Source organism: Daucus carota, chromosome 5 (genome assembly GCF_001625215.2).
Source record: "Daucus carota subsp. sativus chromosome 5, DH1 v3.0, whole genome shotgun sequence".
In the NCBI taxonomy this organism is placed as follows: Eukaryota; Viridiplantae; Streptophyta; class Magnoliopsida; order Apiales; family Apiaceae; genus Daucus; species Daucus carota.
The window spans coordinates 13,244,054-13,316,142 of NC_030385.2; the positions used below are offsets into that span (position 1 = coordinate 13,244,054).

At 37.4% G+C, this 72,089-nt stretch overlaps 3 protein-coding genes across 3 annotated transcripts; 1 reads left to right on the plus strand and 2 right to left on the minus strand.

The window, feature by feature from the left end:
• Positions 1-25,824: 25,824 nt before the first annotated feature.
• Positions 25,825-30,120, minus strand: LOC135152742 (uncharacterized). The gene is made up of 5 exons (XM_064093829.1): positions 29,918-30,120; positions 28,693-29,728; positions 27,117-27,928; positions 26,406-26,525; positions 25,825-25,837 (listed from the first exon to the last, which is right to left on the minus strand). Exons 1-5 carry the CDS (start codon positions 30,118-30,120, stop codon positions 25,825-25,827), a joined length of 2,184 nt encoding a protein of 727 aa, XP_063949899.1.
• Positions 30,121-36,572: 6,452 nt separating this feature from the next.
• On the plus strand, positions 36,573-38,835 carry LOC108221361 (light-inducible protein CPRF3). Its single transcript, XM_017395243.2, has 5 exons — positions 36,573-36,648; positions 36,918-37,058; positions 37,979-38,056; positions 38,264-38,389; positions 38,749-38,835. The coding sequence occupies exons 1-5, from the start codon at positions 36,640-36,642 to the stop codon at positions 38,797-38,799; spliced, it is 405 nt and encodes a 134-aa protein (XP_017250732.2). The 5' UTR covers positions 36,573-36,639; the 3' UTR covers positions 38,800-38,835.
• Positions 38,836-39,629: 794 nt separating this feature from the next.
• LOC108220574 (HVA22-like protein k) lies at positions 39,630-45,217 on the minus strand. Its single transcript, XM_017394378.2, has 8 exons — positions 45,044-45,217; positions 43,591-43,649; positions 43,333-43,430; positions 41,920-41,971; positions 40,714-40,777; positions 40,309-40,404; positions 40,091-40,169; positions 39,630-39,986 (listed from the first exon to the last, which is right to left on the minus strand). Exons 1-8 carry the CDS (start codon positions 45,074-45,076, stop codon positions 39,871-39,873), a joined length of 597 nt encoding a protein of 198 aa, XP_017249867.1. The 5' UTR covers positions 45,077-45,217; the 3' UTR covers positions 39,630-39,870.
• Between the last annotated feature and the right edge of the window lie 26,872 nt (positions 45,218-72,089).

Below are 72,089 nucleotides of genomic sequence, written 5' to 3' on the forward strand. Positions count from 1 at the left end.
TACCAAGAAACTCGACTCAGCTATGAAAACGGAGCAAAAACCACGACTCAGACAAAAAATGCGCCTTGGAAATCAGCCACAACTCAGCAATTAAACTAAAACTCAGCACAGAAATAAACAAAAATCAGCAATGCAGCTACAAAACAAACCAACTTTATTCAGGAAAGTAAACTCATACAAGACAGACTCGAACTCTGAGTGAAATACATGGCTCGGTAAAACTGATTAACAAAGCAAACTCGGACAAAGAAGCAAAGACAGCGACTCGGTTACAAAACAAACGCAGCCAAGCACACAAACTGACCAGAAACCAGCCCTATAAACTCGAAATAGCAGCGAATAAGAAACTCGGTAGAAAACGAAATGAACTCAGCAAGGAACAACAGGATTCGACAGACTCTCGACTTTGGACTCAGAAATCAGACTCATAAAACCCAGCAATCAAACATACTAAATAAGCCAACTCGGCTCAAAATCGCAACAAGTCAGTGACTCAGTGAAAGAAACTCGCGAATTAGTTACAAAACTTACAAACAAAACCCAGAAACCAGGACTCGATTAATCGACAAAGACTCGAAAACAGAACAACGAACAAAAACAGCGACTTCGATAACAAACCCAGCTAGCAAACACAATAAAACAACAGAAAATCGCAGCACCAAACTCGAAAAGAACTCAGGACAGAGGCAGACTCGATTTGCAGTACAACACAACCAAAAACAATCTTCATCAAAACGAAGCAAGACTCAAAGCAACTAACTCGGGAAATGGGTTTGTGACATGGTTTGTTTTCAGCCGAAACAGAGGTGGGGGAGTGTTTTGTGTTCGTAGAAAAGAAAAGAACAACAGAGTAATATTTTGTGTTTTATATTAAAAGAAATCGGACACTAATCTAAAGAAAAGGGGCTGATAAAACTGTCTAACAAGAACTTAAATCTCGAATTAACAATATATTGTAGCCTTTAAATCTATATATTTAACCCCCCACACAAATCATCTTTTGTGCTAGAGTTTTAGCTTCTTCCAAAAATTAAATCTAAATATAAAAAAGGCTACAACTAATTAATGGCTCCTTCCAATCTACAAACAACTTTGAATTCTTTTGTAGTTAGAGGAAGATTTCATAGCCAAAGAAAGCATAAAGAACAAGAATGTAAGAACAAATATGAAATCTTGCATTAAAATATTAAAAGGTGTTTACAAAAGGAGGAGAGAGCATACAAATTAAAACTAGATCTAGACTAGAAAAAGGAGGCTACTAAAAAGAGAAAATCCTAGGTAGGTTGAAACATGATGGGGATGTGTGTATTTATAAGGGGAAATTAGGGTAGAGGGGGGGGTGTAGGTGTCCCATCTAGATGCTTCCCATGAGAATATTCCCCTATAATCCTTTTCTTCCATCTTTTTCTTCTTTTTGCTTTATTTTTTATTTCTTCAAGCTTTTGCAATTTTCCTAAAAAAAAGACAAATAAACAAATAAATAAGTGAGAACAAGCAATAATTAGGCATTTAAAATATATAAAAATATGCACTTATCAGCTGTTATCTCATGTGGCAATAGCTCATCAGTTGGAATATGGATTCCAGGATTAATTCCAGCATTCGGAGCAGAATCATCACATTCATCATCACTATCATATAGATCACCTTCACCTTCATTTTCAAATCTGAGATTGTCATGAAATCCTTCATCTGACAAACCTTGAATCTTTTTATCATCGAAAACTACATGAATTGATTCCATAACAATATTTGTTCTCAGATTGTATACTCTAAATGATTTTCCATTAGAGTATCCAACAAAAATAGCTTCATCTGCTTTGGCTTCAAATTTTCCAAGATTTTCACCTTGATTCCTTAGAACATAGCACTTGCATCCAAATACATGAAGAAAGCTAATTGTTCGCTTTTTTCCCTTAAAGAGTTGAAAGGGAGTCAGATTGTGAGATTTGGTTATTAAGGAAATGTTTTGAGTGAAGCAAGCAGTATTCACAGCCTCAGCCCAAAAATAGGTTGGGATTTGAGCTTCATTGATCATGGTTCTTGCAGCTTCAATAAGAGTTCTGTTTTTCCGTTTTACTACTCCATTTTGTTGTGGAGTTCTTGGTGAAGAGAACTCATGAATAATTCCCTTATCTTCACAAAATTCTTTCATCACTGAATTCTTGAACTCAGTCCCATTATCACTTCTTATTCTTTCAACTTTGACATCTGGATTGTTGTTTAATGTCTTGATGCGATTGATAATGATTTTCCCAGCTTCATCCTTAGAATGCAGGAAGAAAGTCCAAGTAAATTTTGAAAAATCATCAATAATCACTAGACAATATCTCTACTTTGAAATTGACATAATGTTGACTGGACCAAACAAATCCATGTGCTAGAGTTGGAGAGGTTTCACAATTGATGAAAGAGATTTGCTTTTGAAAGAGCTTCTCTTTTGCTTTCCTTGATGACAAGCTCCACACAGACCATCTTTGGAAAATTCCAGCTTTGGAATTCCTCTGACCAAATCCCTCTTTACCAACTCATTCATTGTCTTGAAATTTGAATGAGACAATCTTTTGTGCCATAGCCAACTGTCATCTGAGCTTGCTTCACTGAAAAAACAAGTGATGGATTCAGACTTGACAGAGTTGAAGTCAGCTACATACACATTCCCTTTTTTTTGTCCACATTGCTGTCATCTCCTTTGGTGACAACACAGGCTGTAGGAGTGAAATTGACCTTGTATCCTTTGTCACAAAGTAGGCTGATGCTAAGCAAATTATGTTTAAGACCAGACACCAATGCAACTTCATCTATGATGACATTTTCTTTTGCAATCAAGCCATATCCCATAGTGTATCCTTTGCTGTCATCTCGAAAGGTAATGCTAGGGCCAGCTTTCTCTACAAACTTTGTGAGCAGGGAAGAATCACCAGTCATGTGCCTGGAGCATCCACTATCTAAGTACCACAAATTCTTCTTATGGTTTCCCTGCACACATTTTCAAAAACATATCAAGTTGATTTTGGTACCCAAATTGCTTTGGGTCCAGATTTGTTAGTCTTAACAGCTTTCCCTTCATTCTCAATCTTCCCCTTGGATTGAGAGGATTCAATCTTTGGTTTTGATTGAGAAATTGGGGTATCAACATTACTCTTTAAGATAGGCATTTGAGGCATACATGTTATTGATGCCTTGCATGTTTGAATGAAATTGAGGAAAGTTAAAAGCATTGAAATATGGATTGAACATATATCGCATGCTAGTCTGAGAATATGGATTGTGAGGTAATAAACTAGGCATCATGCTCATAGCAGATAAGTTCATGTGAGAAACAGATGGCATAGAAATAGGCAATGAAGAATTAGGAGCAATCACAGTTTTACAATTAGCAGATAAATTATTGACACTACCACATATACTGCAGGTTTTCCTAGGAGCACTAGCATTGGGAGTGTAATTAGTGTGCTTATTGACTCCAATCTTACCATTCCTATTTCCCATTTTATTTTTGGTCTCTTCTGATTTATACTCACTAGCATCCAGTTTCTTCTTAGTCTTATTACTAGAATTGTGAATGTTGTTTACACTCTCACTAGTCTCAGAAGAGTTATTCTCACCTTTGACAAAGTTCTTCTTAACAGGACCATATTTCTTGTTAAGTTTCTTGAGAGCTTTCTTCTCGATTGATGAATTTTTATTCAACTGATGACTTTCATCAGTTGAAGCTTTGGGTTTCAACTGATGATCATCATCAGTATTTTAATCACTTGAACTGGCCTCTGAGATCTCAAGAACTTTCTTGTCTCTTTTCCATTCATTCTCAACAAAGGTTTCTCTACCTTGCATGTTGATAATATTAGCGGAAACATTCTTTCCAGATTTCCATATGGCAATTATTTCTTGTTCCTTATCAAGTTGTTTTCTTATGATCTCTTCTCTTTTTAAGACAACCAAAAGATCATCTTTGGCTGTCTGACATTCAGTTTTCAGTTTATTAAACTCAATGAACTGAATTTCCAGAGCACTGTTTCTATCACTAAGGAAGGTGTTAGCTTCCTTAGTTCTACAGTTTTCCTTAGTAAGAGACTTTAAAGAGACATGCAAATGATATAATTTTGTAGACATTTCATTTATAGTAGCATTGCATTCATCTTTAGTTAACTCAAATAAGTTTGTAGTGAATACTTGACTACTGCTTCTAGTGTTTTCTTCTTGATCTGTGGGGTTGGCCATTAGAGCAAGATTGACAAACTCCTCCTCTTCATCAGAATCATCTCCAGCTGCCCAATCATCCTTTGTAATGAATGCTCTATCTTTTTGCTTGAGGAGTTCATAGTATTTCTTTTGGTAGTCCATGTTTTCACTGGACCTCTTCTCAGCTTTAGGCTTTCTGCATTCATTTGCAAAGTGACCTGCATTCCCACAGTTGAAGCACTTGAATTTGGATCTATCCACCATGCTGCTATCAGACTTGGGATTGCCTTTAAATGATTTTGCAGGGTTAAAATTCTTCTTGAATTTTAGTTTGGAGAATCTTCTTGACATGAAGGCCAAGTGCTCATCAATCCCATCACTTTCTTCACCAGAATTAGTTGCATCTTTTCCTTTTCCTTTTCCTTTCTCATATCCTTGACAGTATCATCAAGAGATGCAACTAGAGCCACAGATGAATACCCTTTCTTTTGGCTCTTTTCTATCTCTTCAACTTGTTCCATTTCAAGCTCATAAGTTTTCAAAGTTCCATACAGTCTCTCAAGAGTGTATTCTTTGAATTCTTGAGTGTTTCTGAGAGAGACTGTCATGGGTTTCCATTCTCTAGGAAGAGCTCTTATGAATTTCAGATTTGAATCCTTAACTTGGTAAATTCTTCCAAAGAGTTTTAGACCATTTATCAGTTTTTGAAATCTGTTAAATGTGTCACTCAAGCTTTCACCAGCCTTGAAATGGAATGACTCATATTAACACCAGCCCTGATGGTGTCCCAAAATTCTTTGGCACTAGTGCAGCTAATAACACTTTCAATCATTTCTTGATCCAAACCATTAAACAGAAGGTTCATGGTTTTCTTATCTTTGTGCATTTCTTCAGTGTCTTCTTGAGAATATTCATGGATAGGTTTTGGAACCATTTTGCCTACCATGTCTTCACCATCAGCTCCAATACTGGTACAGACCTTCATGGGGACATGAGGTCCTTTCTCAATGCAGTTTACATAACTTTCATCAATAGACAACAAATGCAAATGCATTCTCATTTTCCATTGGAAGTAGTTGTCTTTGTCAAGAACAGGAATCTTCACTTCAGCATCCTTCTTTCTCACCATTCTCTAGCAGTGTTGATCTTTTTCCCTGTTTGTTGGGAACCTGGCTCTGATACCAATTGTTATTTTACACCAACTATGAGAAAGGTTGTAGAAGGGGGGGTTGAATACAATCTTTTACAAATTAAAAGATTCAAGAACAAAAACACTTAAAACAATAAAGCAGAAAAAAACATTAAGTATTAAAAATACGAATGGATTGAATGATCCACCCGTGAGATTTTATATTGAAGAATCTGTGGATTGAGTACAATTCTCACAGCTGCAGGTTCATCACTTGAACAGTTTCTAACTCTTAGATTTTCTCTTAAGTATTCGAACAAGTTCAACTGATGCTACTAACTTGGTTATATACTCCAAGTTTTACAAAGCTTTTAACTAGAATACAAATTGTGCACTCTAATCTAAACAATGTTGCACATCTTTGTCTTATGCATGCTTTCTGTGTTGTCTTCATCTTTGACCATCATCTTAATTTGATCCAGATTGCATTGCATGAGATAAGAATGTTTCTGGTTCTTCTTTATTGTCCTAATCAGGCTTCCATGTCTATTTTAGTGCAATTCAATCCATGTGATTTGTCAGCCTTAAGCTCTAGTCACTTTCAACTGCTCTTTGCTTCATCGGTTGAAAGTTCCTTCATCAGTTGAACGAATTACAGACTTCATCAGTTGAATGCTGTTCCAGTCTCATCAGTTGAATTCCTTAGCTTCATCAGTTGAGTACTTTGTCTTCAGTTGAATGCTAGGATTTCATTAGTTGAAACATGATCCAGTCTTCATCAGTTGAATAGTTACATCTCATCAGTTGAATATCCTTCACTTAGATAAAATTACATGGCATTGGATATTTCCAATTAGCCACCCTATTCTATCCATCCCTTGATAATTCTCAAGGACAAGAAATATAACAATTACAATTGAAATTTTGATAAAGTATCTAAATAAAACATGTTACAGAGTGTTTATGTTATCATCAAAATTATTGATTCCTAACAATCTCCCCCAATTTATGAATGGAGAAGATGCAGACATGAATTCTACACTTGATGATAACAAAACACAAATAAAACAAACACAAAATTTAAATGCCAGAGATAGAAAGTTTACAGATGATTTTGCTTCTCTAGACTGAGCAGATTACTTATTCCTAGAAGATCTTCTTCTTCTGGACTTAAGCTTTTCTTCAAAAATATCAATTTGTTTCTGGAAAATCCTGTAGAACCATTCTTCATCACTATCTTGTCTGTTGAGCTTGGATTGAAGAGCCTTCAGAGTATTCAGGCTAGCAATTTTGAGTTAATCTTTAGGTATGAAAAATCTCCTAACACCTTGATTGTCCCCGAACTCCATAATTGGGGTTGGCTCATGATGAATTTTCTTTCTAGTGTAGGGGATTTTTAGTCTTCTTTGCAAACTAGCATCTGAATTCCATTCCTTCCTTATCTCCAAAATTCTCTTTAGCACCATTTGCTTAGCTGGTGGTGTAAAGCCCCATGTCCTCTTTATGGCAGCATAGATTTTTGTGAGAGAGCTAAAGCCTTCAGATTGCAGAACTCTATGAAGAGGCCAAGTGACATCACCCTTGCTTTTGTTATGAGAAAATTAGTCTTTCAGGAAGCTTGGAGGTTGGCTCTATTCCTCTTACTTCATTTGGATCATTCAAATCCAGCTCCAGCTCAGAAATTTCTTCAATATTAGCTATGACAAGATAGTCATCTGCATTCTCAGGTTCCTTAGGAGGTTTTGGAAGATTAGCCATTTTCTTTGCTACTGACTTCCCTTTCTTCTTAGGTTTTGAAGTTTCTTGAACAAGAAAGGCAGGAACATGAATATTGTCTAGATCAATTGGCTCCTCCTTAGGCATGATTGGCTCATCATGGAAGTTGACATCTGGATGCATAACTGTGGTTTCTTTGATTGGAGAAGAAGGCTTTGATGATTGACTTCTCTTCTCTTAGCAGCCTCAGTTATCTTTGATCTAGCTTTGACTCTCTTCTTCTTTGGAGGATTCTCAGGAGCAATCCTGTTTTCATTTTGGAGAAGTTCAGCTTCCAACTCTTCTTCCAGCTCAATTGCATACCTTTCATCAACCTCTATTTCTTGATTCATAGAGAGTTGTGATTCTAATTCTTTTCTTTCACATTCTCTGGCCACCTCCTCAGCTTTTGCAAATGAATAATGAGGATGGCCAGTTCCAATGAATAGCTTTTGGCCTTCTCTGTAGATGATGGCAAAATGAGCTTTTAAAGCCTCATCTGTAGAATCTTTGTAGCTCTTTATTTCTTGGCCCAGAAGCTTGTTTTCATTCTTGTTAGGCCTGGCTAGAGGAAAGTAAATTGAGCTTGAGTCTTTGCCAGGCCTAGAATAACCACAGGTGTTTGGAAACAGGATAGCCTTGAACTCATTCAAGGTTGATGGCTCACCCTTTTCTTTCTTTGAAGGTATGACAATCTCAGGTGTGATTACCCTGAGAATTTTTGTTGTGGTTGGAAAGGAGGTGGGGATGGTTGAGGTTGTAGATTGTGAAGATGATTGCTTAGCCAACACTTGTTCTAACCTTTCCTCAATGGAGTCAATACCATCTTTTCTCTTCTTTTCCTGCTCAGTACAAAAAGGAGGTGGAATTCTTCTTACCAACTCTGCAGGAGAGGGCGAGGGCTCTTTCTCCCACTTTTTGTTAGCATCAAGTTAAGGAGGCCTAGGAATAGAGATACCAAATGCTGAAAGTAGATGCTGCAGTAAATCAGTCTGCACTCTCTGGTGTTGAAGCATCTCAACCATTCTGGAGTCTAAAATTTTGACTTTGATTTCCAGAACCTCCATTTGCTTTTCAAGCTGAGCATGTTTCTTTTCAAAATTGGTCATTACAGAGGTGACCTGAGTGGGAACCCTCTCTTCAATCTTAGAAGATAAGTCAGATTTGACTATAGTGATGAGAGAGTTGAGGTGCTCCACTTCCTTCTGAACATGAAGAGATTGATACTTGTGCAGCCTGAGATTGTCCAGAGCTTGACTGGCAAGAGTAGCCGATATGGAGGAAGAAGAGCTAGCAGCCTGTGAGTTGAGAATTGATGTAGCTTGCCTTTCCAATTCCATGCTTACAATAGTGGCATTAGCTGATTGAATGGAGAGCCAAGAAGGAAGAGAAGTGGATGGCTCTGCAGGCTCTACATTAAGAGAGTTCCCAAGAGCTTCATTGAGGTCCTCATCACTCTCATCCTCATACTCAAAATCATCACCAGCATTGGCAGGCAGAGCTGCAAGTGCCTCCTTTGCTCTGAGCATAGATGAGGTAGTGTGAATAAGATTGAGACTCCTCTCAGCTACTTGATTGTCCAGTCTTGCAAAAGCTTCAATGGAAGGCATTCCATGAGTGACAGTCTCAGGATCAAGTGACACACTGTCCAAAACAGCTCTATATTCAGCTTGATAATCTTGCTCACTTGATCCTTCATTGACACCTGCATTTCTCTCATTTTCTCTCTAGTCTTGCATCAAGGGCTCCCCTTGGCTCACCACACAACTCACATCTCCCTCACTAGTTCCTACTAAGGAACCACTCAATTGCTCTCCTTTTTCCTGGCTGGAAGAAATAGCCAGACCCTCCAAACCCTCTCCTTTTGCCAGCACCCAAGGCTGCCTCTCCACTCCAGTACTCACCTCACTCAATCCTAGTAGTGTTTGTGCAATGATGTGATCAACTACTGTAGAAGATGGCAAATGAAAGGCATATGTTCAGCCTATTTGTATTTAAAGAGATACAACTCAACTCAGATAAGAAAGCTCAGTAAATAGCAAGTCATCGGAATCCGTACGAAGAACGTCAAATGATTTATGGGAATTATATGTCAGATAAATTCCAGGATGCTGTTGCACACCACTGAAAGAAGTTCATTAATATGTTCAAACCTCAGTGCACAAATAATCTTTTGTGGCACATCCAGGAGTTCAGAAGATAGAAAGTTTCTCTACTTTATTTTATCAGAAGATTCCATTTAATGAAGAAGTACTTAAAAGACGCGCGAAGACTCGACGAACAAACCAAATTCTTAGTGTTTATTTGACGAAGAATATTTGATTTAACTAGATACAGATGAACCAGACAGTACATCTGTGTATCAGTTATTCAAATTAAATATTTGAAGTCAAGCAGAAGTGGTAGTTCGTTCGTTCGAGAAATCAAGAAGAAGTTATTAAAGTTTAAAGAAGACAGGAAACAGTTCTACTGAAGATTGGGTGATTTAATATTTAATAGATTATTATTTCACTTCTCATCTAATTATATTAATTGTGTTATTTATTTATTAAATTAATTCACTCTCGAATTAATTTAATTTATGAATTTATATGATTAACTTAATTAAGTGGATAATTTTTAATTAAATATACATTACAAATTACATCTAAATCACTTAAATCTACTCAGCAAGACAATCTAAGATTGTCTTGCCAAGTGATCAACCATCTGCCAAGACATTTCTTTGTCTTACCGAAGTGAAAAGGAAGACAGCATAACAATCTTTTGTGATTGTCTGATCGAGTGAAGGATTGAAGTCGCAAGACAATCTTTTGTGATTGTCTTGCCGAAGTACAACTGCCTTGACAACCTTCCAAGACAATTCTTTGGAATTGTCTGACCGAGGGAAGTTAGCAAGACAATCCTTTTTTCTTGCCGAATATGCTTATGTATTCAAGACAATTCTGATTGTCTTTCTGCCTTATGGTTTATCTTTCCTTCCTTTAAATTGTCTTTCCCTTTAGGCAATTGTCTTGCTGGCGAGTTTATAGCTTGATAGACAATGTAAATTTGTCTTACCTTGCCTTGTATTGTCTTGCCCAAGCCTAGATTGTCATACCTTTTTTGTATTTGTCTTTCCTAGCTTGTATATGTCTTGTCTAGTGATTGTCTTTCATGTACAAAGCTTTGCCTATAAATATGGCTTAGTTTCTTCATTTCTAAGTGTTCATCACTTTGATATTCAAAGCATTTGTAAAGCTTTCAAGTTGTTCGTAACTTGCTTGATCGTTATATCCACAGTTTTCTGTGCTTTGATAACCCGGTTGTTTTAATCACTAAATCTAGAATATACCCTGTCGAATTTATTTTACGAACTTTAGTGGACATTAAAACTGAACCATATTAATTATATAACGACTTCAAACATTTTTATATTTATTAATTATAATCTGATTAACAAGTTATATTCCAATAAGATTCACTTCCGCGATTATTTTGTATCGATTGTATTCAACCCCCCCCCCCTTCTACAATCGTATCTGGACCTAACAATTGGCATCAAGAGCGGTTAATACGAATACACCGTATTAGATCCTATACACACTCTGTAACGTTTCAAATACTTTTATTCGAATTAATTTTATTCCAAAAATTAATTCTGATTTAAAATATTTTTCTTTCAGTAATCCAAATCTCATCCAAACACTATTCACTTTAAATCCTTAAAAATGAGTACACAAAAGATTAGTAGCATTAAAATCCCACCGTTCAGCAAAGAACACTTTGGCCTATGGAAGAGGCACATGTTACTATTCCTCCGCACTGCGAACAGAAAATATATCGGGATATTAAACAAGGGTGTTTCTACTCTGATGAAGCTTATAATTGCACACGAAGAGGATGGTGTGCTAATGCCTCATAAAACTGTTCCTAAAGAACTTTCTGAGTACACAGATGAAGAGAGTGAACAGATGAACCTAGATGATACTCTTCAACTGATCTTAGTTGAATCCCTAGATCCCGTCATGTACAATGCTGTTGTTAATTGTACGAATGCGAAGCAAATCTGGGATACGTTAGAGATTATCAACAAAGGCTCAGAAGAAGTAAGAGAGAACAAGAAAGAAATACTGATGCCTCAGTATGAACAGTTTGGTTCCAATCCCAGAGAAGGGATTTCAGATGTATTTATCAGACTTAATAATCTGATTAACAACTTAAATCTGAATGGGAAATACTACGACAATAAAGAGGTCAACATGAAGTTTCTCTTAACCCTTCCTGAACATCTGGAACACAGAATCACTGCAATCAGGGAAAGCAGAGATCTGAATGAGATATCTCTGGAAAGACTCTACGGAGTTCTGAAAACTTATGAACTAGAACAGGTTCAGTCTAAGCAGAGATATGGCAGGGGTAAAACACTAGACCACTCAAGAGCTCTAGTTGTTGAATCACCTACACCGGAAGAAAAGAAGGATGTTGTTGTTCCTTCTAAAACCACTCAGGATTTTGTTGTACCTGAGATGGGTCAGACTGCTTCTTCCAGTGGTGATGATGAGTTCTATACAATGGAAGAGCTGGAACTGTTAGAAGATCAATCTCTATCACTGTTTGCCAAGAAGTTTGGAAACATGAGATTCCGGAAGAACCCTTCCTACAAATACAAACCTACTGCTAGTAAGTTTCAGAAGGGAGGTTATTCATCTTCTACAAGCAAAGGAGGATACAAGATTGGGATGGTGGATCGAAGCAAGTTTAAATGTTTCAACTGTGGTGAACCGGGACACTTTGCAACTGAGTGCAAGCAACCTAAGGTTCAAGGAAAGAGAAAGGATTCGTACGATGAGCTGAAACAGAAGTATGATGCCTTAGTGAGAAAGCATCAGGGTACTTCTGGAAGTCAAAGCTTCAAAAGCAAATCTTATCTGGCAGAAGGTAAAAGCTGGGATGATACAGATAGTGATGAAGAGGAGTAGCTAGGGAATGTTGCTTTCATGGCTAATACTGGATCATCTTCACCTCCTCCTACTGGAAGCTTTTAGGTAGATCCTACATGCCCTAAACTTTTTATGCAATTAGGACTTGGAAGAGATGATGCTATTAAGAAGTTGAAAGCTGCCAATCTTAAGATTGATACTTTAGTCTTAGATATTCATGCTTATAAAATGAATGAGATGAAAGTATTAAAACCTAAAATTGAACAACTGACTATGGAGTTAGGATTACAAAGTGCTAAAGTCAGACTTCTAGAGAAAGGTGAGATTGCTTTAAGACTACAGCTAGACGAAGAGAAAGTAAAATGTAAAGCCTTTAAGGATGCTTCCACTATAGTCAAAGAGCTCAATGATAAACAAGAGATCAAGAGAACTGTTGGAATAGGCTTTGACTATAACAAATCTGTAGGTAAGGCTAGTAACATTACTCCCTTTAAGAAGAGTGCTGAGGAGAGAGGAATTCCTTTTGTTTTGAAAGATTCCCCTCACCCTTTGTTTAAATCCTCAGTAGCTGAACCTCTTTTAGAAACTCCTGTTGTCATTAAATATGAACTCAAACAGGAAGACCTTAAAATGAAAGAGAATAATGAGAAGAGAGATGAGATTCTGACAAACCTGAAACCAATCAAAGTGAAAGGCAATGTTAGGTTGCCCAAAGCTGGTTTAGGTGTCAACTCAGAAAGAACTAAGTTCAACAAGCCTATTAACTTTGTGAATAGTAAGAACAGAGACAATAGATGCCATTCTACTGAGAACTTTAAAACTGTTAATAATGTTAGAGTAGAATCTGTTGATGTTCTTACTATCATGACTGATATTCCTGTTGCCCCTGTATTTGATGCATGCCATAAATTTTGTGGTGTTGATAACTGTATGCTTTGTGCTTTCAATACTATGTCTGCTATTTTAAGAATTTGCATGCTAAAAATGAAAACACGTCACCAAGACAACACACAAACAAAAAGTATGCTAGGGCAAAGACTGCTAGTCCTCCTCGTGTTAGGAAGGAGACTTATGTTCCAAAGCCTAAAACTAAGGTTTACAAGGCTGTTGTTAAGGAAGTAAGTTCAGTCAAGTCTGAACCAAGTATCAGTCCAAGAGGCTCTGTTGTTACACCTGATAGAAATCAGTTCTTTAAGTTTGCTAGACCCAATCAAGTGTGGGTCCCAAAGAATGTTTAATCAAGTTGTCTTTTGCAGGGTGCCAGTGGAGTTGTTCGAGTTGTTTGGGTGCTTGACAGTGGAGCGTCAAGGCACATGACTGGCAATAGATCCCTGCTGACTGAAGTGAGAGAAGCAACTGGACCTACAGTTACTTTTGCTGATAATAGCAAGGGTCGTACTGTTGGATATGGCAAGGTTCAGTGATACTATTGATGGTCGTACTTTTGGTGAGAGGTTTGCCTTCCCTGGAATTTACATCTGATGATCTCTGTGAAGCTTGTCAGAAAGGAAAAGCGAAGAGAGCATCTCACAAAAGCAAGACCATCAATAGTATCATTGAACCATTGCATCTTTTGCACATGGATTTATTTGGCCCAGTGAATATTATGTCAATTGATGGAGGAAGATATGCTTTGGTCATTGTGGATGACTTCTCAAAATTTACTTGGGTTTACTTCCTAGCTTCCAAGGATGAAACTCCCCTGACAGTAATTGATCATATCAAGCAAGTTGAATTGGAAAAGGGTGTTCCTGTAAAAGCAATAAGGTCAGATAATGGAACTGAGTTCAAGAATCAAACATTAATCAACTTTTACTCTGACAAGGGAATCAACAGACAGTACTCAGCAACAAGGACTCCACAACAGAATGGAGTCGTCGAAAGAAAGAATCGTACACTGATTGAAGCTGCTAGAACAATGATTGCTGAAGCAAAGCTTCCTTTGTACTTTTGGGCTGAAGCTGTAAGCACTGCCTGTTACACCCAGAATAGAACTTTGATCAATAAGGATCACATGAAAACTCCCTTTCAACTGTATAACAACAAGAAACCATATGTCAAACATCTTCATGTCTTTGGAGCCAAATGCTTTGTTCTTAAAGATGGTGAAGAGAATTTAAGTAGGTTTGAGCCAAAGGCATATGAAGCAATCTTTGTTGGTTATACCAAAATTGCTTATAGAGTTTTTGTGATTGACTCTCTGTCAGTGAAAGTTAGTGTCAATGTTACATTTGATGACACTAAACTTCCAAGTCTACAATCTGCTGATCCATCTGAGTCTCTGAAGTTTGACAACTATCCAGATTCTGATTCAGATGATGATATGCCACCTGAGGTTGCAACAGGAGATGACAACAATGATGGTGATGATCCAGGCAATGGTAGAGGAAATGGTGGAAACACTGGAGATTCCACTAATGCTAGTGGTGGATCATCAAGTCAACCTGGCAACAACTCAGGGGGAGCTGGTGGATCATCTAGTCACACAATTCAGCTTAATGATAATACTACTGAATCATCAAGGACACATCTTCCAAGGGAAAGGATTTGGAGCAGATATCATCCCTTTAATTTAATTATTGGTGATCCTGATGCTGGTGTCAAGACTAGAAGTTCTATAACAAATGAATTTCTATTCTCTGGTTTTCTATCACAATTAGAACCAAAGAAAAATAGATGAAGCACTTGCTGATCCTGATTGGGTTCTTGCCATGCAAGAAGAACTCAATCAATTTAAGAGACAAGAAGTCTGGGCCCTGATTCCAAGGCCAAAAGGAAAATCTATAATTGGAGCTAGATGGGTCTTCCGTAACAAGTTAGATGGTGATGGCATTGTTGTGAGAAACAAAGCCAGACTGGTTGCAAAAGGTTATTCACAAGAAGAAGGAATTGATTACGATGAAACCTATGCTCCAGTTGCTCGTCTTGAAGCCATCAGAATATTTCTTGCATTTGCTGCACACTCCAACTTCAAGGTTTATCAAATGGATGTGAAAAGTGAATTTCTGAATGGAAAGCTGGAAGAAGAAGTATATCTGGAACAGCCCCCTGGCTTTGAAAATCCAGAGTTTGCTGATTTTGTATACTTCCTATTCAAGCTGTCTATGGACTCAAGCAGTCACCAAGGACATGGTATGACACTCTCTCTGAATTTTTTTGAAAACAATTTTACTAGAGGTGTCATAGACAAAACTCTCTTTTACAAGTTGCATGATAAGGATATGATATTGTTACAATTATATGTTGATGATATTATATTTGGTTCTACTAACGATAACTTGTGCAAGACATTTGCTAAGTTAATGCAGAGTACCTATGAGATGAGTATGATGGGTGAGCTGTCCTAGCTACTTCCTTGGTCTTCAAGTAAGCCAAAAGGAAGATGGAATATTCATTTGTCAATCCAAGTATGTCAGAGATCTTCCTCGAAAGTACAATCTAGAAGACTCTTCACTGGCAAAGACACCCATGGCCACTGCCACAAAGCTTGACCAGGATAAATCTGGTAAGAAAGTTGATATAACAAGCTATCGAGGTATGATTGGCTCCTTACTTTATCTTACTGCAAGTAGACTAGATATCATGTTTGCAACATGTTTGTGTGCTAGGTTCCAAGCTGATCCTAAAGAATCACATCTTATAGCCGTCAAAAGAATCTTTAGATATCTTAAGGGTACACCTGGATTAGGTATTTGGTACCCTAAGAATACTGGTTTTGACTTAACCGGCTATACAGATTCTGATTATGTAGGATGTAGGATTGATAGGAAGAGTACGTCTGGAAGCTGTCAATTTCTAGGACGTCGGTTGGTTTCCTGGTATAGCAAGAAGTAGCACTCCGTGTCCACTTCTACTGCTGAAGCTGACTATATAGCTGCTGGGAGTTGCTGTGCTCAGATCTTGTGGATCAAGAATCAACTGAATGATTATGGTGTTGTAGTAAACAAAATTCCTATATTTTGTGATAATACAAGTGCCATAGCCATTTCCAACAATCCGGTTCAACATTCAGGAACCAAGCACATTGATATCAGGTATCATTTCATTCGAGAACATGTCATGAATGGTACAGTGGTGTTACATTTTGTACCCACGACTAGGCAAATCGCTGACATCTTCACGAAACCACTAGATGAATCCACTTTCTCTAAGTTGGTTTGTGAGTTAGAGATGTTAAATATGACATAGTTCTCTTGTATATATTTTTCATATGCATTATATGTTTTTATATATTTTTGTGAATTTTCTGTGTAATTATATCTATATTATTAGATGTTATATGATATTTTGTATATTATCTGATAATATCCTGAGTAGTTATGCATGCTTGTATATTAGTCTGTAATTTTCTAAGTGCTTATATACTCCCCTGTAATATTTTCTAGGCATTTAGATAATTATTTGTATTTATTTTGTATTTTTCAAAATTAATTAAGCATAAATATTTGAGTTTAAGTTAATTCATTTTATTGAATTAAAGTTAAATTCATAAGTATTTATATTTAAGTAAAGTTGAAATTTACAAAATATTTGTGTAATATATAGTATTATTTTATTATAGATTTTTGATTTTATTTGCAAAATGTTTTACCTTTAAACTTCAATCAAAAATCATATTTTATTATAATATTTTCTGTTTTTTTTCGGCAAGACAATCTCATTTGTCTTGAGGTTGTGGCTGTACATCCCTCTTCGGTAAGACAATTTCTTTTTGTCTTATCAGCCTTGACTCGGCACGACAATTCAAGATTGTCTTGCTCGAGTCAAGATTCATCCTCGGTAAGACAATCTCAGATTGTCGCCCCGAGTCCCTTAACACCCTCTGTTGTCTTACTACGCGTCTAAACTCTTTCAGTAAGACAATGCAATTGTCTTACTGACCTGTTTGAATACCCTTAATGTCAGTTCGGTAAGACAATCTTCGTTTCTCTTGCTGCTGTTATTTAAACACTCCATAGGACAATTGCAATTGTCTTAGCTCCCTTCATCTTCTCCAGTTCGCGCAAATACACGATGCTACACACACACACACAATCGACCTCGTTTTTCAAGTTTTAAAGTTAAAAACTTGCTTGGTTTCGATTTCAAGCCATTGATTGCTTGCTGGTTTCGTTTAATTTGTTATATTTAAGCCGAAACTCTGCCGGATTTTCAAGCGGATTTAACTCGTTTTTAGCAGTTTTTGTTTGTGGTTCTGCTGATTTCGAAGCTTGGACTGGGTTAAATGATCTGTGTGTCACGATTGTATTGAAGTGTTTGCAAGTTTTGAAGCCGATTGGAGTTAGGGTTATTGAAATCAATTTGGGGATTTTTTTTTTCAACTTAAGGGACCGTTTGGCAAGTGTTTAATTGCAGTTAGGGTTATTGATCCTAAGGACTTGTTTGGTTGTTGAGTTACTTGGACTTTAATTTAAGGCTTTGTTTGGTTTGGAGTAGTTTAATCTAAGGCTGCGTTTGGCTTGTGAAATTTGGAGTTTGGATTAGTTAATTTGTGGTGCCATTTAAATTAATTAAATTTTAATTCAATATCATTCTAATATTTCGAATTATTAATTAATTAATCAAATTTTAATTATTAATTGAACTTTGCGAGACATTTGAGAATTAACATTTTATTTGAAAAATTCTCGCTTAATTAATTATTAAAAAATATGGCCGGAGAATTTGAGATTGCTGAGACCAATTACTGTGCTAATCTGAATCCTGAGGATTGTTCTGATAGATTCAAGAAGTGGATCAGATTCCTTACTCAGCAAAGTCTCGTCAGTACTACACTAACTGCTGATATTCCAATCCAAGTGCAACCCTTGTACGACTTCTATTCCAATGCCGTCAACTCTACAACTCTCGAGAACTATAAGTTGATTGGTGATCTGCCAAATGGACGAAGGATTGTCATCACTGTTGATGATGTTAAACGGATTCTAGGGTTTCCGAGGGACAACTTTCAAGTGGAACCTACCAGTGAAGAGATTACTCAGTTCTTCCAAGACATCCACTATCAGGGACAGATTTTTCTTCCCAAAATGTCTAAGAGTAAATTGAAGGCTGAATGGGATGTCTTCTTTGATACCTTGGCTAAGGTGTTTGCTCCGACAACAAGGCAGAATTTTCACAACATATCTTCTATGCTACAAATCTTTGGATTCTCTGTAGCTTATAATCGTCGAATCAACTTCGGGAAGATATTACTCAAGGAGATTATCAGAAAAATGGGTTCTGTCACTCAGAGATCCATTCATGACAATGAAAAAGTTGAGTGCCACTATCCAAGGTTCTTAATGCTGTTCTTAAATGATAAAATGAATGATGCGGATAGGAGCATGTACGTTGACTCTACTGTGGTGCCTATTCTAAGGACTTGCACCAAGATTCAATCCAGGCTTGCTAATCAGAAAAAGCATGAGAATGTGCCTCTTGTTGTGACACCCTTCATTCTGGAACAGTTTAATGTTCCACTTCAACCTGTTCAAGTACCTGAACCTCTCCAACAGCAACAATATCAACCACAACAGCAGCAACCGGCTCAACCAGAATTCCATGAACAACAGCAACAATCACCTCCACAAAACCTCCAACCACTTCAACTCCTCCAAGACTACCAATCCTCCAGCCAATCCTCACATTACCCTCCTTACAACCCTCCTTACAACTCACCATATCAATCACCTCACCAATCATCATACAACTCTCCTCACCAATCTCAAAACCAATCCCCTCCACATTACAACTTCTTCCCAGATCAACAAGCATCCATCTTTCCCTCTCAATCTGAACCAACACCTTCACCTACACATACACATAACATTCCCCAACCACAATCTACCTCTCAGCCCCTGCCTGCTGATTCTGCTATCAATCCAGAGCTACAGGACTTCAGGACTGATTTACAGGTAGCTCAGGTACTTTCTAATCTCACTGATACTTTTAATATTGATATTGCAGATTTTGATTGTGACATTGGATTTGATTTCCAGACTCCCAGCTATGAACCTGAAAACACCCAGGTTCATAACCAAGCTGACGTTTCCATTTCAACAACTGATTCTTCATCAAACACATCAACCAACACTACTACTACACCAGTTGTTCGAAAGGTAGCCCGGAAACGGAGTGGGAGTGCTATTCTGAGAGAACCCGCAGCTGTGTCTTACAAGAAGCAAAGGGTGGCAGAACCAGAGACAACTGCAGCCGCATCCATTTCCTCCCAAAAGGATTTGGACACTGAAATGGTAAATATACAGTCTCTAGATTCATTTTCTCCACAGAATGCGTTTATTGAAATTGGCCGTCAAACCGCGGTATCCTGTAAAGAGTCAAGCACACAACTAGCACTCACGCTAGTAAACACTAAACCTTTGTCTTATGATTCTTCACTTAGAGAGAGCACATATTTTCAAAACATGTCATATGCAAACTTTTCTGATCACTCTTTCTTTTTGGATCAGGATCTACTTGGCAACCTGCAAGTACATCTGCCTTCACAGGCATCAGAAGGACAATTTGTTCCTTCACATCCTACAGTTCCATCTCAGGGAACTATGGTTGTTTATACAGGTACTGGTGACGGTGTGACAAACACGAGTGAAATCAGGCAAACACCGAGCGAGACACATGCACGAGAGGATAGTGATAAATCTTTGAGTGTTCGTGAGGTGAGTGCACACACCAACACAGATCTATTACAGGAACAAATGGCTGCTCTAAAAGCTGAAATTGAAAGGTTGAACGCTGAGAATGCTAGATTCAGAAGTGGAGAGCTGGTGACTCTACAAGAGAAAGTTACTGATACTTCCTTTACTTCTCTGAAAAAAGAATTGGACGATCATGTCAAGGGTATTCACTCTAGGATGGACAAGTTTGACAAAGACCAGGAGCTCTGTATGACAAAGCTTGACAACTTGGAGCAAACTTTGGCTCAAGTTGTTCAACACTTGAAGATTAATCTGTCCACATCTCAGTCTACTCCAGAGGATCCCTCAACTAAGGGGGAGAAGGATAAGGAAGATGAGGAAGACAAAGATGATCACGGCAATGCTGATGCTGCTGATAGGAGTAATAAGGATGGAGATGCTGATAGGAGTGATAAGGGTGGAGATGGAGCAAGTAGAAAAGATTCTTCAGCAGCTGACAAAAGTTATGACAAGTCTAAAGGCAAAATGCCTGAATCTGAGAACATCTTCACTAATCAGGATTATGACAACATTCCTGAAGATGTTAATGATGATGATGCATTTGATGCTGCTTATTTTGAAGCTGAGGAAGAAGGTCGTTTCGAGGAAAGCTTTCTCTTCAATGAAGATCGGTCTGTGGACCCTGAGCACTTGGAAAGGGTCAGGATGTTTAAAGCTCAACATGAGGCTAGCAAAGCTAAGCTTCAGGAATTACAGAAACTGGTGGATGAGAAGAGGACAACTGATGAGTTGGTCAAGCTGGAGAAACAGAAGCTATGGGATGCAAAGTGCAAGGAGAAGAGAGAAGATATCTCCAGAAAAGTTGGTGAAAGCTGGGATATTGCTAGACAAATCTTCTCTGGACCTCAAAGGGAACCTTTCAATGATGGTAAGTTCAAATCTTTCATCTATGACCTGAGAGAGGCTAACCCTAATGAGGATATGTTTATGCGTGCTCTTGCTCTCGAGTTAGAATATGTAACTATAGGTGTCAAGAATCTCCTCAATGAATGGGAGATCATTATTTCTACTCAGAGAAACGGAACATTCAGGGTTTCAATTGACTTATTCAAGTTCTTATCTCTTACTGAAATCTGGGTGATTCATAACAAGATTCGACGCAGCTCAAATCTGAATGAACTCCTTCGCGACAGACTTATGGATAATGCTATTCATAACAGTCCACAAGTTGTCAGAAATCCTTATTGTGTGAAGTTCATCCACGAGAGCAAGTTTGCAACCTTCTACCTGGACTACAAACATCTTCTTAAGTATGATGTTAATTAGATGGTTATTTTTTCGACTATTCTACGTACCAAGGACTTCGCTACGAAAGCCAAAGCTGATGCTGATACTGAGATTGTGAACTACAGCACAAGAAGGAACATTCAACAATACTTCAGAAAGATGAAGTATATCAACCAATCTCAGCCAGCAGATTTCATCGAAGACCCTTTGGACATAGAAGTTCAATATCATTTTTCGTTGGCTCGTGAAAGAAAGAAGCGTGGAGAATCCACTGCAGCTGAAGAGCCTACTCAGAATGAGTCTTCTACTCCAATCATTCACTGTTCAGATACTGAAGAAGGAGAAGTCACTCGTTCTGAGTGAAATAGATTGATTAGGATATTTGTTAGATATGTTCAAGGAACATCCTTTTGTAATCTATTAATGATCATGGTTTATGTTTAATGCAAAACCATAAACTTTTGCTATTTACATTCCAATGTTTAAATCTTTGTCTTATCTGTTAGTTGAGTTATCCTCTAGGAAATTTGCATGTTATGTTAACAAACAAATAGGGGGAGATTGAAAGGCATATGTTCAGCCTATTTGTATTTAAAGAGATACAACTCAACTCAGATAAGAAAGCTCAGTAAATAGCAAGTCATCGGAATCCGTACGAAGAACGTCAAATGATTTATGGGAATTATATGTCAGATAAATTCCAGGATGCTGCTGCACACCACTGAAAGAAGTTCATTAATATGTTCAAGCCTCAGTGCACAAATAATCTTTTGTGGCACGTCCAGGAGTTCAGAAGATATAAAGTTTCTATACTTTATTATATCAGAAGATTCCATTTAATGAAGAAGTACTTACAAGACGAAGACTCGGCGAACAAACCAAATTCTTAGTGTTTATTTGACGAAGAATATTTGATTTAACTAGATACAGATGAACCAGACAGTACATCTTTGTATCAGTTATTCAAATTAAATATTTGAAGTCAAGCAGAAGTGGTAGTTCGTTCGTTCGAGAAATCAAAAAGAAGTTATTAAAGTTTAAAGAAGACAGGAAGCAATTCTACTGAAGATTGGGTGATTTAATATTTAATAGATTATTATTTCACTTCTCATATAATTATATTAATTGTGTAATTTATTTATTAAATTAATTCACTCTCGAATTAATTTATTTTATGAATTTATATGATTAACTTAATTAAGTGGATAATTTTCAATTAAATATACATTACAAATTACATCTAAATCACTTAAATCTACTCAACAAGATAATCTAAGATTGTCTTGCCGAGTGATCAACCATCTGCCAAGACATTTCTTTGTCTTACTGAAGTGAAAAGGAAGACAGCATGACAATCTTTTGTGATTGTCTGATCGAGTGAAGGATTGAAGTCGCAAGACAATCTTTTGTGATTGTCTTGCCGAAGTACAACTGCCTTGACAACCTTCCAAGACAATCCTTTGGAATTGTCTGACCGAGGGAAGTTAGCAAGACAATCCTTTTGTCTTGCCGAATATGCTTATGTATTCAAGACAATTCTGATTGTCTTTCTGCCTTATGGTTTGTCTTTCCTTCCCTTTAAATTGTCTTTCCCTTTAGGCAATTGTCTTGCTAGCGAGTTTATAGCTTGATAGACAATGTAAATTTGTCTTACCTTGCCTTGTATTGTCTTGTCCAAGCCTAGATTGTCATACCTTCTTTGTATTTGTCTTTCCTAGCTTGTATTTGTCTTGTCTAGTGATTGTCTTTCATGTACAAAGCTTTGCCTATAAATATGGCTTAGTTTCTTCATTTCTAAGTGTTCATCACTTTGATATTCAAAGCATTTGTAAAGCTTTCAAGTTGTTCGTAACTAGCTTGATCGTTATATCCACAATTTTCTGTGCTTTGATAACCCGGTTGTTTTAATCACTAAATCTAGAATATACCCTGTCGAATTTATTCTACGAACTTTAGTGGACATTAAAACTGAACCATATTAATTATATAACGACTTCAAACATTGTTATATTAATTAATTACAATCTGATTAACAAGTTATATTCCAATCAGATTCACTTCCGTGATTATTTTATATCGATTGTATTCAACCCCCCCCTTCTACAATCGTATCTGGACCTAACAGCAAATCAGTTGAAGTACCAGTAGTTGTCAACTGATGAAGGACATCAGTTGAAACATTCATAGATGAGACTTTCAACTGATGAAGGCTGTTAAGCGCATCAGTTGAAGGACAAACACTATTCAACTGATGAGGGAGATCAGTTGAAGATAAAGAAGAAATAGGTAAGGAGGCTGTGACAATTGAGTCTGTGGTGAGTGATTTTGAATGTAAATCCACAGAACACATTGTCACAGAAGAAGAAATGTTATGAGAAAGATCCAACAAATCATTATGATGATCAATCTCAGAGAGGGGCTTCTCCATGAAGTCTAAAGATGGAGAATTTACAATTGTGGTGTGAATTAACTCCACATCCACAGAAGAGGTTGCAGAAAGTGTTTGGGGTGTAGAGATAGTGAGATCATAAATATAGGAGATGGGTTGAGAAGTAGAAGGGGGCTGTGACTCCACATTTACTGGAGTCACATCAAGCTGACTTTGAGAAATTTCAAGCATAAAATCAAGAATGGTTGCCTGTGAAGTGTGTGCAGAGTGCTTAGATTTATCACCTTTTAACTTCTTTCTCCCATAGTCTTTAATGGGTGACTGAGTGTCTCTCCCCCTCTTTTGCTATGTCCCTGGATGGGGACTATTTTCAATAGCAACATCCTTTTGGGAGGATGCTGCTAGGGATGTGTTTAGTTCCTTGTTAATCTCTACAGTCTTTTGGGAGACTACAGAGTGGCTAGGCTGGTTAGCACTCTCCTCTCCAACCTTATCCTTAGGGCTTCTTTGATTTTCACCATGTCCCTCCCCCTCACTTCCACCAATCACACTCCCCTCAGGTTTGTGTTTCTTAATTTTTACAACATGTGCCTTTTGGGAGGAACCTGAGGTTGGTTTTTTAGATTTAAATTTGGAAGGTTTTGCCACTTGGGTAGACTGTTGTTGTGCCTCCTCAACAGCCTTTATGGCAGAAAGCAAAGAAGGGGAGGGTTGAGAAGGAGTAGTAGGGAAACCAAATACCTTTTTCTCATTACCAGTCTCCATAATTGGCAGGTAGACAACCTCCAAGTTGTTGTATAGCTTCATTCTTGCAAGATCCTTGAAGATTCTCTTCTCCTACACAAAGCTAGCGACCTTGGCTTCTTTGTTAGTGATAACTAGCTTATCATTAACATGATTAGCAAGCATCATAAGAAACCTAACATAGTACATATCTTTGGGCCTATCAGTTTTATCACCTAACTTCTCCCCAATTTCTTGGATCATTAAAGCACCAAAGTTAAAGTACTCATTTGTTAAGAACATATATAGCATTTGCAAAATTTGAGAAGTAATAGCATCAAAATTACTGATTTTGCCAGAAAATGCCTTACCAAAAGCATCACATAGATAGCTCCATTCTCTCCTAAGCCCTTTTCTAACTATTTTTCCTAAAGCATCAGTAGGCAAAACATAGTTCATGGCATACAACATATTAACTAGTTGAATGTCAGAATGCAGGGTACTAACAGTATTTTCAGGAAGTTTAAAGCATGCATTCATAACATCACAGTTAATAGTATATTCATTATTTTTAAGAGAGAAGGAGATAGTTTCATCCTCACTATTGAAGATAACCGTAGTCCAGATTTCCTCTACCACTTCATGGTAGATTGTTGGAGTGGAGAGCATAGCATGAGACAGTTGGCTTGCCTTAATGAAATCCATCATCTTGTGGAACTCCATTTCTTCCACAGCCTCTTTATCCACAAAGGATGCAAAGTTGTTCTTCTCATAAATGAAATGAGTAAGAGATGAATATTTCTTCATTGGCGCCATTGCAGTTACAGAAAAAGCTTGAAGAAAATGAGAACTTGTTTTTGCACAGAAAGAGAATAGGGCTTTGTGAATTCGAAAGAGTGTGATAAAAAGAAATAAAATAAACTGAAAATACTTATATACTTTCTCAGAGAATTGCTGTGATTGGCTGAGAAATTACCGTTGAGAAGAAATAACTTTCATTTAACTCCGCAAAAAAAAAATTTACACACACGATTGTATGTATAAAGTAGAGGAGAGATAAAAGTAATTTCAACGGCTCAGATCATGTAATTGTTTCGATGGATGAGATAGGTGCCTCGTTCAACTTCTTATTCAACTGATGATGATCAGTCGAAAGTGTTTTCAACCGATGTCATCAGTTGAACTAAAGACAAGGCATTAGAGTATTGTTTCAATGGCTGATCTTGGAGATCATCCGTTGAAACACTACCTTAAAATGAGAAAAATTTCACTATCTCATCAGTTGAAATATTACATAATTTATCCAAAGTCATAACTAAATCAATTTTGAGAAATTAAATTTAGTCAAACTCTGGCTGCCAAATTACAGGTAAATTCATCATAAATTAGGAGAAATTTAACATACCTAATTTACTTACCAACCTTGTGAATGTAGATTCATCAAGAGGCTTTGTAAAAATGTCTGCAATTTGTTCTTCACTTGGAACAAAGTGCATTTGAATAGTACCAGCCATCACATGTTCCCTTATGAAGTGATACTTAATGTCAATATGCTTGGTTCTTGAATGTTGCACTGGATTTTCAGTTATAGATATAGCACTGGTGTTGTCACAGAATATTGGGATTTTTGAGAGACTTAAACCATAATCAAGTAATTGATTTCTCATCCACAATATTTGTGCACAACAACTTCCATACTCAGCCTCAGCAGTAGAGGTTGAAACAGAATGTTGTTTTTTGCTAAACCAAGAAATCAGTCTGTCTCCAAGAAATTGACAAGTGCCTGTTATACTTTTTCTATCAATTTTGCATCCTGCAAAATTAGCATTTAAATATCCAATTAGATCAAATCCAGAGTCTTTAGGGTACCAAATACCAAGATTTGGTGTTTCCTTAAGATATCTGAATATTCTTTTAATAGCAATGAGATGTGATTCTTTTGGATCAGCTTGAAATCTAGCACAGAGGCATGTAGAAAACATTATATCTGGTCTACTAGCTGTCAAGTATAAAAGAGAACCAACCATGCCCCTATAATTAGAGATGTCCACAGATTCTCATTAGGACTTAACTCTAATTTAGTGGCAGTTGGCATGGGAGTCTTAGCTTCTTTGCAATCCATTAAATCAAACTTTTTAAGTAAATCATAGATATACTTAGTTTGATTTATGAATATATCTTCTTTTAATTGTTCATACTTACTTTTCATAAGATTAGCAAACTTTTTGCAAATTTTCTCATCTGTTGATCCAAAAATTATATCATCTACATAAATTTGAACCAAGATAAATGCACCATTTACATTTCTGTAAAATAATGTTTTATCTACAGTTCCTCTGGAAAAATGATTATCTAACAAGAATTGAGATAGAGTGTCATACCAGGCCCTTGGTGCTTGCTTTAAACCATAAAGTGCTTTCAATAAGAAGTCTACATACTCTGGAAAGTCTGGATCTTCAAAACCAAGAGGCTGACTCACATACACCTCCTCTTCCAGTTCACTATTTAGAAAAGCACTTTTGACATCCATTTGATAGACTTTAAAGTTAGCATGAGCAGCATAGGCCAAGAAGATTCTTATGGCTTCCAATCTTGCAACTGGTGCAAATGTCTCATCAAAATCAATTCCTTCAGATTGAGAGTACCCTTTAGCCACAAGCCTTGCTTTGTTTCTTGTGACAACTCCATTTTCATCCATTTTGTTTCTGAATACCCACTTTGTGCCTACAATTGTTCTATTCTTTGGCTTGGGTACCAGCTTCCAAACTTTGTTTCTCTCAAATTGATTTAATTCTTCTTGCATAGTAAGAACCCAATCAGCATCTTTGAGAGCATCTTCTATTACTTTAGGTTCATCCTGTGAAAGAAATGCACTGTACAAACACTCATCGTGAGTAGCTCTTCTGGTTTGTACAGATGCATTGGCATCTCCAATAATTAATTCAAAAGGGTGATCCCTTGTCCATTTTCTCTGAGGTGGAAGTGATTGCCTTGATGATGTAGCTTCATTGTTATAGTTCAGATTTCCATGTTGAAAAGCTCCCCCTAAATTTGACATCTCATTATTCCTAGATTGATTGGAGTTTTGAGACATTCTTTCGACTGATGAATCTAGAGGAGTTTCAACTGATGCTTCCACAGTAGTTTCAACTGATGCTTCAGTTGAATTTTCAATGGTTGTTATCTCATGTGGCAACAGCTCATCAGTAGGAATATGGATTCCAGGATTAATTCCAGCATTCTGAGCAGAATCATCACATTCATCATCACTATCATATAGATCACCTTCACCTTCATTTTCAAATCTGAGATTGTCATGAAATACTTCATCTGACGAACCTTGAATCTTTTTATCATCAAAAACTACATGAATTGATTCCATAACAATGTTGGTTCTCAGATTGTATACTCTAAATGTTTTTCCATTAGAGTATCCAACAAAAATAGCTTCATCTGCTTTGGCTTCAAAATTTCCAAGATTTTCACCTTGATTCCTTAGAACATAGTACTTGCATCCAAATACATGAAGAAAGCTAATTGTTGGCTTCTTTCCCTTAAAGAGTTGAAAGGGAGTCAGATTATGAGAATTGGTTATTAAGGAAATGTTTTGAGTGAAGCAAGCAGTATTCACAGCCTCAGCCCAAAAATAGGTTGGGAGTTGAGCTTCATTGATCATGGTTCTTGCAGCTTCAATAAGAGTTCTGTTTTTCCTTTCTACTACTCCATTTTGTTGTGGAGTTCTTGGTGCAGAGAACTCATAAATAATTCCCTTATCTTCACAAAATTCTTTCATCACTGAATAATTGAACTCAGTCCCATTATCACTCCTTATTCTTTCAACTTTGACATCTGGATTGTTGTTTAATGTCTTGATGTGATTGATAATGATTTTCCCAGCTTCATCCTTAGAATGCAGGAAGAAAATCCAAGTAAATTTTGAAAAATCATCAACAATCACTAGACAATATCTCTACTTTGAAATTGACATAATGTTGACTGGACCAAATAAATCCATGTGCAAGAGTTGGAGAGGTTTCACAATTGTTGAAAGAGATTTTCTTTTGAAAGAGCTTCTCTTTTGCTTTCCTTGCTGCCAAGCTCCAAACAGACCATCTTTGGAAAATTCCAGCTTTGGAATTCCTCTGACCAAATCCTTCTTTACCAACTCATTCATTGTCTTAAAATTTAAATGAGACAATCTTTTGTGCCATAGCCAACTGTCATCTGAGCTTGCTTTACTGAGAAAACAAGTGATGGATTCAGACTTGACAGAGTTGAAGTCAACTACATACACATTCCCTTTTCTTTTTCCAGTTAGTACCATATTGCTGTCATCTCCTTTGGTGACAACACAGGCTGCAGGAGTGAAATTGACCTTGTATCTTTTGTCACAAAGTTGGCTGATGCTAAGCAAATTATGTTTAAGACCAGACACCAATGCAACTTCATCTATGATGACATTTTCTTTTGCAATCAAGCCATATCCCATAGTGTATCCTTTGTTGTCATCTCCAAAGGTAATGCTAGGGCCAGCTTTCTCTACAAACTTTGTGAGCAGGGAAGAATCACCAGTCATGTGCCTGGAGCATCCACTATCTAAGTACCACAAATTCTTCTTATGGTTTCCCTGCACACATTTTCAAAAACAGATCAAGTTGATTTTGGTACCCAAATTGTTTTGGGTCCAGATTTGTTAGTCATAACAGCTTTCCCTTCATTCTCAATCTTCCTCTTGGATTGAGAGGATTCAATCTTTGGTTTTGATTGAGAAATTGGGGTATCAACATTACTCTTTAAGATAGGCATTTGAGGCATACACATGTTATTGATGCCTTGCATGTTTGAATGAAATTGAGGAAAGTTAAAAGCATTGAAATACGGATTGAACATATATGGCATGCTAGTATGAGAATATGGATTGTGAGGTAATAAACTAGGCATCATGCTCATAGCAGATAAGTTCATGTGAGAAACAGATGGCATAGAAATAGGCAATGAAGAATTAGGAGCAATCACAGTTTTACAATTAGCAGATAAATGATTGACACTACCACATTTACTGCAGGTTTTCCTAAGAGCACTAGCATTGGGAGTGTAATTAGTGTGCTTATTGACTTCAATCTTACCATTCCTATTTTCCTTTTTCTTTTTGGTCTCTTCTGATTTAGACTCACTAGCGTCCAGTTTCTTCTTAGTCTTATTACTAGAATTTTGAATGTTGTTTACACTCTCACTAGTCTCAGAAGAGTTATTCTCACCTTTGACAAATTTCTTCTTAACAGGACCATATTTCTTGTTAAGTTTCTTGAGAGCTTTCTTCTCGACTGATGAATTTTTATTCAACTGATGACTTTCATCAATTGAAGCTTTGGGTTTCAACTGATGATCATCATCAGTATTTTCATCACTTGAACTGGCCTCTGAGATCTCAAGAACTTTCTTGTCTCTTTTCCATTCATTCTCAACAAAGGTTTCTCTACCTTGCATGTTGATAATATTAGCAGAAACATTCCTTCCAGATTTCCATCTGGCAATCATATCTTGTTCCTTATCAAGCTGTTTTCTTATGATCTCTTCTCTTTTTAAGACAACCAAAAGATCATCTTTGGCTGTCTGACATTCAATTTTCAGTTTCTCAAACTCAATGAACTGAGTTTCCAGAGCACTGTTTCTATCACTAAGGAAGGTGTTAGCTTCCTTAATTCTACAGTTTTCCTTAGTGAGAGAATTTAAAGAGACATGCAAATGATATAATTCTGTAAACATTTCATTTATAGTAGCATTGCATTCATCTTTAGTTAACTCAACTAAGTTTGTAGTGAATACCTGACTACTGCTTCGAGTGTTTTCTTCTTGATCTGTGGAGTTGGCCATTAGAGCAAGATTGACAAACTCCTCCTCTTCATCAGAATCATCTCCAGCTGCCCAATCATCCTTTGTAATGAATGCTCTTTCTTTTTGCTTGAGGAGTTCATAGTATTTCTTTTTGTAGTCCATGTTTTCACTGGACCTCTTCTCAGCTTTAGGCTTTCTGCATTCATTTGCAAAGTGACCTGCATTCCCACAGTTGAAGCACTTGAATTTGGATCTATCCATCATGCTTCTGTCAGACTTGGGATTGCCTTTAAATGATTTTGCAGGGTTAAAATTCTTCTTTAATTTCAGTTTGGAGAATCTTCTTGACAGGATGGCCAAGTGCTCATCAATCCCATCACTTTCTTCACCAGAATCAGTTGCATCTTTTCCTTTTCCTTTTCCTTTGCTTGATTCTGAGCTCTCTTCTTTGACCAACTTCTCAGTTTCTTCAACTTGAGATTTTCCCTTATCCTTGACAGTATCATCAAGAGATGCAACTAGAGCCACAGATGAATACCCTTTCTTTTGGCTCTTTTCTATCTTTTCATCTTGTTCCATTTCCAGCTCATAAGTTTTCAAAGTTCCATACAGTCTCTCAAGAATGTAGTCTTTGAATTCTTGAGTGTTTCTGAGAGAGACTGTCATGGGTTTCCATTCTCTAGGAAGAGCTCTTATGAATTTCAGATTTGAATCCTAAACTTGGTAAATTCTTCCAAAGAGTTTTAGACCATTTATCAGTTTTTGAAATCCGTTAAATGTGTCACTCAAAGTTTCACCGGCCTTGAAATGGAATTACTCATATTGTTGAATCAGCAACTGCATTTTGTTTTCTCTTACTTGCTCATTCCCTTCACAGATGGTCCTGATGGTGTCCCAAACTTCTTTGGCACTAATGCAGCTGATAACACTTTCAATCATTTCTTGATCCAAACCATTAAACAGAAGGTTCATGGTTTTCTTATCTTTGTGCACTTCTTCAGTGTCTTCTTGAGAATATTCATGGATAGGTTTTGGAACCATTTTGCCTACCATGTCTTCACCATCAGCTCCAATACTGGTACATACCTTCATGGGGACATGAGGTCCTTTCTCAATGCAGTTACATAACTTTCATCAATAGACAACAAATGCAAATGCATTCTCACTTTCCAGTTAAAGTAGTTGTCTTTGTCAAGAACAGGAATCTTCACTCCAGCATCCTTCTTTCCCATCTTTCTCTAGCAGTGTTGATCTTTTTCCCTGTTTGTTGGGAACCTGGCTTTGATACCAATTGTTATTTTACACCAACTATGAGAAAGATTGTAGAAGGGGGGGTTGAATACAATCTTTTACAAATTAAAAGATTCAAGAACAAATACACTCAAAACAATAAAGCAGAAAAAAATACCAAGTATTAAAAATACGGGTCGATTGAATGATCCACTCGTGAGATTTTGTATTGAAGAATCTATGGATTGATTACAATTCTCACAGCTGCAGGTTCATCACTTGAACAGTTTCTAACTCTCAGATTTTCTCTCAAGTATTCGAACAAGTTCAACTGATGCTACTAACTTGGTTATATACTCCAAGTTTTACAAAGCTTTTAACTAGAATACAAATTGTGCACTCTAATCTAAACAATGCTACACATCTTTGTCTTATGCATGCTTTCTGTGTTGTCTTCATCTTTGACCATCATCTTGATTTGATCCAGATTGCATTGCATGAGATAAGAATGTTTCTGGTTCTTCTTTATTGTCCTAATCAGGCTTCCATGTCTGTTTTAGTGCAATTCGATCCATGTGATTTGTCAGACTTAAGCTCTATTCACTTTCAACTGCTCTTTGATTCATCAGTTGAAAGCTCCTTCATCAGTTGAACGAATTACAGACTTCATCAGTTGAATGTTGTTCCAGTCTCATCAGTTGAATTCCTTAGCTTCATCAGTTGAATACTTTGTCTTCAGTTGAATGCTAGGATTTCATCAGTTGAAACATGATCCAGTCTTCATCAGTTGAATAGTTACATCTCATCAGTTGAATATCCTTCACTTAGATAAAATTACATGGCATTGGATATTTACAATTAGCCACCCTATTCTACCATCCGTTGATAATTCTCAAGGACAAGAAATATAACAATTACAACTGAAATTTTGATAAAGATTTTAAATAAAACATGTTACCGAGTGTTTATGTTATCATCAAAATTATTGATTCCTAACAAGTTCATATCTCGTTGGTTATATATGTAACTAATTGTTTCTAATTTATCCAACTTCTTCATTTATGTGTATAAAGTTTGTTCATTTTTTTTCAACTCTTTCTATTTACCTTTCTTTCTTAACTTTTTCAGGGATGTAGCAAATACAAATACTTTATATTTTGTGTTATATATAACACCAACTATTGCATTGTGCTATTTTAGCAAAATATTTATCACTCCGTTGGAGTGATGCATTTTACATTTTGTTTCATGATATAGCTATAAGGTAAAACACTACATATAGCACACCATTGGCCATGCTCTAATAAAATGTCATATGAAACTTATTTTTTTCAAGATGTCTATCAAATAGTATTAGTCTCTGTTTCACTTGAAATTGTGGTTTAATAAGGATGGGGGGTACACTAATGCAATAATTCTTTAATGGTGAACCAATAAAATTGAAGTCCATCAATTCTTTACCTATTCAATTAAAAATTGATGGATTAATGACTATTATTAAGATTGATGGACCAATAAACAACCACTGCATAGATAAAAATCCATTGATTAAAGTATCAATTAACTATCTTGATTTAAAATTGCTAAATAAAAATTAGCAAAATAGTTGAACAAACTATGTCAAGTAAATTAATCAATTAACGGATTGACGTAGGTGAACTGGTGGGGATGCTCTAAGTGAGTTTGATTTAATAATAGGTGATAAAACTATTCAAATATTTTTGGTAGAGTATAAAATAATTTTTAAGTAACCAGCCTATCAAAAACTTGAAGGTGTTAAAAGGAGTTCCCAAAAAGATCATATATTATTCAACGCTAATAATCATATACAATAGATTCTTAAACATTCCCAAATGAATCATAAAATTTTCTAGATAAATGTTAAAATTTTAATTTATTTGTTATTATGTAATATAATAGCGATATATGATTTTTTTATTTTACCAAATCGTCAATACCAATGAATATTAATTTTATATTTTTATTTTTGATTTCTTCCCCGTCCTTGTCCTTTATATAGTCGAGAAAACCCTCTGCCGCAGTCCCCTCTCTACGACTCTGCCAAAAATAAGGTACACTATCTCACCCCTCCCCTCCCCCCTTTTCCGTTTAAGATCTACAAGTGCGTGAATTTATTATCTGCTTTTGTAGTGACTTTTGTGTGGCTGTCGTTGATTTTTACTTGTGTTTTGAAGTTAAATTTTATATTTGGTAAAAGTGTATACATATACTTTAAGTATTGTGAAATATGTTTTGCACGTTGTGGAGGATATATGTTGTGGATGGTATGTTGTACAATGTCGACTTGCAGATCTGAAATCAACACTATTAATCATCTAATTTGCTTAAATAATTGCTCTGAGTGTGTTTGATTTTAGTAATAGGTGGTAAAATTACTTAAATATTTTTGGTAGAGTATAATAATTGTTAATTAACTAACCCATCTAAAACTTGAAGGTGTTAAAGGGAGTCCTCAAAAAAATCATATATTATTCAACAATAATAATGATATACAATAGATTCATAAACATTCCCAACTAAAGCATAAAATTTTCTAGATAAATGTTAAAATTATAAATTCTTTGTTATTACATAATATAATAATAATTTATGATTTTTTTTATTTTATCAAACTGTCAAATATCAATGAATATTAATTTTATATTTTTATTTTTGATTTTCTTCCCTGTCCTTTATATAGTCCAGAAAACCCTCCGCCGCAGTCCCCTCTCTGTGACTCTGCAGAAAATAAGGTACACTGCCTCCCCCCTCCCCTATCCCCTCTCCCCGTTTTCCCATTTTAGATCCAGAGGTGCGTGAATTTTTTACTTACTTTTGTGTAGTTGTCGCTGATTTTTACTTGTGTTTTGAAGTTTAATTTTGTATTTGGTAAGAAGTAAACACATACTTTAACTATTATGAAATGTAGTTTGCACGGTGTGGAGGATATATGTTATTGACGGTATGTTGTACAGTGTCCAGTTGCAGATCTGAAATCGACACTATTAATTATCTAATCTTCCTTAAATAATTGCTCTAAAAGGCTGAATTTACGATTCATTAGTGTTGCAATCAAGAAGTGTGTAGATTGATTGACGGCTAAAAGATTGCACCTAAGTCGGTAATTATATATCTTGATGTTATAAAACTTATTCTGTGTCATCTGTCGTTGATTTTTACTTGTGTTTTGAAGTTAAATTTCATATTTGGTAAGAGTGTAAACATATTTTTTAACTATATTGAAATGTGGTTTGCCGTTGTGGAGGATATGTTATGGATGGTATGTTGTACAATGTCCACTTGCAGATTTGAAATGAACACTATTAATTATCTAATTTGCCTTAAATACTTGCTCTAAAAGGCTGAATTTACGATTCATTAGTGTTGCAAACAAGAAGTGTGTAGATTGATTGACGGCTAAAAGATTGCACCTAAGGCGGTAATTATATATCTTAATGTTTATTTTGTGTCATTTGTCATCTGCAGAATTTATTCTATATGTGTTAATTATGTTATAATGTGATTCGGCAGATTTTTTTGTCACAAATATAGTACATAATTTTTTACAAGCGTGTTTATTGTGAACTCCCCCACCTATATGGATTTTGAAATCACAATCAATGCAATAATTATCAATTGTGTTTTCAATACTTGCTTTATTGAATTTTCAAGCTCATAAGTCAGCCCTAAAGAAGGAAAGTTTGGAGCTTGACTATAACATATTAGATTTAAAGTTCTGGATTAGGCTATTTTACAGTTTGATCACTTGCACTTTACAATTATTTATGTGCTTATTATGTATGTCTTCACACATATGAGTTGCAGCCTTGTAGGTATTAAAGAACTACTTAGTGTCTGTACTATGTATTCAATTGTAATAAATATTAGAATCTGAATGTTAAATGTGGAAACCTCTAGTGGGAGGTTGAAAAATTTTAAAGTTGAATGCTTTATGAGCAGGGTGAATTTATATTACTTTTGAGTCACCGAAAGTCACCTAAGCCTTATCTATAGGAAACAGAAGTTTATCTACAACCTGGTTCTGCATGTTAAATTTTTGTAATACTACTGATGAAGGTAACCTGTTATATCTTATTCTTTCAGGTTTTAGTTTTTAATTGTCAATATTGACTGCCCAGAACCTTAGAAGTACAGTAAGAAGTTTTTTTGTTCTTGATTCAATGAGTAACGGGGAAGAGGGTATACCAATGAGGCATTTTAACCCGGCTTCTTCAATTCAGGTATGTCTCTACTGAAGCAAACAAACACATTTTTTTAATCCTAAATTTGGTAGTATCCGTGTAGTTTCAGGTATGATTGGTGCATAGCTCAGGTGCAGAAACATATAGCCCTTTTTACCTTTTTTTCCACCATCGCCTCTTCCTTAGAATATACCCGTACTATAGAGGCCTCTCTCTCAAAAAAATAAATTAATTAAATTCCATTATAATTTATTTTATTGCTCCTCCTAACGAATTGCTTAAATACCAACGGGAAGGCCTTGTTTGTGAGATGTGAGACACCACACTCAATCCTGAATACAAGTAAAAATTACTTTGCCGGTGGAATGGGGAACCTCCTATTTTCCAATACAGTATTTGAACATGTATAATCATCCAAATTGAGAGAAGAAATGAACAAGTATAGTTATCCCCTGTTGGAATGTACAATCAAGCTTGGTTGGGATTATCAGCTGAAGACTGAAAATTCCAAATTTCTGGTAAATGCAATTCTAACCAGCCTTGATAGAGTATTCATACTGCTCAATATTTTCCCCATCCGCAAAAGTTCCTAAACCAAATTATAAAAAAACATATTAGCTTGTGACCATTAGGTTGGAACTAGCAATTATTTGAGGTTTTATGGAAACACTGTATATTACAAAAAGTGATAAGGAATACGTGTTCTCTTCTTCATTTGTAACATGCAGGAAGTGCTAAAAGTAACAGCTCCAGGTCCTGATCGACCAAGCTCTGTGCAGGTTCCTAACGAAACTAAGATTTATAATAGTCTTTTCTGAAGTCACGGAATATATTTATATCATTCTGGAGTACAGTACTTTAGCAGCTGACACCTCCATATCCTTTATAGGATTTTCATGGCAGAGATGCGGCATACTATGCCACAATTGTAGCTTCTCCTACCCTGCATCCCAATATGTGGAGAAGCCAGGTGTTACTTCATCTTACGCTTAGCTGTGTGTTGATTCCTTTGTTGGCCTTTTTGTCGGTCTCATGACTTACTCAAGAAGCTTTCGCTTGATGATTTAGGATATTCCTTATGCAATTCCGCTGCAGCATCCCGGTCTATTCGCTCCAGGAGGAATCTTGGCTCATCCTACTATGCCCTCGGTAATCACTTCTGACTGTAACATTTTTATAAAATTAAGCCTCGAGGTTCATACGGATTATAGTTTCCTTTGTTGGCCTTTTTGTCGGTCCCATGACTTACTCAAGAAGCTTTCGCTTGATGATTTAGGATATTCCTTATGCAATTCCGTTGCAGTATCCCGCACTATTCGCTCCAGGAGGAATCTTGGCTCATCCTACTATGCCCTCGGTATTCACTTCTGACCGTAACATTTTTAAAAATCAAGCCTCGAGGTTCATACGGATTATAGTTTTCTGCTCAAGATTGTTGAAAACTGAATATATTCTGTTCTTTTTCTTATGCCATACATGACACGTCTTGATTGAGTTGGTTTGACTTAAGTTTTTTTAACAGAATCTTCTTGTTGTGGCTCTTTTTTTCCCCGTCAAATTTAATCTTTTTAGAAATATGTTAGTTTGATGCTCTTAAAAGAATTTTATTTAACTGGTCATATGTAGGAATCTGTTCGTGGTAAGGACAGACATGCTCACCAGATGCTTGGAGAAGGTCCAGTGGACACCATTTCTGCTACTGGATCAAATCCATCAGATTCTGTTTCTCCGGGAGTAGTGGCTGTGGAGGTGATCCCTGATCAAAGGGTCCGTGTATGAAACCTACATACTTGTTTGTTCTTAGGGTTAAGTATCAAGTTGGTCACTGGAGTGAAGGGCATGTATCAATTCTTTGATTGATCATTTAGAGGTATCATTTTCATCACTAAAGTCGTATAAAATATCAAATGAATAACTCTAAATATATGTCGAGAAAGTAAATATTTTTTTTGTTAAGTTATATACATTTTTCTTCAATGCCACTATATCCAAATGAAAACTGGTGAATTCTATATATATCTAGATATCAAAAAAAATATTTACTATATATTTTTATTTAAATAAGATTAAACAAGTGTAATATTTAAAATAAATAATAAATATTTTCTAAAAAAGCTAGATATATTATCTATAAAACTAGAATTCATTAGTTTTCATTTGGTTATAGTAGCGTTGAAGAAGAATGTGTATAACTTAACAAAAAAAAAATATTTACTTTCTCGACACATATTTAAAGCTATCCATTTGATATTTTATACAACTTTAGTGATCAAAATGATACCTCTAAAAGATCAATGAAAGAAGTGATACATGGCCTTCACTCTGGTGACCAACTTGATACTTAACCCTTTGTTATTATATCTGTTCTTTTTCACATTTAAAATTTATTGGCAAAGATATGTGTTAAAAATGAATTATCATTCTACATCACAAGGAGTACAATATGGAATCAGGAACACCCTTCTAGGTTGACTTTGCGTTCTTATATATAAAATCTGATAGCTAGTGGAAGTACGTGGATATATCTTTCTTTGTTTGTCATTGTAGAAGAAAAATCACTTCATCTGTATGCAAAAGAAATGCACAAGTTTAGTTTTTTTTTTTTTTTGCCAGAAAAAAAAATAATTTTTTAAACATTTTGAAACTTTATACAAGTGTTTTAATAAAATTTAATCTTGGGTTAACAGGATAAGTTTGAGTTGAGGAGAGAAAAGAGAAAGCAAACCAATCGGGAGTCTGCTAGGAGATCAAGACTACGAAAACAGGTAGGATTTTCTTAGTTTTTCGTATTTGTAACCTATATGGTTTGCTGAATTAGTAGTACTACTAGCTTACATCTGTGCAAAGCACGGGTTCATTTTAAATGGTTTATTTTTCAGTAATTTTTATCATATTTTTGTATTTTTTTAATGCTTTAAAAATAGAATATATGTAATTGTCAGGAATTTACATTGATTTATATCTTGTACCAGTATGAATATGAAGAGTTACAGCACAGGGTCCATGCTCTAAACAATGAAAACCACTTCCTGAGAAAAGAGTTGCAGAAAGTATCCGAGGAATGCAACAAGGTTACATCTGAAAATGACTCGATTAAGGTTCGACATGATCTCTTTTTACTTTAAGCTCTATATAACACACTGTTTGTCACTTTATCGATTAAAACTTAATACCACAATCTATAATTTCAAATGACATCTAACTGAATTTAAAGATTAACCTTTTCTGTGTGTGTCAACACATCTCTGTTACAACTTGCAAGATTATACTGAGGTGGAATAATATCCAAATCAGATTTCACCCAGAGAACTGAGCAGCTAAGTGCTATTAGAGGGGGAAAGATTAACAGATATTTTCCTTCCCAGATGATGTAGAAAAAATCTAACTTATTTGTTGTTATATGTGTAATATCGTAAGCTTGGCAATGATTATAAGAACAAAATTGTTATTGAAACAGGCAGAGTTGTTGAAAATTTGCGGGCAGAAGAATTATCGTGGCTCGAATTAGCTCTGCAAGAACTTGGAGGTAAGAGGTAAACACAAGAAGCTTTAAAAAGTTTTATTTAGTTACTAGATAGATTTAATATTTCAAGTAATTTTTCTTGGCACGCAATGTCTCTTCTCATCAACCTATGTTATAGAATTTTTAGATTAGACTAGTTATTAGTAACAATATTCATAGAAAGTTGTTGTAATTTAAAACAGTAAAATGTAACTAGCTTCTGAAATTTGTCAATGTCACCCTTGCAAATACTATTAACTTTCTACTTTGCCTTTGTGTCCTGTTTGCTCACGTAGATAGTAGCAACTGTTTCATGTACCCTCTCTTTTTCCAAGTCAAATGGCTAAAGTTAGTCTTTTAGCATTGTGCTGGGTTGACTATAACCTGATCAAGCCAAATTATGTGCGAGTGATAAATGAAGTATTTATGATAGATTAATATTCAGCTTTATAACGCGGTACCTTGAATCGTTTTAAACAGGGGACTCTGATGGATAGACAGGAGAGTGTGTTTGAGACGTGGAGGAAGATAGTCTGGTGTTTTCGATAGTTTCATCTGTGGTAGTGGGCTATTTGACAATACACAAGTCTGTTTTTCGTTGTATTTCATTTGTCCAATGATGACCGGTAGATTTGAAACATTAAACTTCTGGCAAACTGCATCATCATCATTTTTTACTTCTTTCTTGCTTTCCTCCTCTATGTTGTCTTGTTCCATTTGCCTGGTTTAACTTGTTATATATGTCCATTGTTCCCTTTTTAATATGCCTCTGGCATTTATCTATTATATAATCCATATGGTATATTGTCGACAATTAGACTAAAGTTCAATTATGGTTACGAAAGCAGAACATTTTCATCAAGAGTCAGAATTAGAAGTGTTGCACATCATGTTCTCACACAAAATTTCAGCATAAATAAACATGCTTCTGGACACATGGGGTCATGATATATCATTCCGAAACAAGTTTTAAAATTTTCTTGAGAAAAAACTATCTCAATATATCTGGTACCAGATTTACAAACATGTTTCGTCATAACAAGAGCAAGGGAGGTTTTATCAACTCTGGTGTATCTGTCAATCCCTGTGTTCATCAGCTTCAGGAGCTGCCTCTGGTAATCCTCTACTTTGGTCTTCAACTACAGCAGGGTTGTCAGGTGGTGCTGGGCCTGCAGTATTGCTTGGTGCTTTACCTGGCATCCATGATTGAAACACTTTTAATTACCATAAGGATGGCGAATTACACACCACCATATATATTTTTTATATCTAACAGAAAAGAAAATATTAAACTTGCCAGACGATGACAATGTGATCCTGGCCAAGATAGATTTCAAGTACTGAAGTTCCTTTTGGTGCGAGCTAATTAATTTGGCCTGCCATGAATATAAACAAGATAACTTAACAAGCAACGGTACAACCTGAACTGTTTTAGCTTCCAAATATATGAGAGGCTGAGATTGGTATATTCTTGAATCATCAGAATTTAAATATATGAAGCAGTTCAACAATTACCATCTCAATATATGTCAATCCCATAACACGGTCTATTTTAGCCTCATGTCTTTTTAGGAATGGTTGCAGGTGGTTTTTGTACAGAATCTTGGCACCCTGATGACCGTAAGCAGTACCATGTCAGCCATAATAAAATCAATCAGTACTAGCAAAGTTTAGTGATTAAAAACTTGCAATACTTGGGGAAAGCTGTACCTGACTGCAACAAATTTAAGAGTAAAAACCTCCAGTCATACAAAGTTACAACTTAAAAAATGCCAAAATAAAATAACGATATAATAATTTTATTAGGTCTAGTGGAGTAGTAGCTAACAACTGAAAAGACAAGGCAAATAAAATACAGTTGGACTTCCACCAGTTCCAGCATGCATAGCATTTGCGTAGTCGGGTATATTTAGGACTTACTTGAGTATCTGGAAGTTGAAGCCAGATAAGAAATGCCAACTTCACATAATAGTACGAGGGAAACCTGCACAAGAAGAGGATAATTTAGGCACACCAAAGACAACATGGTACATCAGAAATCAGAAATTAAAGATCAAGTGCTAAGTGTCCATCTTGACTGATATGTCTCTAGTAACCTTGCCTAGTAATTGTGCAATCAATTTAAGCAATGCATAAAAAAATGAAAATAAGAAGTCATTTCGTCGTACGTAGATGTAAAATCTTTTTTAACTACAAAAGTATTTGCATAATGAAGTATGACATTGACTGGCTTCTAAGAACTACATGAAGCTTTCCGTTACTTGTTTCGATAATGTGGTCATTTTCCTTCTAGCAGCACATTAAAGTACAACCATGCCTATACTTAGTCCTGTGATTGTGATTTAACCATATATCGCCAATATTTGATTAGCTGATGCAGAGATGGCTTTATAACTTAAGAGTGAGAATCATTTGCCATTTAAATCATTATTTAACTGCAAGATGCCAACTGTTGTACCATAAGAGAACAAGAAAACTAAATCCGCACTTGAGTTATCAAATAAGAATTTATGTAGCCCTATATTGTGGATCAAGGAAACAATAATATCATTAATTTCCCTGTTGTCTTGGCTAGTTAAGAACCAACACATGGTCCTTTCGGGAGAAGAAACTGAGGTAACCAAGAAAATTCTCCAGCTGGAATCAAATAATGGCAGTATAGCTGAACTAGTTATCATTTAAAGATTCTGTGAAAAAGAGCAAATACATTTTATTTTTAATATAATAACCTCTAGTTCTAACCTGTGCCTCTCAGCCTTTAATGGACAGAAGCAGAGTGTGCTTATTATTTGGTACAAAATATCACAATAAGAGAGGCCTACTTCTACTATATAGATGACAAATGCCTGTCTAAAGCTACAAGATCACTTAAACTGTGGAAGAAGATAATAGAATAGGAAGGCAAACTACTGTGATTGGGGTTTCTCACAAGCTAAAATTGAGAGATTTTTTTGGAAGAAGGGAAGAGACCTAAAGATCAAAGTATAAACATAGAGATAAAGGTAATGATGACACAAGAAGATGCTGGAATTTACACATCATGTAATGAGCATGTCTGAAATGCAAAAATGGCTTTTACATCTTAAGTGCATACTTTGAGGCCATGCAAAGTATTGAAAATTGTACCAGGATAAGAGTTTGTCAGAGTAAATTTCAGCGATACTGAAGGATCCATACACTGCAAATGCGAGCAAAGAAAAAAAATCAGGGAAAATAAGAAAGGGGTACAGTAAAATGCTTCAAATGAAATTTATTAATTTCTATGATATGATATTAGGGTCCCTCTGTACAAGGTCCCTAGTGATGTGGGACAAAATTTGAAAAATACTTATGAGGCAAAAACACTAAAAGGATAACTTGCTTGGGTGAATTGAGCAGAGAAATTCACTACCTCAAGGGTTCCCAATCAATGGAGAGAGAAAATTATGCTGAATTGCAACTCACAAAAGTAAGAGAAATGCAATTCATTGTTTCAACAATATTTTAATAACATAAAGTCTTCTATAATACGTTGGTACCACATTACTTTTATAGGGAATATTAGACTTAATAAAATAACCTAATGGCTCGAGGCTTGTAAACATGTGGGCTTATAACAATTAAAAACAATAACTATTTAGCCAACCAGACGATGAATTCTCAACAGGTAATATCTTTAATTATTAATTTTGAAAATTGATAGATAGGAGACTGGCAATGGAAATTCCTACCATGCTTTCAAATGCCTTAATGGGGAGTTAAACTTTTAACAAAATCGACTAGTTGGTGAATCTAGAAATCCATAAACAGGAAATATGTTAGACCAAAAGTACAATAAACTTCAGCTCTAACTTGATGTAATGTAAGTATAATAAGAAAAGGTATCACTTGATAAACACGTTACAAAGATAATAGGTAGAAAAATAATAATTCTGTATATTTATTCTCAACATACTTGATCAATGAATAGGTAAAACTCTCCGCACTGTGGATATTACAACTCTTTAAATTAACATTGTTCCAGACTAAATACTAAAAACAATCCTAACTGAAGGAAAAATACAAAATTCATATCAATTTCCTAATAGATATCAACAACCATATATCTAGTTTTTATATATTTGTACTAAAATGGATTGCAATTATATTATCTCCAGACATGAATATAATGTGTGTGTGTGTGTGTGTGTCCAATAATTAATTCCTCCAATTCATGCTCTACATGAAACTTTAAACTAATGTCTTCGTGCAATAAATTGTGAGTTTAAATTTGAAATTCGCAACAAAAAGTTAACACGAGTTTACCAAATTATACTATGCTTCCAAACAGTAGATCATCTCATATATTAATCACGGAATTTTATCAGACAAAACAAAGTGCTCCTTGCTTCTGGCCTTGTTACTTGTACAACAGTTTTTAAGGCAGTTATCACTTGAACGTGTGCATCTGATTGGGACAATGTACCATAAGGCATAAGCTATATTACTGTTCGATTAAGATGAGGTTGGACAGCACATCCACGGATAAGCACATAATATTGTAGTAGGAAAGGAAGAAACCTGCCCAATATAAAAGCCACTTTTTCTGATCTTGTTGATTCCCTGTCTCAATAGCCTTGACCGAAGAATAAACCGGTACAACAATTCCAACAGAACAGCTGCACATATAAAAGACACATTACACGAGGATAATTCGGTACAATTGGACACCTATGTATTAAATGAATCAGCAATATACTCCATTTTGTTCTTATCTGCTATAAGGTACATTTGTGAATTCTAAGAGGTATATGAATATACCTAATATTGAGCACTTACCATGCTGTTCGCATCACTATAGTTGAATTAAGTGGGGAAAGAAGCAACCGCAGTCCAACCTGCATCCGAAGAAACATGTAGTAATATAATTTTCCTCAAACTGCTGAAATGCACACAATTCCTAGCTTCCGAAACAACAGAAGCTGATAAACAAAGTTCAAACTTCAAAGTAGCACAATATATTTATCATATCAAAACTTTTCACTCTGGCAGTATTAAGATTACCAGCAGCACCTCTTTACTCAGGCCAACAAGAATCAGATGCTACATATACCTAAAACTCTTCATCCAATAGGATAAAAGAAGAAGTATACAGGGTAAAAGTCATAGTCAATCTTTATGACATCTACAGTAAGAATGCATGTTACAAATATTGGCATTCAGCTTTTCCGTATTACTTTTAAAGCTGATTAAGTAAATACCTGAGTTCTTCATTTATATCCCTATACAATAGGTAACAACTATTTTATCTCTAGTGTTGTGAAACAAGCTAAACTGAAAAAGGCACAACCTTCATTCTGAAGCACAACTCGTGGAGCACGATTACTCGAACGATTTTTTGCCAAAATTGAAATTATCTATTATTGATATTTATATAGTTTTAAAATTGATTGTTCAATAGTACTTAAAATAGTTCTGAACATAAATAAAAGCCTCGAACATTTTGGCAATATCAAATAAAAGTATGAAACTACAAATCAATAACATTTAGCAAGTCAAAGGCTTCAAAATAGTTTAGCTCAATCTTGGTTCCCTCAAAATCTTTCTCTTCCTTGTAAAGGGTTATAACTTATGAAGATAAGTAGGAACTTTTAAACTTAGAGGTAATTCAGTCTTTTTGTGTTTTTGCGTTTGCAATATTTTTCGAGTAATCGCGAGTCTAGCGCAATTATATGCTAATTCCATAACCACGCTAAATCACTCATACTCAGCTTTCAAAACCTTTGCCTACTCGCGAAGTGTGATTAATCACGACTTTAACAGCAGCTGTTGATATAAATAGGAAGCACAACGATGTACCTCTGGTTCAGAATGTACTCTCAAATGACTTCAATCAATTTTCACTAAATATCACACAAAAAGTACACATAAACACCTCACAATAATGACGACGTATTCACCTAACCAGTCGATGAACTGATATAACCTACATTTGGCAATATTCCTACATATATCAGAAACCGTAAATTCAAGTGTAATTCCAAACCAGCATTCTGATAATTTCACTAACAAACAAAAAACACCGCTTATTAAGCACATACAATTTGTTCATACCAAAACACAATCAATTAATAATTATCCGAAGCATGTTAATATAATATCACATTATAAGGTAATAACCGATTCTACAACTGAAAACAAAGCCAAATTAACAGATAATAATCAGAGGCGTAAATATAATATATATCATAATTACACAAATATTCAACATCGATTTGAATTGAGGAATCACCTCTCCGGCGATGCTGGTTCCGAGAACATCCATCACGAAGATTTGAAAGAATTCGTTAATTCGATTTAAAGTTTGTAATATTCAACAAACAGGTGAAGAAGAAGATTGTGTATAATTCGGTCTTCAATACATATCATTCACGAATCACGACGCAGGTTTTTAGTCCGTTGAAGCGAGAGAAAAGAGGCAACCGGTTTTTTTTTTCTTTTAACGGAAGTGTTAATTTTGGGGATAAATATCAAATTGGTGACTCGTTCAAATCAAATGTTTCAAGTAAGTGACCACTTTCCAGTTTGTCTCGAATTAGTCACCGCTCTGCACCTTTTGTTCTAGCCGTTAAAGTCAAAGAAGCAGAAGACTGGTTTTTAACGTTTAACGTTAAAAGAAACGTTAACTCGCACCTGGTGGCCACGTTGCATCTGATTTGGCAGCTGAGTAGATTAAAACACAAATTAAAACTAATGTATATCAGACAGATATACGCATATACACACACATGCGCGGGAACTGAAGACGAAGAGACAGTGTGGCGACGGGATTGCGAAGGAGAGGCGACGGTGAATCTTGGTTGAGTGCGATCAATTTGGGTAGCGTATAACGACAGTCAAACAATTAGCAAGGTAAGTCTCCAACCAACCTCTAGGGTTTATGGTATCCCGTTTAAATTTTGATGTGGGTTTTGCTATTAACTGGTAATATCATGTGTATATCTTGTGATTAAGCATGTCTTCTTTTGATTTTGTGTTTGTTTTGGTGTAATCGAAAGTATATTCTCTTCTTAGCAGTATGTCATCTAGGGTTTCGATTGAGTTGCATCATCATGGGGATTTTACACCAAATGCTTTTAAGGGTAATGCCGGGTATGTAGGGGGTACAGTGGACACAATTGATATTCAAGACCCCAACAAGCTAACAATGTATGATCTCAACAAATATGCCCTTAAGTACGGTTGTAGTAGGACTGATTTCCTCTACTTCCTTTGTGATGGTCATAGTTTTAACAAGGGAATTAGGCTTCTATATGATGATGAATCTGTTAGAAAAATGATTTCTTTGTCTTTGCGGTATAAAAAAATCAAAATCTTTGTTGATCACCAAAAGAGATTCCAAAATAGAGGAGATAAGGATGATGACATTGGAGGTTCTGTGTCAAATCCTGGTGATTGGGTTGAGGAGGAGGATGAGGGTCATGTAGATGTTTTGACAGTGTTACTTAATGTTGACTAGAAACAATGACATGAGTCTTTTGTGATGAAATATCAATGTCATTATCTTCTACATTGTACAACTATCTATCATTTATGCAAAGATGTCTTCAGAACATGATCTTTAATTCATATATCAAAACATTACTGCCATGCATACAGGTACTACATCATATCCATTACATTAACTCCAGCCAACCACTACTACCTTTACTCTTGCATACCATCAACAACATTGCAAATAAAGCAACAAAAACACAAATCATTATTTTTGAAATCATCACAGTCTTCTCCATGGCTCTGTTTTTGGCCTTCTTCTTAGCAATTTTTGCTTCCAGTATGACAATCCGTTCTTCAAGCAACTTGATCTTCTCTTCCAAAAAGATCCGCCTGTTGTTCAAGTGTGTTATGACATCCCCGTTTCTTCCGTCAACCTCTTGATCAAACCATTGAAAATACTCGCATCTCAAATCCTATTTTTACCAAAAAAACATAATTATACCAACAAAAATGGAGATAAATTGAACAACGAGTGTAGAACAAGATGCTTACCGCCTTCTCGCTGCAAGTAAAAAATCTCCTCCCCGGATTTTTCAGTGACCAAGACGTATACATAGCTGCCCTCTTCCCGCAATCGCAAATGTTTATCGAACCAATCGAACCCATCGAACCAGTAGAGCTACGAGCCATGGCACACTTCACACTACAAACACACAACTAGTTAGAAAGATAAAGTTCGAAGTTGCCAAGAACCCTAAATATGCTTACAGTGAAGAGCAGTATATATATATATAGGAGAAGACATAACCGTTGCATCTTTTCGTCCACATCAGCAACCAATCCACGTCTTTAACGGCTAGAACAAAAGGTGCAGAGCGGTGACTAATTCGAGACAAACTGGAAAGTGGTCACTTACTTGAAACATTTGGCTTGAACGAGACACCAATTTGATATTTATCCCGTTAATTTTGCTGGTTATTTTTGGGTTTTCTCATTATTATATTGATATTTTCTGGGTTACATGATTTTGAAATAGGTGTGCTCCAAAGACTTATATCGAAAAGAATAACTTTGTCAAAATAGATAGATTTATAGAAAAATAAAAAATAGCAAGAAATAAATAATTATTTTTAGAAAATAAAATAAATCAAATGGGATAAATATTGGAAATACGATAATTTTTTGTAGGGGTATATTTTGATTAATTTAGCTAAATTGATTCAATAATAATAATTTTTGGGGTTTTTTCAAAATGCCCAAGTGTAAAATATATTTTCAAAAATATTTTGAGAAACAAATATTTTCAAAAATAGAGTATGCAGCTGTTGTAACTATATTTACAACCGATCAGCCAAAATCAATCACAAATACAACTTTAAATTTTTACTATTTGAAATCATATTTGATTACACACTATGTTGCATAATAAGTTGCACTTGCGTGTCTTTAAAAATCCACCAGCTCGGTATCCATTATCTAACAACCACTCATCAAACCATCATCATCCACCCCCAGCATTCCCATTCTTTCCTTCCTCAAACAATTCTCACACCTTCTTGTCGTCTTCATCTTAAAACTTCTGCAACTCAATAACTTAAAACCTCTTCTTTTTCCTCAGCCTATCACTTCTCTTCACCCGCCATGCCAACAATTTAGGCATCATAATCAAACAACAAGAGACCAAACACACAAACCAACAGCATAAACACACATGCCATCCTGGGAGACATAATCTCAAACCGAAAAGTAAGAGGCAACAATTGAGACAAAGCCCATAATCTAATGAGCAAAATCAATGACCACAGAAGCATGTCTTGAGATCGTTAATTTCTATACGACGATTAATGTATTTTGATTACTTTAAAACTTACCTTTAATCGGGTAATGAAAAAAGTGGACATCGTGTATATTGTTAATCGTATGAGAAATATTAATGATGTAGAAAGTATTTAACCCTCCTATTTTTAGGAAAGATATTATTGACCTCTTGTGTGAGCTAGACTATGAAATGCGTGACTACGCTCAAATGTTGATTTGAAATGATAGTCTACTCGATGATCAAGGAAACTCATCAGTGTGAACTATGATGATAATGACAAATTACATATTTCCAGTTTAATCTATATTACGAGGTTAAGGGGATTATATAAATTGTGTACATTATTTGTTGCCCGAGATTTAAACAATAGTATACATCAGATAATCACTATTGTTAAGGATTAAATATCAAACTGATATTCGTAAACAACCAATACTCAAAATCAATAGCTTTTATTGGTTTATAAAAACTGCTACGAAACTCTCTCAAGAACTTCGTTCTTAAGAGCTGCTAGGTAAGAACGATATCTCGTGTGTTGTACATACTTTTGTATAGCCTGATATTGTGTTTATATACGACACAGTTGTATCTATCAATTACACGATATTCACTATCATTATTTATTTGTTTCCATGCATATCATGTAAAATTGAATATCTTCCTACAAGTTAGTTGTCCAATATCAATATTCTGTTGTTTCCTAGAGTACTTAGTCTTTCAGATACTGATGCCTCATGACACTAATCACATATCATTTCCTGACACATATAATCAGTTGCTGACGACTGTTGTGTTTCTTGACACTTCATCATGATGATCTTTTGACGCATCAATGAATCTTCTTTCCTAACATTATTCATGAAAGGTTTAGTCGATCACTGATTTAGTTATTCTTACTCGGGTGCAATAATGTTTTAATAGATGTCACTCATAGTTTATAAATTTAATTTTTTATATTAAAATTATTTATTAAATTATTGTTAATGTAATAATAATCTAAAGGGTCGCACAAGGAACGCTTAGAAGAATATTTAATTTAAATTCAGATTTGATTTAAATAGGAAATTTGAATTGTTTATTATTAATTAAGTTCGACTTAATTAAATGGATAAAGGAGTTTTGAATTTACAAATAATAAAATTTGAAATTCAGTTGTTATTTGATAATTGAGTGAGACTTAATTATTAAAGGAATAGAATTTCAGATTTTATAAAATTTTAAATTGGATTATCGTTAGGACTAATTTTAGGTCTCTCTTATATAAGCATCATTATGACGTACAACTGGATAATGTTTTTACTTGATAAAATCCAAAACCATCACAGCTATAGGTGTGCGTGCGTGCGTGCGTGCATGCGTGAGAGAGAAAGAGAGAGACATGCCTACTGCATTCAGCCTTTTGTGTGGATACGTTTGAAGCGCATATCGTCTGTTGGCGGGATACATGGTGATTGATTAAATATAGGATCTCCATTATACATCCAAATCGTTAAGTTTCTCAAAGTAAATATCTAAACTACAAATAAAATATTGTCTTTCGTATATATCCTGTTGTTAACGGGACAAATTAGTTAACAACAAATGTGGGCACTTACGTGATTGTAGGAAGAATATCTGAAGAACACGGGACGGAGAGTGATGGATGGTGTAGCTGATCTTGTGGTTTGATCCTCGAGAGAAAGAGAGAAAGTGTTCTCAGACGTTTCTCATCAAGAATCAGCTTATTAGCACAAGAGGGCTACGTACCCTTATTTATAGGGGTTCAAGCTACCACGTAGTTCTTACGGGCCAAACTTCTTAGCATGGGCTAAGTGTCAGTCCGGTCCATCAGGGCCCAGGTCCGTAGGACCTTGAGGGCTGCCGTCAAAAGAGGCCCGTACTCGCATGGCCTGTACTCGCATGGCCTAGGCCCATACGGCAAGAGGCTATCATGGATGTTAGGTCCTGAAACGATTGTAGAAGGGGGGGTTGAATACAATCGTCACAACAAAATCGCGGCGGAATAATCTGATTTGAATTACACTTGTTAATCAGATTTTAATTAATTAATATAACAATGTTTTAAGTCGTTATATAATTAATAAGGTTCGTTTTAATGTCCACTAAAGTTCGTAGAATAAATTCGACAGGATGTATTCTAGTTTAGTGATTAAAACAACCGAGTGATCAAAGCACAGAAAACTGTGTATATAACAATTGCAAGTTACAAACAACTTGAAAGCTTTTACAATGCTTGAACAACATGCAAATGAAGAAGTGAAGCCATATTTATAGGCAAATCACTTGGATCTAGGTATGACAAAGAAAGGAATGACTTTCTAGCTTAGGAATGACATTACAATGGAAGATATGACATTATTACACAAAGCCATGCCATAAAACAAAGAAGGAATGACATTTAAATGGAATGTCATACTGCCAGGGGCGGTATGACTTAATTTCTTAGTCACTACTCTTCATTTGGCATGACTTAACCAAAGAAAGCCATTCGGTTGAGCCTTATATGACATTTTAAGTCATATATATACAAGTCATACACGCACAAGCACAATGTCTGAATCAGGGACACGGTATGACATTTTATGTCGTGCCAGTGTAAGTCTGATGCAAGCAAACGGTATGAATTTTATTCAGAAAGTCATACCGAATGTCAGAAACACTAAAACAGCCATGATATGACTTTTTCAAGTCATTCCTGAGAAAGTCATAGAGCAGGGCACGGTATGACATTATTATATAATGTCATACCGAGCTATTTGATGCATAAAATCAGATTTAATAATTGTATAAATATTAGATAATTGCCCACTTAATTATATTAATTATATAAATTCATAAATTAAATTAATTCGAAGGTGAATCAATTTAATAAATAAATTATACAACCAATTTAATTATTTTGATTAGTGAGATAATTAAATAAATACTTATAAATTATATTTCTCCATCAGCAGAGACTGCAGGCATGATTAAACTTGGTAGATCTTTGTCTTGATCGAACGGCCACTTGTAGTTGATGCAGAACATTTAATCTGAGTAGCTGACACACAAATGTACTGTCTGGTTCATCTGTATCTAGCTGAATTAAATATTCTTTATCAAGTAAACATTTGAAACGAGGCTTGTTCGTCGAGTTTATGTCTTCGTAGTTCTTCTTCATAAGTAACAATAGTATGGAATCTTCTGAATAAATAAAGTATTAAAACTTTATACCTTCTGGACTTCTGGACGTGCTACAAAAGATTATTTGTACACTGAGGCTTGAACATATTAATGAACTTCTTCCAGTGGTGTGCAGCAGCATCCTGAAATTCTTCAGACATATAATTTCAATAAATCACTTGACGTTCTTCGTACGGATTCCTTCAACAGTACTTGCTATTTACCTTGCTTTCTTATCAGAGTTGAGTTGGTACCTCTTTAATTACAAATAGGCTAAACATATGCCTTTCAATCTCCCCCTATTTGTTTGTTAACATAACATGCAAATTATCGAGAGGATAACTCAACTAACTGATAAGACAAAGGATTAAACATGAATTGTAAATAGCAAAAAGTTTCTGGTATTTCATAAAACACCAGAATTCAAAAAGATTACATTAGATTACAAAAGGATGTTCTTACTGAACATATATTACAAGTCCCTAATGAATCTAAAGATCAACTTCTCCCTCTTCGATATCAGAAGTGTGAAGGATAGGAGTTGACGGTTCTTCCCTGGTTGGCACTTCAGATGTAGTGGATTCACCACGCTTCTTTCGTTCTCTTGCCAGAGCCAGTTTGTGTAGCAGTTCCAATTCCACAGGGTCTTCGCGGAAGTCTGATGGCTGAGATTTTGTAACATTTTTCATCCTTCGAAAGTACTGAGCAACATTCTTTCGAGTGCAGTAAGCAAGAATCACATCATCAGCATCAGACTTAGCTTTAGAAGCGAAGCCCTTGGTTCTTAAAAGTGTGGAGGCAAGAGCAAGTTGCTTAGCGGGATACTTTGGCAAGGCTTCTTCGTTTAGATAGACAGTGCTGAAGATCTCCTTGTGAACGAACTTTACACAGTACGGATTCCTGACAACCTGAGGACTGTTGAATACAGCACATTCCAGCAGTTTGTCACGAAGGAGTTCGTTCAGGTTGGAGCTGCGCTTTACCTTGTTTCGAAGCACCCAGAGCTCAGATACAGAGAATGATTTCAGAGATTCGACAGATAGTCTGAAGGAACCATTCCTCTGTGTATAGACAATTAGCTCCCATTCTTCTAACAGGTTGTTGACTCCCACAGTCAAATAATTCAATTCCAAAGCAAAGGCATGCATAAAGACATCCTCGTCAGGGTTTACCTCTCGAAGATCATAGATCAGAGATAAGAACTTCTTGTCGTTGAAAGGTTCCCTTTGAGGTCCATTGAATATCCTCTTTGCAATGTCCCAGCTTTTTCCGACTTTCCTTTTAATATCAAGATTCTTCTGCTTCCACGCAGCATCATAGATTTTCTGTTTCTCGATCTTGATTTGCTCTTCTGTGATCAACTTGTCCTCTAGAAGTTTTTGGAAATCACGAAGCTTACGCTTCCTAGCTTCATTTTCAGCTTTAAACTTCCGGACATTCTCCTCATGCTCTAGGTCAACAGGTTCTTCATCCTGAAACAAATAACCCTCATCAAATTTACCTTCTTCTTCTGCCTGACGATAGGTAGCATCGAAGATGTCATCATCATCCATATCATTTGGATAGTCATCATAACTATCAGAGTTGAAGACATTGTCGGACTGATGTAACGGTTCTTTGCCTTTTGATTTATCAGATTCTTTGTCAGGGGCAGATCCAGAAGTGGTATTCCCCTTGTTGCTTTGATTTGAGCTATTGCCTCTATCATCCCTGTCACCTTTGTCTTCTCTATTCTCCCCCTTAGTTGAGGGATCCTCTCCGGAGGGTTGATCATCAGACTTGTTGGAGTTCCTGAGGAGTTGATCTAGTTTGCTGTCGATGGTCTCAAATTTAGACATGTAAAGCTCATGATTGGATCTCATCTCAACAGCTAACTCATGAATTTCCTCTTTAAGCTCATCCCTGTAAGAACTGGATGGCCTTTCCTCAGCTTTCTGTTGTAGGGTCACCAACTGTGCACCCTTGAGCTTTTCATTCTCAGCAATCATTCTGGCTAATTCAGCTCGTAACTTAGCCATTTGTTCCTCAAACAGAGCAGGGTCAGTGTGTGCACTCACCTCACGTACACTCAAAGCTGTTTCACTAGCCTCACGTGCATGTGTATCGCTCGGTGTTTGCCTTTCTTCACTCATAGGATTCACTCTTCCTGCTGTACCTGTATATACTACCAATGTCCCCTGAGATGGGTTCAAAGGAAGTGGAGGAACAAATTGTCCTCCGAAAGCCTGTGAGGGCAGATTAACTTACACGCTGCCAAGTTCCACCTGATCAGAAAAGAAAGTGTGATCAGCAAAGTTTTCATATATTATACATTGATTTTGAAAATCTGTGCACTCAGTAAACATAGTAACCTGTGTATCTGTTTGGGCTTGCACTAGCGTGAGTGCTAGCGCAGTGCTTGACTCTGTACAAGTTACCACGGCCAGACGGTCAATTTCAATGGCCTCATCCTGTAGAGAGTATGGGTCCAGAGACTGTTTATCTGCCATTTCAAAATCTGAGCCTTGTTGGGAAGGCAAAGATGAGGCTACAGGTGTCTCCAAGGCTTCCACCATTTGCTTCTTGGAGGGAGACACAGCTGTGGGTTGACTCATTAAACTACTCGTACTCCGTTTCCTTGCAACTTTACAAACATGTTGCATTGTAGTGTTGGTTGATGTGTTTGGAGAAACGAGAGTTTGTTGAAGTGAATCATCATCTAGGTTATGAACCTGTGTGTTTTCAGGTTCATTGCTGGTAGGCTGGAAAACAAAATCAAGGTCACAAACAAGATCACAACCATAATCTGACGTATCAACATTAAAATTAGATGATAAGTTAGAAAGTACCTGAGCTACCTGTAGGTCCTGACGAAAGGACTGCAGCTCCTGGTTGATAGGAGAGTCAGAGTGAAGGGGTTGTGAGGTAGATTGTGTTTGTGGTATGATTTGGGATTGTGTTTGGTATGGGAGAGGTTCAGATGAAGATGGTTGATTCTCGAAGAGATCATAGTCCAATGTTTGATCTTCAAATGAATGGATAGGTTGTTGTTGTTGATGAGTAGGGGAGTGATATGATGATTGGTTGGATGAATGGTGTGAAGACTGTGCTTCTTGAGATTGTTGGGGTGATTGTTGTTGAAATTGTTGATGTTGTTGATGTGGTTGTTGGATTTGGAGGGGTTGAGGTTCTTGCGGTTGTTGTTGTTGTTGCTGTTGCTGAGGTTGAGGTGGAGGAGCCACTTGAAGTTGATACGGCTGCAGTGGAGTGTTGAACATCTGTAGCATGTGAGGAGTGATGATTAGAGGAACATTGGCAAACTTGTTCTTGTTGTCCAACTGAGTCATCAACTTTGAACAAGCACGAGGAACTGGTGCCACAGGAGAGTTGGCGTAATGTTCCTTCTCAGCGTCAATCATCTTATCATTTAGAAATAACATGATAAATCGAGGATAAAAGCATGAGACTTTGGCATTCTGCTCAACAGATCTGTTCCTTAGTGGTCCCAACTTGGTAAGAATAGATTGAAGTATGAGCTTACCAAAGTTGATTGGACGATTAAAAGCAATGCATAATCCAATCTTCTGAAGCAAGGAAGTTATAACATTAAAGTTCTTGCGGGTGGTAGGAGCAAACACTCTAGCCAAAGTGTCGAAGAAAAGGTCCCACTCGGGCTTCAGATTGCCTTTCAACATCCTAGGCAAGTTTATTTCACCCTGATATAATATCGTCTGAAAGAATTGGGTGATCTCATCTTCAGTAGGGAGTTCAGCAAAATTCTCCTTCGGGAACCCCAGTATCCTATTCACATCATCAGAGTTGATATGAATGGTACGTCCTCCATGTATATCTCCAGAAACCCGATAATTATCCAATAGAGTAGTGTTCAGGGCTGTCGAGTAGAAGTCCTGAATTGGCTGTATCTGGAGTTCTGCATGAGCTGTAATAGCAGTGCTGACGAGCGACTGGCTATTCAGAAAACGGACCCACGGTCTAAAACGTGCCAAACTAGCCTCGGGGTCGAAGAATCCATTCAAGTTCGTCTCCTCAATAACAAAGCGACCGACCATTTTTTTTTTTAAATTAAAAATTGAATTAAGTGAGAATTTTTCAAATAAAATAATAATTTTCAAATTTCTCACAAATTTCAATTAATAATTAAATATCAATTAATTAATTAATTAATAATTCGATTTAAATGTGTAAAATCGAATTAAAACTTAATTAATCTTAAAATGGCACAAACAAAGTCCCAAACGCGGTCTTAAGCTCCACTTAGTCCAAAAATCCCCAAATTAAGCTATGGAAATCCTAATTTCGAAATCAAGAATAAGGGTTTTAAATTAGTTGAGGCAAAATCACCACACGACGACCTGTACTGATTATTCACAGTTAATTAACCACAAACCCAGTTACAACTCGCTCAGAATCGTTCGAAAAGACTTTGACTCGGTCGAACTCGATAAACTCAGTGACGAATTGGGCAGCAATTCTGCTTAATTTCTTGATTAATCGAAGTAACCAACAAGCTTTAAGCTTGAAATGATAGTAACCAGCAAGTTTTACAAAGAAAACTTGAAAAAGATTCGAGCTCCAACAATGGCAGTTCGTGAGTGTGTGTATGTATGAGATGAAGGTGATGAAATGAGTAGGTATGAGATAATTAAGCTAAGTCATACGAATTGAACTGGTCGGTATGACTTTCTTGAGAAAAGTCATACCGAACTCATGAGCATGGCATATTCTAGGCTTCGGTATGACATAAAAAGGCAATGTCATACCATGTTTTTGAACCAGGGGTAGGTGTAAATTCGGTATGACTTTCTTAAGAAAAGTCATACCGCATTGTGAAGTGTATGAAGGAAGCCACAGGCGGTATGACTTTCTTTGAAAAAGTCATACCGCGTATCAAACCAGTTTTATTTTTAAAAAAAACATTATATTATGACTTTTGATTATTTGAAAACAATAAAACATTTTGCACATTTAATCAAAAATCTAATACACATAATATATAATATATTAAACATGTATTTTGTAAAATTCAACTTTAATTAAATATAAATACTTATGAATTTAACTTTAATTCATTAAAATGAATTAACTTAAAATTAAATATTTATACTTAATTAATTTTGAAAAATTCAAAATAAATACATATAATTATCTAAATGCATGGAGAATATTACAGGGGAGTATGCAGCACTTAGAAAATTATAGAGACATATATGAACATGCATAATTACACATAAAATTACCATATAATTTACAAACAATTATATAAAATCTAATAAAATAGATATAATTACAGAGAAAATTCACAAAAATATATAATAATATATAAAATACATATAAAATATATATACAGAGAATCATGGCATATTTAACATCCCTAGCTCACAAACCAACTTAGAGAAAGTGGATTTATCAAGTAGTTTCGTGAAGATGTCTGCAATCTGATCAGCCGTGGGTACGAAATGTAACACTACAGTACCATTCATGACATGTTCTCGAATAAAATGATACCCGATATCTATGTGCTTAGTCCTGGAGTGTTGCACTGGATTGTTTGAAATGGCTATGGCACTGATGTTGTCACAAAATATTGGAATTTTGTCGACAGAGATACCATAATCATTTAATTGGTTTCTGATCCAGAGAATCTGAGCACAGTAACTGCCAGCAGCTATGTACTCAGCTTCAGCAGTAGAAGTGGACACTGAGTGTTGCTTCTTGCTGTACCAGGAAACCAACCGACGTCCTAGAAATTGACAGCTTCCAGACGTACTCTTTCTATCAATCCTGCAACCTGCATAATCAGAATCTGTATAGCCGGTTAAGTCAAAACCAGTATTCTTAGGGTACCAAATACCTAAACCAGGTGTACCCTTAAGATATCTAAAGATTCTTTTGACGGCTATAAGATGTGATTCTTTAGGATCAGCCTGAAACCTAGCACACAAACATGTTGCTAACATAATATCTGGTCTACTAGCAGTGAGATAGAGTAATGAGCCAATCATACCTCGATAGTTTGAGATATCAACTTTCTTACCAGATTTATCCTGGTCAAGCTTAGTGGCAGTGGCCATGGGTGTCTTTGCCCGTGAACAGTCTTCTAGATTGTATTTTCTTAGAAGATCTCTGACATACTTTGATTGGCAAATAAAGATTCCATCTTCGTTTTGGCCTTGGAACCAGGGCCCAGACTTCTTGTCTCTCAAATTGATTGAGTTCTTCTTGCATGGCAAAAACCCAATCAGGATCAGCAAGTGCTTCATCTATTTTCATTGGTTCTAGTTGAGATAGAAATCCAGAAAATAAACATTCGTTAGAAGTAGCACTCCTAGTCCTTACACCAACATCAGGATCACCAATAATCAGATCAAAGGGATGATCTCTACTCCAAATCCTTTCCCTTGGAAGTTATGTCCTTGATGATTCAGCAGCATTATCATTAAGCTGATGTGTATGACTAGTTGATCCACCAGCTCCCCCTGAGCTGTTGCCAGGTTGACTTGATGATCCACCACTAGCATCAGTGGAATCTCCAACATTATTGCCATTTCCTCCACCATTGCCTGGATCATTATCATTATCATTGTTGTCATCACCTGTTGCAACCTCAGGTGGCACATCATCATCTGAATCAGAATCTGGATAGTTGTCCAACTTCAGAGATTCAGATGGATTAGCAGATTGTAAACTTGGTAGTTTAGTGTCATCAAATGTTAGATCGACACTAACTTTCACTGACAGAGTATCAATTACAAAAACTCTATAAGCAATATTTGTATAACCAACAAAAATTGCTTCAGATGCCTTTGGCTCAAACTTGTTCAAGTTCTCTTCTCCATCTTTGAGAACATAACACTTGGCTCCAAAGACATGAAGATGTTTGACATATGGTTTCTTGTTGTTATACAGATGAAATGGAGTTTTCATATGATCCTTGTTGATCAAATTTCTATTCTGGGTTGTTCGCACAAAATCACGCAAGTGTAGGTGGTCACAATTAATATAGAATATAATTCAAGTTCGTTCCCACAGAGACTGGTGTATTCAGAAATATGCACTTATGCACCAATGTATGATTATTATTCAATGCTTAGACAAGTATCAAATTGGGTTTTGGTTTTCTACTAAACTAATCCTATTCGAATTATGAAACTAAGAATTATCGACTAAGAGAATAACGATTTACTAATGAGAATAAAACATGGGATTCTAGCTTCATTAACAACTTCATTCAGAGCTATGCCCTTATTCAATTGTAATGGTTGATAACTAATCAGATAACACGAGACTGATACACGCTAACTGTCGTTATACGTGCACCATACTGCTACACATCCACAATTAAGATAGAAGGTAAACAGACACCAATTATGCTTAGACCCTATATGTCTATAAAATTTGAAAATATAACGGTTGAAGAGCAAGTTATCTATCAAGATTACACAGGGCGATGCAAGATGGGTAAACTCACATCACAAGTCATGTTATCGAACACGAAACCTATGCTCGCATGGCACGTTCTAAATCAATATATTCACTATCGCTTCAATAAAGATTAACAAGCAATCTTAGATGTTAGCTACGCATCCAAGACGAATAAGCACAGCCAATACGAAGAAATCAACATTCATCACACAAATAATTAAGGCAAATCAACTACTGAAATCCATATATAAATCCGCTAGAATCCCATGATAATGATTAGTTCATAATCGAACTTCTCATCATCATGGGAATAAGAGTAAACATGGTAAGGAATAGTCTAAACAATATCAAAAGAGTAATTTAAGAGTTTCGAAACAAATCCGAGACGAGCATCCAAAAGTATCGCCTAATTGGAAGAAGACAAAAGAAAACTATGAATCTAGATCTTCTCCGTAGCCGTCACGTGCTCCTTGGAATGTTTCTAGGTTATTTTTTAAGTCCCCCAAGTCCTCCTTTAAGTTTCCCAGCAAACGGGCCTTTAAACGGATCAAAAACGGGCAAAACGGGCCAAAATTCCCGCTCAGGTCGTGGGGCGGCCGCGCCAGAGTTGGGGCGGGTGCGCCAACGGGGAGGCCGCGCCAAAGTTGGGGCGGGCGCGCCAAAGTGGCAGCCTCTCGTCCAAGAGTTGGGGCGGCCGCGCCAAAACAGCAGCCTTACACCCTAATGCTTCCGCGTGCATAGCTTTCTCCTCGTGCATCCGATTGCTTCGCCGTTTCTTTTCACTTGAAGCTATGATTCTCCTCTTCGTTCTCCTTCCAAGAAACCTACAGAACACAACACTAAAACATATCAAAAACATCAAAAGCTTGAGGCCATTCCATCAATTTAAGTCAAAACGACGGCTTCCAAGTGGATATAAAATCCACTTATCATGGGTATAGCAGGCTGTAGACACAGCTTCAGCCCAAAAGTACAGTGGAAGCTTTGATTCAGCAATCATAGTCCTTGCAGCTTCAATCAGTGTACGATTCTTTCTTTCAACGACTCCATTCTGCTGTGGAGTCCTTGGTGCTGAATACTGCCTTCTAATTCCCTTTTCAGAGTAATAGTTGATTAGAGTTTGATTCTTGAATTCAGTTCCATTATCTGACCTTACAGCTTTCACCGGCACACCTTTATCCAATTCAACTGACTTAATATGATCAATCACTGTCATTGGGGTTTCATCCTTAGAAGCCAGGAAGTAAACCCAAGTAAATTTCGAGAAGTCATCCACAATAACCAAGGCATATCTTCCTCCATCAATTGATGCAACATTCACGGGACCAAACAAATCCATATGTAGTAAGTGAAGTGGACTTGTAATGGTATTGATGGTCTTGCCTTTGTGAGATGCTCTCTTCGCTTTTCCTTTCTGACAAGCTTCACAGAGATCATCAGTTGAGAATTCCAGGGAAGGCAAACCTCTCACTAGATCTCTCTTGACTAGAGAGTTCATGGTTTTGAAGTTGAGGTGTGAGAGCTTCTTATGCCATAACCAACTATCTTCAGCAGACGCTTCGGCGTAGAAACAGTGAACTTCGTCTCCTGGTCCTGAAGACAAATCAGCTACGAATATATTGCCTTTCCTTATGCCACATAGTGAAGGACGCTTATCCTTGATATGTTTAATGATACATATCTCCTTTTCAAAATGAACATAATATCCCTTGTCACAAAATTGACTGACACTCAGGAGATTATGTTGAAGTCCTTCGACTATTGCAATATCTTCTATGATGATCCTTCCAATTTTGTACTTGCCATATCCCACAGTACGACCTTTGCTATTATCAGCAAAACTGACTGTTCGGCCAGCTCCTTCTCTTATGTCTTCCAGCAGGGATCTATTGCCAGTCATGTGCATTGACGCTCCACTGTCAAGCACCCAGGTAACTCGTACAATTCCACTGGCACCCTGCAAAAGACAACTTGATTAAACCTTCTTTGGGACCCACACTTGATTGGGTCCAGCAAACTTAAAGAATTGATTTCGATCAGGTAATACAACAGAGCCTCTTGGACTGATACTTGGTTCAGATTTGACTGAACTTACTTCCTTAACAACAGCCTTATAAACCTTGGTTTTAGGCTTTGGAACATAAGTCTCCTTCCTAACACGAGGAGGACTAGCAGTCTTTGAGCTAACATGCTTATTGTTTGTGTGTTGTCTAGGAGATGTGTTTTCATTTTTAGCATGCAAATATCTAAAATAAGCAGACATCATATTGAAAGCACAAGTCATGCAATTATCAACACCACAACATTTATGACATGCATCAAACACAGGAACAACAGGCATATCAGTCATAGTAGTAGGAACATCGATAGATTCTACTCTAACATTATTAACAGATTTAAAGTTCTCAGTAGAATGACATCTATTGTTCTTGTTCTTACTATTCACTAAATTATTAGGCTTGTTGAATTTAGTTCTCTTAGAGTTGACACCTAAACCAGCTTTAGGCAACCTAACATTGCCTTTCACTTTGATTGGTTTCAGTGATGTCAGGATCTCATCTCTCTTTTCATTACTCTCTTTCATTTTAAGGTCTTCGTGTTTAAGTTCATATTTAATGACAACAGGAGTTTCTAACAGAGGTTCAGCTTCTGAGGATTTGAACAGGGGTTGAGGGGAATCTTTCAAAACAAAAGGAATTCCTCTCTCCTCAGCACTCTTCTTAAAAGGAGTAATGTTACTAGCCTTACCTACAGATTTGTTATAGTCAAAACCTATTCCAACAGTTCTCTTGATCTCTTGTTTATCATTAAGTTCTTTGACTATAGTGGAGGCATCCTTAAAGGCTTTACACTTAACTTTCTCTTTGTCTAGCTGAAGTCTTAAAGCAATCTCACCTTTCTCTAGAACTCTGACTTTAGCAACTTGTAACCCTAAATCCATAGTCAGTTGTTCAATTTTAGGTTTCAATACGTTCATCTCATTCATCTTATAAGCATGAATATCTAAGACTAACGTATTAATTTTAAGATTGGCAGCTTTCAACTTTTTAATAGCATCATCTCTTTCAAGTCCTAATTGCATAAAAAGTTTAGGGCATGTAGGATCTACCTGAAAGCTTCCAGCAGGTTGAGGTGAAGATGATCCAGCATTAGCCATAAGAGCAACATTCCCTAGCTGCTCCTATTCATCACTATCTGTATCATCCCAGCTTTTCCCTTCTTCCAGATAAGACTTGCTTTAAAACTTTGATTTCCAGAAGTACCCTAATGCTTTCTCACTAGTGCATCATACTTCTGCTTCAGCTCGTCGTAGGAATCTTTTCTCTTTCCTTGAACCTTGGGCTGTTTGCATTCAGTTGCAAAGTGTCCTGGTTCACCACAGTTAAAGCATTTGAACTTGCTTCTATCCACCATCCCAGTCTTGTATCCTCCTTTGCTCGTAGAAGATGAATAACCTCCTTTTTGAAACCTGTTGACAGTAGGTTTGTACTTGTAGGAGGGGTTCTTTCTGAATCTCATGTTTCCAAACTTCTTGGCAAACAGAGATAGAGATTGATCTTCTAATTGTTCTAGCTCTTCCATTGTATAGAACTCTTCGTCACCACTGGAAGAAGCAGTCTGACCCATCTCAGGTACAACAAATTCCTGAGTGGTTTTAGAAGGAACAACAACATCCTTCTTCTCTTCTGGTACAGGTGACTCAACAACTAGAGCTCTCGAATGGTTCAGTGTTTTACCCCAGCCATATCTCTGTTTACTTTGAACTTGTTCGAGTTCATAAGTTTTCTATACTCCGTAGAGTCTCTCCAGAGATATCTCATTCAGATCTATGCTTTCCCTGATGGCAGTGATTCTGTGTTCTAGATGTTCAGGAAGTGTTAAGAGAAATTTCATGTTGACCTCTTTCTTGTCGTAGTATTTCCCATTTAAATTTAGATTATTAATCAGATTATTAAGTCTGATGAACACTTCTGAAATTCCTTCTCCGGGATTGGAACCAAACTGTTCATACTGAGCCATCAGTATCTCTTTCTTGTTTTCTCTGACTTCATCTGAGCCTTCATTGATAATCTCTAACGTATCCCAGATTTGCTTGGCGTTCGTACAATTAACAACAGCATTGTACATTACTGGATCTAGAGATTCTACCAAAATCAGTTGAAGAGCGTCATCTAAGTTCATATGTTCACCCTCTTCTACTGTGTACTCATGAAGTTCTTTCGGAATGGTCTGAGGAGGTATTAACACACCTTCTTCTTCGTGTGCTAATATGACTTTCATCGGAATAGAAACACCTTTGTTTAATATCCCGATATATTTTCTGTTGGCTGTGCGGAGGAATAATAACATGTGCCTCTTCCATAGGCTAAAGTGTTCCTTGCTGAACGGTGGGATTTTGATGCTACTGATCTTTTGTGTATTCATGTTTAAGGATTGAAGTGAATAGTGTTTGGATGAGATTTGGATTTTTGAAAGAAAAATATTTTAAATCAGAATTAATTTTTGGAATAAAATTAATTCGAATAAAAAATATTTGGACGTTATAGAGTGTGTATTGGATCTGATACGGAAAAATGGTATCAACCGCTCTGATGCCAATTGTTAGGTCCTGAAACGATTGTAGAAAGGGGCTTGAATGCAATCGTCACAAAAAAATCGCGGCGGAATAATCTGATTTGAATTAAACTTGTTAATCAGATTTTAATTAATTAATATAACAATGTTTTAAGTCGTTATATAATTAATAAGGTTCATTTTAATGTCCACTAAAGTTCGTAGAATAAATTCGACAGGATGTATTCTAGTTTAGTGATTAAAACAACCGAGTGATCAAAGCACAGAAAACTGTGGATATAACAATTGCAAGTTACAAACAACTTGAAAGCTTTTGCAATGCTTGAACAACATACAAATAAAGAAGTGAAGCCATATTTATAGGCAAATCACTTGGATCTAGGTATGACAAAGAAAGGAATGACTTTCTAGCTTAGGAATGACATTAAAATGGAAGATATGACATTATTACACAAAGCCATGCCATAAAACAAAGAAGGAATGACATTTAAATGGAATGTCATACTGCCAGGGGCGGTATGACTTAATTTCTTGGTCACTACTCTTCATTTGGCATGACTTAACCAAAGAAAGCCATTCGGTTGAGCCTTATATGACATTTTAAGTCATATATATACAAGTCATACACGCACAAGCACAATGTCTGAATCAGGGACACGGATGACATTTTATGTCATACCAGTGTAAGTCTGATGCAAGCAAACAGTATGACTTTTATTCCGAAAGTCATACCGAATGTCAGAAACACTAAAACAGCCATGATATGACTTTTTCAAGTAATTCCTGAGAAACTCATCGAGCAGGGCACGGTATGACATTATTATATAGTGTCATATCGAGCTATTTGATGCATAAAATCAGATTTAATAATTGTATAAATATTAGATAATTGCCCACTTAATTATATTAATTATATAAATTCATAAATTAAATTAATTCGAAGGTGAATCAATTTAATAAATAAATTATACAACCAATTTAATTATTTTGATTAGTGAGATAATTAAATAAATACTTATAAATTATATTTCTCCATCAGCAGAGACTGCAGGCATGATTAAACCTTGTAGATCTTTGTCTTGATCGAACGGCCACTTGTAGTTGATGCAGAACATTTAATCTGAGTAGCTGACACACAAATGTACTGTCTGGTTCATCTGTATATAGCTGAATTAAATATTCTTTATCAAGTAAACATTTGAAACGAGGCTTGTTCGTCGAGTTTATGTCTTCGTAGTTCTTCTTTATAAGTAACAATAGTATGGAATCTTCTGAATAAATAAAGTATTAAAACTTTATACCTTCTGGACTTCTGGACGTGCTACAAAAGATTATTTGTACACTGAGGCTTGAACATATTAATGAACTTTTTCCAGTGGTGTGCAGCAGCATCCTGAAATTCTTCAGACATATAATTTCAATAAATCACTTGACGTTCTTCGTACGGATTCCTTCAACAGTACTTGCTATTTACCTTGCTTTCTTATCAGAGTTGAGTTGGTACCTCTTTAATTACAAATAGGCTAAACATATGCCTTTCAATGGAGCGGGTCGAAATGTAGATAATGATCCTGTTGTGAGAGGAATTGATACAACACCCCCAGAACCGTATAGCACAATTATAGGGATATCTGTTATAACTACGAAAATCACGGATAGCTCTTAGGGGCTACCGTTAACATGAACTAACGAAACAAATGAGAAACAAGTGTGTTTAAGGGCTGAGCTTGCAAAGAACCAAACAACGAGGCCGGAATTATGGAATTCCGTCCTGCAATTGCCCGGAAATATATGTCACAAAGGTTACACGTGCCTCTCTTTAGAGTGTAGAACTCATGAATATGATCCTAGTCCCTTTGCAAGGTGCCTACATACCCTATATTTATAGGGATCAAGCCCATGTAGTTCTCGATTTAGGACTCTGAAGAGATAAGCTCTTATCCCCTCTAGTTTAGGATAAAACAGCCTTCTTTCAGTAGTTATCTAGCGGCATCCCATTCCAAGTAGGTCACTTGAAGCCTTCATCTCCAATATATATCCGAATATATGTGAATTATCTCCTCCGATCATAATTATCTTCATAATAGATATATTTATCCCTCAATTCATAGATAAATAATAGCTGATACACTCCCAATATGTCTCCAATTCGTCCTCCTAGAAACAAGGAAGAAGAGTCCTGTTTGGAGTCTGCCTGCCATTCTGCCCAGGCGGCGGAAGCCCTGCCAGCGGCATCCCCTAGCTGCAGCCCCATAACTGCAAGCCAGGATGCACTTAGCGGTAACCCCTAGCAGCGGTAACCCCTAAAGCGGCTTCAGGTGCAACCCCATTCTGATGGCAGCCTTCATTATGCTTCCAGTGTAAGTCCGTACACCTTCTTGTACACCCTCAATGATCCATCCAGCCATGGTGAAGCCCATTATTCCTAACCAAATGATTCCAATAAGCCCAAGTGAAGCCCAACTAACACGATGGGCTATAAAATAAGCCCAGGGAGATTTTATGGCACAACTACCCCCCGGTTCCTGGTTCCTTGAAGTATTAAATACGAGAGGAACCTAAGAACGGTAACCCTCAATCATCCAGCTGCAAGCCCTTAAATTATGTCAGAAATTAATCATAAATTATTTCTAAGCTTACGTGAGCATAGCCCGGTGCAAGAAACAAGAAATAATTCAGACATAATTCCCACACATAATTATAAAACCAATTATATTAATTCGGTACAACCACCACAAGCCTTGAATATTTATCCCGAAATAATAAAAATTATTTTTCAAAAATATATCCAAGCTTCCACAATTTTATTCCAACTTTCTAGCTTCCCGCGTGTGCCATGTCAGTTTGTGATAAGGCTAATCCCAAAGATTTCGGGGTTTAATTTAAATTCAAATTGATTTGAATTGCAACAGACAATCCCTAATTAGGTGGTGCAGCCGTAGAGTCCTAGCCTGCCTCTACCTCTTCAGCCACCCACCTAGGCCTCGGGAAGCCCTGCGTCATCAAAGCCTTCTCCACGCCAAGCCAGTCACGGCACGCCACCTGGCGCAGCTGTCCCCCACTTCCCACAGCTATATATACACTCACACTCAGCCTTGTTTCACTTTTCTTTTATCTCTCAAACACTTCACTCCACACTCTCTCCTCCGACCGAAGCACTTCCAGGCGCGCATTACTCTTTCTCACCGGCGTTCACTTCTCCGTCTCCGTTTTCAACTTCCGACTAAAGGTATGCTCTCCTTGAGCCTTCGTTTTTTCTTTTTTTTTTTTTTATTCGCACCATGTCTGCAACTAATCGTTTATATGATCCATGCCTATATGCCTCCTTTTCTCTTAACTGTTCACCTCGGTATGCGTGCACACACCCACATTTGCCTTGCTTGATGTTATTATACCCGATTGAACTGCTAATTTGCCCTGCATGCCAGTTATAGTTAAGCATATACACACACCACTGGCTTTAATTGACCCCAATTAGGCCCTGATTGTTTCCCGACTGGGTTATCGCCCTTGGTGTTGTTGCATTGCTTTGAGGCCACGATCGTAACCCTTAGATTGTAAACCCTAGGTTCCCAATCGCCTCCAGGGGGAACCCCTCTTTCACAATCGAACCCTTGTTTTTGTGCCCTTTATCTGTTGTGAACGTATTGTTTGTGTGATTTGCTTGCCATACTTGTTTAGCTGGTATCTTGGGATTGTGATTGGGCGTTGATTGTTGTGGTTGAGATTAGGGTTAGGATTAGGCTTCCCGCTCCGGGTCCCTTGTTGGGCTTCCCGAAGAAGACGAACCGTCCTCCGTGGCCTGTGTTACTTCCTGTGAGGGACGTAGTCCTCTTACACTTCAGGGCTCCAACTGAAGCCTCTTCATTCCTTCTTCACACCCGTAGGGCTCCATCCTTGCAGCCCAGTCTTCCGCAAACCCCTTCTCCTTCTCCCTTTCTATTTTTCTTTCTCTCGACCTCTCCTCATCTTGCTGTGTCCTTTCGTTAACCCATCCTTTCCTATTGTAGATGTCTCAAGGATCCATGTCCTCACACTCTTCTCAGTCTGCCACCAGCAAGGCTCCCGTTGTTGCAGTTGACACGGGATCCTCCTTTAGCCAGGACCTTCAACCTGCCCGGCCCAGTTTAGGGGTTAGCTCCAGAACCCGCTCCAGGCGCAATTTGGTGGTGAAGGAGCTCAACTGGACCACCTCTGAGTCCAGTAAGGCGGATGGGACCTCGGGCCTCCCGCTGGACCCTGCTGCTGAAGCCCTCGAGGGGAGCCCCGAGGAGGCTGAGCGGGAGGCTGAGGCTTCCGTGGAGGTGATCGAGCCTCCAGCTGTAGTCCTGGCCTGCGAGCATATGGACTCCATTATGACTCCTGTTCGGCTGCAGTCCCTATTGGAGTCCTGCAACCCTGGCTGCACCTTGGGGATCCCGAAGCCAGGAGAGAGGTGTCACCGCTTCGACACCCTCAAGCCAGGCACTGGCTACCCCAAAGCCGTGCTTTCCGCCCAGTTCTTCAGGCTGGGTTTGTCTCTTCCCCTCCATCCTTTCATCCTGGAGGTCTTGGACTTTTATGAGGTCTCCCCCATGCAGCTCACCCCCAACTCCTACCGCATGGCGGTCTGCCTCTACATCCTCTATGACATCCACCATGGGGTGAGGATGTCTGCTTTGGAGTTGGGCTGGTTCTTCCAGCTGAAACTTACTGGCAGGACCCCAGGGTTCTTCTACCTCACTGCCTGGAACACCCACCACAAGAAGGGCATCAAGGGCAACCGCCAGTCGATGTCGGACTGGCAGAAGCTCTTCCTTTACTGCTATGACTGCCCAGTCTACAGGAAGGACTTCAATCTCTCCCCCAGTAAGCTAGCTTTTCCTTAATCCATTGTCCAGTTTAGTCCTTTAGGGTTCCCGTTTAGTTTCCTTACGCTTGTATTTGTTGTAGACATGCCAGTGCAGACTCCTCTGGCGGGAGAGTCCCTTGAGCGGGCCAAGCATGTGTTGGGGCTATCCACCGGGCTAGGTGATGGCTCCAGCCTGCTTACTCCAGAAAATCTGGAGAGGCTCGGTTTTTCCACTACGGTGGTAGATGCATCCCCCGTTGACGAGGGGGGTGCAGATGTGGAGGCGACGGGAAGCCCAGGTTTCCTCTTAGCTTGCACCTTACATGATATTTGCTTTATAAATTCCCTTCCTGCATGCTTTATGATTTTTATGCCATCTTCTATGCTTGCATCTTCCCATGTTTCCGTATATGTTTGAATGTTAACTAATTGTTTCTTTTTGTTTCTTTCCGCAGATATGGCTGCCAACATCCCACGGTTTATCAAGCGTTCCACCAAGTACGAGGATCTGTTCGGGGAAGCCTCCGATTCTCAGGCTCCCCTCTCTGTCAAGCCTCTCTCCCAGCTTCCTTCTCCCTCCTTAGAGCAGAAGAAGGCCTCTTCCGGGGGTCGCAAGCGGGACCCCTCCAAAGCTGTCGAGGCGGGGTCTTCAGCTGAAGGCCGCTCCAGCAAGAAGCCCAAGCTGGCCCTGGCACGTAGTTCTCCTGCTCCTTCCTCCACCCAGAAGACTCAGCTCTTCCAGAGGATGCTCTCCGACCAGGTATCTGAGGCCACTATCCGGGAGTGGGATAGGCTTTCCATTGCCGAGGCCACCCGAGACAAGATGGTGGCCAACGCCAAGAGCCTATTCCTCGACCTGAAGATGGGGGAGCATGTCGCCGATACCGCCCGGGTGAATGAAACTATGAGGGCGGACCTCAAGCAAGCCAGGGCTGATCTGGCTTCCGCTGTCAAGGAGAGGGACACCTTCCGGAAGGCCAACCTCAAGTTCAAGGAGGCGGAGGGCGAAGCTCGGCGGCTGAAGGAGAAGGAGGACATGGTGAGGAAGGGCCTTGAGGAGGAGGTCGACGGCCTGCGGAGGCAGGTCAAGGAGCTGGAGCTGCAGGTGAAAGGCCTTCAGGATGCGGCTGCCACCATGAAGGCTGGGAGGAAGGAGAGGGAGGCCACGATATTTGAGGCGGGGGTTGCCGCAGGAGTGAAAGACTGCGTGAAGTCGGCTTACCGCTTCTTTCCCGACAACGATTGGGCAAAGTTGGGGCCTGACGCTGCGGTGGCCCTGGAGGAAGCAAAGGCTGAGGACGAGGCCGGCATAGATAAGGCCTTGACTGCTTCTCAGGGTCTCTCTGGTGACGGTGGCGACAAAGGGGTTACGGCCGAAGATCAGCCAAAGCCCGCAGAGCTGGTTTCTGCGGGTCTTGTGGTGACGCCCCCGGAAGGGGTTCCGGCCGTAGCCCCGGCGGTAGCCTCTCAGGACCCCCTAGCCGTCGATGAGAAGGACTCCTCCTCCCCTGCTGCTCTTTGACCTCCTCTCCCCCTGTTTTAATCAACCTTTTTAACTACGAATATTTTTGCTTGGCGCTTGTCGTCATGAATTGTTATTTTGATGAGGGTGCGGACTCCTCCGAAAGTCTCGCAAGATATTTTTTTTTTTTAATACTGCAAGGGCCTCCCCCTGTTGGTGTGGGGAGGAATTTCCTTTGCAGTACATATTAATTTTCCATGTAACTGCTTTTGCTTCTTCACCTGCGCGCGTTGCTTGTACTTCTTCCACTATCGCTGTATATCCTTTAATATTACTGTGTTTGTGGCCTAACCCTTCCATGCAGGTAGGGTGAATGAATATAGGGGGTAACCCCTGTGTTAGAAGCGTTCGTATCGTCCAATTTCCGGGGTCGTGACCCTGGAGACCGTGTTCTTCAGGGTTGCTTCCTTCTTTGCGAATGTATGCTAATGTATGTGTTAACTCACCAATAGCGCACGTAAAAGCACTTGGTCTTTCCTTGTAATAACCCATTTAGGCACGATTGAATCTGATCTCACATGTGTAAGAATCTAGGGACACCATTGGGTGTAAGCCTTAAAATGACCCCTAGGTGTAAGCCTTTAGAGTAGTCTCCAAGTATAAGTTCTGAAATAATTCCGCTAAGTGAGCTTTTTAGTAGTTCCACCGAGTTAGCCTTGTAATAATTCGCCAAGTAAGCCTTATGAGCCTGGATAGGCTTTAAACTCGAAAGCCGCGGTAAGCCTTCGGTCTTGAAAGCCTCGATGGGCTTTAAACCTTGAAGGGCTACCGCAAGCCCAACGCCTTGAAAGCTTGAAGAGCTTTAGCTTTGAAAGCCTTGATAGGCTTGAAACCTTGAAAGCTTGAAAAGCTTTAGCCTTGAAAGCCTTGATAGGCTTGAAACCTTGAAAGCTTGAAAAGCTTTAGCCTTGAGAGCCTTGATAGGCTTGAAACCTTGAAAGCTTGAAAAGCTTTAGCCTTGAAAGCCTTGATAGGCTTGAAACCCTGAAAGCTTGAAAAGCTTTAGCCTTGAAAGCCTTGATAGGCTTGAAACCTTGAAAGCTTGAAAAGCTTTAGCCTTGAAAGCCTTGATAGGCTTGAAACCTTGAAAGCTTGAAAAGCTTTAGCCTTGAAAGCCTTGATAGGCTTGAAACCTTGAAAGCTTGAAAAGCTTTAGCCTTGAGAGCCTTGATAGGCTTGAAACCTTGAAAGCTTGAAAAGCTTTAGCCTTGAAAGCCTTGATAGGCTTGAAACCTTGAAAGCTTGAAAAGCTTTAGCCTTGAAAGCCTCGATAGGCTTGAAACCTTGAAAGCTTGAAAAGCTTTCCCTCCCACCGGTGTAGCCAAGTTATCAAGTTGTGTTTACAAGTTTTAGTGTATTTAGCGTTTTCGATTTCCAAATTTATTTGAATTTTAAGCTTCACGAATAATGTTAATGATATGCCCACTACCCCCCGAGTTCTTTAGCATAATTTTAATTATGGTGGAGAACTAGATGCAATTGACGCCCTAAATAATTTTTAAAGCATACATGAAGTATTCAATTAACAATCATGGTAAGCAAGCATACACAACATTTTCATAACGGAAAGCTGCGAAATTTTATTGAATCACATGGTAAAAATTGACATAGCATAATATTGGGGGGTGTAACGACACTACCCCCCGAGCGTCCTAGCAAATAAAGCAAATAGTAGCCTGATAATTCTCCTAAAAGCATAGAGATTACAACTAATAAATCGCCTTTATTTCCTGACCCTTAAGCCGAAGCCTACAGAAATACTACCCGGGTGAAGCTACTGGTAATACCTCTTTAAGTGTTGGGCGTTCCATGCCCGTGGTATGAGTCTTCCATCCATGTCCGTGAGGTGATAGGTACCTTCCCAAAGCACCGTTTTGATGATATATGGGCCTTCCCACTTTGCACCGAAGGCCCCATGAGCTGGAACCCTCATGTTAGGCATCATTTTTCTGAGAACTAGGTCTCCCGTTTTGAGGGGTCGAGCCCTAACTTTTTTATCGAAGTATTTACGGGTCCTCTGTTGATATGCAGCAAGTTTCAATTGAGCCGTATCTCGTACTTCTTCAATCAGATCTAAGTAAAGCCTGTGGTTGACTTCATTATTCTCAGGGTCGTAGTTATCCCTTCGAAAAGATCCTGCTCCAACTTCTACGGGAACCATGGCTTCACACCCGTATGTTAGGGTGAACGGGGTTTCGCCGGTGGTAGACCTTGGAGTGGTGTTGTAAGACCACAACACCATGGGAAGTTCCTCCGGCCAGCATCCCTTTTTCTCTTCTAGTTTGGCTTTCAGGATGTGCTTAATAATTTTGTTTACGGCCTCCGTTTGACCGTTGCTCTGAGGGTGGCACACCGCGGAGAAGCCTTTCTTTATGCCAAGGTTTTCACAGAAATTCATCATTTCATTGCTGTCAAACTGTTTCCCATTGTCTGATATGAGCTTGTAGGGAACCCCGTAATGAGAGACGATCGCGCGACAAACGAAGTCTACCAACTTCCTTGCAGTGATG

Coding starts and splice junctions, on each gene's coding strand:
- LOC108221361 (XM_017395243.2), top strand. Junction 37,059..37,978: donor AGGTGATCCCTGATCAAAGG/GTCCGTGTATGA, acceptor TTGGGTTAACAG/GATAAGTTTGAGTTGAGGAG. Junction 38,390..38,748: donor CTGAAAATGACTCGATTAAG/GTTCGACATGAT, acceptor TTATTGAAACAG/GCAGAGTTGTTGAAAATTTG.
- LOC135152742 (XM_064093829.1), bottom strand. CDS start 30,120: ATGGATAGATCCAAATTCAAGTGCTTCAACTGTGGGAATGCAGGTCAC. Junction 27,929..28,692: donor CTGGACCCAAAACAATTTGG/GTACCAAAATCA, acceptor CTGCATTCTAAG/GATGAAGCTGGGAAAATCAT. Junction 26,526..27,116: donor GATTCATCAGTCGAAAGAAT/GTCTCAAAACTC, acceptor TTTTCTAAATAG/TGAACTGGAAGAGGAGGTGT.
- LOC108220574 (XM_017394378.2), bottom strand. CDS start 45,076: ATGGATGTTCTCGGAACCAGCATCGCCGGAGAG. Junction 43,431..43,590: donor ATAGTGATGCGAACAGCATG/GTAAGTGCTCAA, acceptor TTATATGTGCAG/CTGTTCTGTTGGAATTGTTG. Junction 40,778..41,919: donor TCTGACAAACTCTTATCCTG/GTACAATTTTCA, acceptor CTTCTTGTGCAG/GTTTCCCTCGTACTATTATG.